General features: G+C 38.5%; 2 protein-coding genes and 2 long non-coding RNA genes across 4 annotated transcripts in view; 2 read left to right on the top strand and 2 right to left on the bottom strand.

Annotated features, from left to right (window-relative positions):
* The first annotated feature begins 31,058 nt into the window (after nt 1-31,058).
* Nucleotides 31,059-53,354, top strand: LOC121388289 (LHFPL tetraspan subfamily member 6 protein-like). Its single transcript, XM_041519570.1, has 3 exons — nt 31,059-31,687; nt 46,547-46,645; nt 53,220-53,354. The coding sequence occupies exons 1-3, from the start codon at nt 31,306-31,308 to the stop codon at nt 53,345-53,347; spliced, it is 609 nt and encodes a 202-aa protein (XP_041375504.1). The 5' UTR covers nt 31,059-31,305; the 3' UTR covers nt 53,348-53,354.
* Nucleotides 53,355-59,635: 6,281 nt separating this feature from the next.
* On the bottom strand, nt 59,636-62,236 carry LOC121388258. Its single transcript, XR_005959963.1, has 2 exons — nt 61,169-62,236; nt 59,636-60,895 (listed from the first exon to the last, which is right to left on the bottom strand). It is a non-coding gene; the product is annotated as an uncharacterized LOC121388258 (long non-coding RNA).
* A 2,193-nt stretch (nt 62,237-64,429) lies between these two features.
* Nucleotides 64,430-67,116, top strand: LOC121388772. The gene is made up of 2 exons (XR_005960008.1): nt 64,430-65,714; nt 66,999-67,116. It is a non-coding gene; the product is annotated as an uncharacterized LOC121388772 (long non-coding RNA).
* Nucleotides 67,117-68,607: 1,491 nt separating this feature from the next.
* Nucleotides 68,608-72,089, bottom strand: part of LOC121388008 (alanine aminotransferase 2-like) — a 27,376-nt gene continuing 23,894 nt past the window's right edge. Inside the window, exon 8 of the mRNA XM_041519203.1 lies at nt 68,608-71,715. Within this exon, the coding sequence (XP_041375137.1) occupies nt 71,625-71,715 (91 nt within the window). The 3' untranslated portion in view covers nt 68,608-71,624. The remainder of the gene's footprint in view (nt 71,716-72,089) is intronic.

Here is a 72,089-nt window from a genome sequence, read left to right as displayed (position 1 = left end):
TTAAAAGGAGGGTCTGTAATGTTGCATATAGCGCGCACCGCATATAGCACAACTATGAGCGTTATGCGTATGCATATAGCAAGATATAGCTGCATGCGGTGAAAAGGTATAGTCATACCACATAAAGAGTTGAAAGAAGATTCTTGATTAAACCGTTCATACATGTAAGTTATTCATCAGAGAGCACTTAACTTCTCAAGGTCACTGTGACCTTGACCTTTGACCTAGCGACATCAAAATTGACAGGGGTCGTTTACTGGTAAACCTTTATATCAAGTTCTAGAATCAATGAATAAATGAATGAATGATGTTTAACAACACCCCAACACAAAAAATACATCGGCTATTGGCAAAACATGAAGTGATGATCAACATCAATATAAAAATTTAATAGTCAAATAAAAATACAGTGTAAAGAACTGTGCACAAATACAAATATCATAGATAGATCAAATTAAAATTTACAATAAAAGTCAGTATCATGTAGAAACTGTAATATAAGTTCTGGATGGAATTGAAATGATTCCATCACATTTCTCTGACAAAAAATATCTTTTCTAATTTCTTTCAGATGCCCTCACTCCACCAAAATGTGGCGCACCGTTAGAGTACACTGACAATGCACACACTCAGGAGGAGAATCTTTCTTCAAGATAAATGAATGGGTCAAGTATGTATGACCAATGCGAGCATGACACAAGACTATTTCATCCTTTCTGCACTGTCTATAGGAGGATTGCCACTCTCCCAAGACTGGCTTGATAGCAATGAAGCTTGTTTACAACCACACCGTCCCAATCATTTTGCCAAGCCGAAAAGATAAATTGGTTGATACTATATTTAATATCAGTATAAGGCACACCAACTCTGGCATGAGGCAAATCCAAAGCAGACTTGGCAGCTGAATCTGCCTTTTCATTACCCCTGATGCCAACATGTCTGGGCACCCAACAAAATACAATGTCTTTATTGGCAATGAATAAAAATACACTTTCGTATCACCATCCCAATTAAGGGATGATCCAGCTTCATATTGCATAATGCTTGGAGACACGAAAGTGAATCTGTAAAAATAATCAATTTCGATGCACTAGAAACTTTTATTTCTTCCAAGGCTTTAATGACTGCCCAAACTTCAGCACTAAAGATTGATGCCAAGTCAGGCAGTCTCATGGAAAGTATTGTCTGATAGAAAAATTGTGGCACAAGCCACAGAATTTCCATCCCGTGATTCGTCTGTATACACAGGAATGTAATCACGGTACTTGTCTTGAATTTCCATGAAAAACTGTTTATAAACAACAGCATCTGTACGATCTTTCTTCAGACACAATTTTAGGTGATGTAATACACCAAGGTGGTAAACACCAAGGTGGTAAAACAAAATATGAAGGATGTTAAAGTGTCAGTTAAATCAATGTTGGAAAGCGACAAAAATTGCTGAATGCAAAGACAAAATGTACGAATAACATTTGGCCTTGCATCAAACAACTTCATATATACTGACACACAATGAAAACGCAAAACAGATATTTTTCAATATTTTGTTGTGATTAATGAAAAATATATTTATTGGACTTGAAATGACAATTTATGAGAGGAAGCCATTGATTGGTATTTTTGTCTGAGTTTTAATCCTGGTTTTGTTCTCGTTGCACATACAATAGCAGAAACACACAAAATGGTGTGAAATCCGTTCACTACATGCTCAATCATGCTGCATGCAATGCACGTGAAATGCCAGTATGTGGACACATAAAAGTCGCGCAATGGTGTCATATTCCTCGTCACATTAAGAATGCCACGACTCAGAGAAGAACAAAGGGAGTGAGCGTTGGGCATGGTTCAAGGGGGGACTTCGCAAATCCAAGTTGCTAGGACCTTCAGAGTCCATCCATCAACTATTGGATAACTTCCTGAACGTCATCAACAGACTGGGAGTTTGGTCTTCTTCACAACTGGAACTGAAGAGCCAAAATCAAAACTAGACTTTCTTTAAAAATAATAACCATGTGCTCACCGTATAGTCCATCTGCGTCAAAAGAAAAACGATGAATTGATGTTTAACTTCACAATGAATAAAGTTAAAATTCTTATAAAACCATGTCATTAAGTTTTAAACCCATACCAACTCAAATAACAAAACAAATTGTAAAAGAAATCCAGTATAAATAAAAATATTATTTTACAAAATACCATTAAATTATACATATTAAATCTCATTTTTAATATTTTTAATGCTAGAACACCCAAGGTATGCTGCTTGACTTGCGTTGTCTCTGAAGTAAAAGATAATGCAGTACAAAGAGACTAAAGGTCTGGACTGGACTGGACTGAACTGGACTGAACTGATTGTTTAACGTGCACATTCAGAACAAGCTGTTGTAGCGCACACCTGTCCTGGGCACAGGTACCGGCCTCAGCCGATTTCTCTGCCCATGACAAGAAAGGTGGAGGGGGTAGGAGGGGGGACCGCCTGCACTGGCAGGAGCAAGGGAGTACAAGCCGCCTGACCTTGGTAACAGGCGGGAGGTGGGGGGTGGTTATGGTGCTATGGAATTTGGAGTCCCGTAGCATTTAAGCTAAAGAGAAATGGTGCGCATTTTTTATGAAGGAAATTAGGCACAATTTGGAACGGTCGATCTAACAAGACTTGTATGGGAGCTACGCATAGGTTTGGATATTAGTAGGCCGAGAGTAGCTCAGTAATTAGACCTAACTGGAGCTGGTATGTCTTTCTTTTTAACTAGTACCATACTTGCGAGACCCTAAAATTGATGGTCGCCCAACAGACTACCTTTGTAAATTTCTTAGTCGCCCTTAGCCAGGAAAGGTCACCACAGGCCACCGGGGGAATGCTAATTTTCAACCCTGTAGTAATGGCAGTGGCACCAGTAACAGCAGAAGTAGTAGTAGCAGGAGGAGGAGAAGGAGCACCAGCAGGAGCAGCAGCAGCAGTCAATAATTACAAAAAGGTATCGAATGTCCAACCATTCTATTTCTTTTAGTCATATATCCTGTTTCGTATATTCATTCATCGGTTTGCTTTCTTTCAATATCATCACCAACATTAAACAGAATTTAAGCAATATATGTACATGTGTATATACATGTATATATATATATTCTGTCCAAAAAAACCGCATAGGTGATAGGGAAAGAAGAAATGTGATTTACAAAGTATTGGGGTTGTTGTACAATGTTGCTGAATGACCATGTTTGTTAATGTTCCTGGAATGGGACAGCATGCCCAAATGCATCCTAAAACAAATTTAACGCACATTGTGCGACAATTGCAGGACATCGTTGTGGATGAATACAGTTAAAATTCATATAAAAACATGTTACTGTTTTAAACCCATACCAACTCAAATAACATTTTCAAAAAAAAGAAATCTAATATAAATAAAAATGTTTCTTTACATATTACCATTAAATTATACAGATTAAATCTCATTTTTAATACAGGGGTGAAGACAAAAGGCTAGAACAGCCAAGGTATGCAGCTTGACTTGCACTGTTCTTGAAGTAAACGTTAATGCAGTAGTACCAAGAGACTAAACATTGAACTGCACGTACTATATAGTAAATTAGTCAGGGAGTGGCAGTCCTCTTTGTGGCGATGCAAGAGAGATGGAATAAACTTTATGACGATGCAAGAGAGATGGAATAAACTTTATGACGATGCAAGAGGGGTGAAATTTCCAGTAAAGGATTTCCTCAGAAGTGGCTGTCGTCATATAAATGAGGCACTAGATAGAGATCCATGGAATCATCCAATATTTTGCCAAATGCCTATTCGACTGCATTATGCAGATATACTACCCTGTTAATGAATTACGATTTTGTCATTCAGATTACCTTGGATGTTCCATGAATTGCCTTAAAACATATTAGAAAAGATTTAACTTATGCAGTTTGATTGTAATTTGTAAAAAAATATATATTATAATTTACACTGAACTTCCCACCCCCCAACTCCGCCCCATAAAAAACGAAGAATTATTTGAGATGGTATGGGTTTAAAATGTAATAAATTATTGTTTTTATATGAATTTTAACTTCATTCATTATGAAATTACATGCCAATTCATCCGTTCCGACGCAAACGCACAATAGTCTAAAAATTTATATTTTCTGTCTCAGTAAACAAATTTAGCTTTATGTGGGATCAAAGCACATGTCTGCCGCATATAGTTAACGTGCACTTTATGCGGCGCACGCTGCAGCATATAGCTCATCATGTGCTTTATGCGTGGAAAATCACTGCATAACCCTCATAGTTGTGCTATATGCGGCGCGCGCTATATGCAGCTTTACAAGGGTCAACTCAAATATGAGCTTGATATGTTGCAAAGATGCATACCTGGACGACCAACACATGTTGACACTGTAACAAATGAAAAATGCGTAATTTTAGAGTTAATAAAAAAACGTGATTATTCCTGCTAACTGGGACCAGCCATTTTGTTTCGTTTTTGTGACGTCCTGTGGTATAGCTTGGGGTGAAGTGACGTCAGCTCTATGCACAAACAAACATTGTGTAAACAAATGCTCTAATTTATGACAAGGCGCTTCACTTTCATCAACCTGACTTGTAAAACAATGACTTGTAAATGACTTGATAGTATAATAAAATATTTAACTAAATATACATCAATAGAACGAAATGAGTTATAATACTTTTCTCTTTTAAAAAATCCTAAGAGAAAATGCATATTATTAGGCCTTTTGGTAGGGTAAGTTTGAGCAAAAATGACCACTCACGATACCCAAGTGATAATTTACAATTTGAGGAGTGGATGGATATTACAGAACGTTGCGATGCATCCACAAAAATCAGGTATGTTTTGTTTCTTCAGTTTGAAGACTTAATTCCTGACATGACACGTTAGGTATTACGTAACCACCAGCTCGCCAGAGGGCGTATTCACTGGGATGGTACAAAATGGCTGCGCCCGTTATATATAATAGCCGTCACATTTAACTGTTTTATTAATTAACTATATGATTATACTTGTTGATATTAAGCAATAATGTGCATTATATATCATTGACTATGCATACCAGGCCAAATGCCTTAATTGTCCCCTCCTTTAATGTCTTTCCTTCGGCTTGGTATTTAAAAGTTCCATTTGTTTCATCTAGGCCATGTCTGTATTTGAATTCACCCTAGGGGTGTTCTGTAAAAGCATGTTCGACGATTTCATTTAAAGACCGACATTGGGCTTTATAGGTAGTACTAAACCAAATAACTTCCGGCTGGGTCAAAGTTTGAGGTGCACCGAACGTTTGACAGAGAAGTGAACACCACAAGTCCTGTGATTGGTTATAAATGTGAGTGTGTTGGTTGTAAAAAATAATAGTTTCATCTGGGTAAAAAAAAAAATGCAATTTTATTTCATCTAGTACCAATGTGTCAAGTAGCCTTGTGCTTGAAACATGTATGGGGTACCTGTAAAAAAAAAGTACTTGAATTTTGTGCGGAACTAGGGTAGTCATAGACGCTACCCGTTATCTCAAAAACGAGCAGCTTGACCCCCAATTTTTTCTGATTCACTTTAAGTGTGAGGGGTGGTAGTATTTATATCCGTGGCGTTTATGTCGGTTGATACGCTGCAGGTAGGAGTTTTAGCCACATATGTTACTATTGTCGTCTATGGGATTTGATTTGGTAGTATACACCCTATAGTAATAACAACGGAATGACCTTACTTCATCCATAATGGGACAATTATATCTAGCTCAGTCAGTAGAGCGCTTGCCTGAGATGCCTGCGTCATAGGATCAAACCACCTCTGTGGACCCATTCTCTGTTTTCCCTGTCTCATCCAGTGCCCCACAACTGGTATATCAAAGGCCATGGTATGTGCAGACCTGTTTGTGGGAATGTGTATAAAAAAGGGCCATTTGCTGTTTCTGTAAAATGTAGCTGGTTAGCCGCCAAAAGGCTAAACTGAATATATTGGAGTTTCATGCAATAAATAATTATTTGACACCCATAGGTGATTCATTTTGATTTATTTCAGTTATTTGGGTGTTACTAACTATATTTTAATTCTAATTCTAATGGCTTCTCAGTCAACCAATACTGTAAGCAGAGTTCCACAAATTGGCCAAAAGTTTCTTCATTAAGTGCTCAGAGCAATACAGTTTTCAATTTGATACCTCGTGTTGCTGAATCATACCCATGGGGCTATTGTATCCCTATCTCCTAAAATAAACACTTTTATGCCTTTTTGTCAAATGACCATATCTCTTGAAGTAAGTGTCATAAGAAGTTAATCTTTGTTTCTATAAATATGTTTTTGACCCCAAAGAATTGATTGGTACCATTATTGTGATTTTTTGGAGTTGACGTAATTAGCATAATTTCAAGATGCTGTCCAAAATGGCCGGAGAATACTGAATTATACATAACTTTGCATACAGAAGAACAGAAAGGGAGTCAAATAAACTCTCTCCACCCTTCCTCCTCCATACCATATCCCAGATAATAATTTTTAAAAACCCATCCAATAAAAAATCCATGTTAATAGAGAATGATGTTCAGTCATTAAAAACACTAAGTCTATATACATGTTGTTTAATATCGTACAAATGTACCTTTCATGAATTATCATTATTTATCATTGATAACTGTCCTAAATACTATAAGTTGTAGAAGCATCACGAGGGGTATATGGCTTTTTATGTACCCTCTGTGTGTTCTTTTACCCCGAGCCGAAGGCGAGGGGGTAAAAGAGCACACAGAGGGTACATAAAAAGCCATATACCCCGAGAGATGCTTCTACAACGAATTTATCTTGCCGACATGTTAAACCATATAGCCAAATAATCAAAATAACGCCAGAAAATAATTGTTAACAATTTATTAACGGAGCCGTACCACGCGGACGCGAACGAAACCACTTGCCAGTGACGAAAAATAGTTCCGTCGATAAACGAGTTTTTAACTTCAAATGTTTGTAATACGAAATTGTCTGAAACAGATATTAATAACAAAAATAAAAAACACTTTTTTTTTATTAGAAATGTATGTAGTAAAAAAATAAAAATATTTAAAAAAAACAAAAACAACAACAACTATTGCTAATCGCGCATTAATACAATAACACCACGACCGTAATTAGGTGGCCGAGTTCAACATTGCAGCTTTTAAAAGTATTGAAATAGTGTATTTTATAGTAAAAATAAAATTAATTATGTATACTTGGTTGATTATCAATGTTATTTATAATCTAATTATTGCTTTAGCATTAACTGGGGCGGCTGGAAACTGTTGGAAATTACAGACGGGGTATAAGAGAATTTGGCTCCGCCCACAGGGGGATAAGGGTTTGTCCAACGGCAAACAACCAATGGGATTAAAGAATTTTACATGAAGGCGAGATAATATAAGTTGTAGAAGCATTACGAGGGGTATATGGCTTTTTATGTACCCTCTGTGTGTTCTTTTACCCCGAGCCGAAGTCGAGGGGGTAAAAGAACACACAGAGGGTACATAAAAAGCCATATACCCCGAGAGATGCTTCTACAAAGAATTTATAACGAATTTATCTTGCCGACATGTTAAACCATATAGCCAAATAATCAAAATAACGCCAGACAATAATTGTTAACAATTTATTAACGGAGCCGTACCACGCGGACGCGAACGAAACCACTTGCCAGTGACGAAAAATAGTTCCATCGATAAACGAGTTTTTAACTTCAAATGTTTGTAATACGCAATTGTCTGAAACAGATATTAATAAATTTGTTTTAAAAAACTCTTCTTTTTTTTTATCAGAAATGTATGTAGTAAAAAAAAAATATTAAAAAAACACAAAAAAAACAACAACTGTTGCTAATCGCGCATTAATACAATAACACCACGACCGTAATTAGGTGGTCGAGTTCAACATTGCAACTTTTAAAAGTATTGAAATAGTGTATTTTATAGTAAAAATAAAATTAATTATGTATACTTGATTGATTATCAATGTTATTTATAATCTAATTATTGCTTTAGCATTAACTGGGGCGGCTGGAAACTTGAAAATTACAGAGAATTTGGCCCCGCCCACAGAGGGATATATAGAATACTATACGAGTTTTCGCTAGATATAATTTTTACGAAGCGAGTGAACTTCCCAAACGTATCTGACCTCACTTTCGTTCGGTCGGATACGTTTGAGAAGTTCACAAGTTTCGTAAAAATGATATCTAGCGAAAACGAGTGTGGTATTTTATTTATTACCCTCCATTAAATCACGCAAATTATGAAAAATAAATAAATCAATCAATCAATTTTGTAGCCTATTTCAAGACCGGATGTTGATTTGCATAACTAGCCGGTGCACGACTACGTACCTGCCGCATTGAGAAATAGTTCGTTGTACTTCCACTACTTCTCAGTGACGTTTTCAGGGGAGTGGTGTAGACGTACTTCCCCATAAATTTCCATCGGGTTTCATTTTTTAATTTAAAGAAAGCTGTAAGGTACATGCATCAATATATGTTTATTTTCATATTGGGTGAAAAATGGGTAAAACTAATGCATAATTCCATATTTTAACAAAACGCCCCCAAGAAACAAATGTTCCCGTTACCCCACTGGTTATGCTAATAATGATGAATTCACAAATCACAACTGACAATAACAATTTGTTGACCAAAAATCCAACCAATAAGAGAATAACAAGTGTTTTTGCAGTTAAAAACGTGTAGCTTGCAAAAGCAGCCGAGTTCACGGGAAAACTAAAGTTATAACTTTAAGGTCGACGACAGTCACTTTTCGCGCCCTTGTTTTGGCTTTCTTTGTACACAATAAATAGGCCTATAGCATATCTTACCGTAATTTCACTTGAAATCCATATTTCGTAAAAGGTACAATTTTTCAATCACAAAATTTTCTTCAAACACATTCAGGTGCTTCAGTAATGTTCGAAAAAAAATAAAAATCAAGAGGAATTTTGCATTGGATTTTTTCCAGCATTCTTAAAACGAAACGTCATGTACCCAGTTTGTGGTTATTGTAAGGAGGTGCAAAGTGACGTCATTGGAATTCTGACGTCATTCAAATGCTTTATTATTACAATGCATCGCCACATTAAAATAAAAACTGGTCTACTAACCTTGACCCCCCGTTAAATTTCTACAACAAGCAAACAACGCTGTTTACAGGTCGGTATATTTTACTTTTTCATAATTCTACAAAAAATATTATTTTAAGTTTAAAAAAATAAAAAACTACCTTTCGAGTTGCCAAATAAACAAAATCGGTAGCAGACGATACATGTTTACGATATTTTATTTGTGCATTTTATTTTTCAAGGCGTATATAGCTTTGTTTATAGAAATAATACATATATACAATATTCAATTTTATTTATTTTATATATTTTATTATTATTTTTAATTTAAATGTCTCGCGACATCCGATGAATGAATGAAATATATAGTAAAACTTGTGGAATGTTGACAACGTAATTTTTCATGAATGAAAAAAAAGTCCCGGTAGACTTGCTTCATTGTCAACCAATGAAAAAACGTACATCCGGTACGACCCTCGTGGTGCGTACCGTATTTGTACGACGCCGCTATACGTTCACCAGGTGGGTGATAAAAGGGATTTGTCCAACGGCAAACAACCAATGAGATTAAAGAATTTTACATGAAGGCGAGATAATCACTTTTCGCACCTTTGTTTTGGCTTCGTACACAATAAATATAGCATATCTTAACGTGATTTCACTTGAAATCCATATTTCGTAAAAGGTACAATTTTGTTAATCAAGATTTTCTTCAAACACATTCAGGTGCATTAGTAATGTTCAAACAAAAAAAATTCAATAGCAATTTTGCATTGGAATTTTTCCAGCATTCTTAAAAGGGAAACGTCATGTACCCAGTGTATGGTTATTGTAAGGAGATTCAAAGTGATGTCATTGGAATACTGACGTCATTCAAACTCAAAATTAGCTATAGTATTACAATGCTTCGCCACATTAAAATAAAAACTGGTCTACTAACCTTGACCCCTGTTAAATTTCTATAACAAGAGGACAACACTGTTTACAGGTTGGTATTTTGTTATTTTTTCATAATTCTGGGCAAAATATTTATTTTAAGTTTCAAAAGATGAAAGAAATAAAAAGTACCTTTTGTCAAATATATCATTTCAAAAAATTACTGCTGGATATGTTTTATTTACCGTGTAGCAGCCAAAACAAGGGTGCGAAAAGTGACCGACCTTAGGTTCTAAAGCATATCAATATAAATAAACACAAAGTTATCCAAATAGCTACCTTTTTATTAGTATTTCTACGCTTCAAATCAGCCACTATGTGGGAGACTTTACCGTATGTGTGTCAAAAACTGTAACATGCATCATACTTAAACATTGTGGTAAAATATCCAACCGATACCCACTTCCCCCCCCCCCCCCCCCCCCCCCTCCACCCCCTATTGTAAGAGATAGATTTATGGTTGGTTAGTTAGTTTTAGGGTTAGGTTCCCTTTATACATGGGGTGGGACGTAGCCCAGTGGTAAAGCGTTCGCTTGATGCGCGGTCAGTCTGGGAACGATCCCCGTTGGTGGGCCCATTGGGCTACACTGGTGGCACCTAAGTCTGCGCACCTACGCACCCTCATTTCCGACTTGCACCAAGCACCAGCCAATGAAACGACAGCGTTGCGAGATCTGGTTGGGACGTCACGGGCTAGCTTTCAATCGACGAACAGCTGAGAATGGATGTTGATGAGTTTGTCAACATTGACAACGAAGCAGAGACATTTGCTAATATTAGCGACGAGCAGATTCTTGAAAGTGTTAAACAGATTCACGACGAAACAACTGATGACCAGGAAGAAGAGTCCGACGCTGAACCGGAGCCCATATATGTCATATTCTTGACATTCAGCAATTTAGAAAAAAAAAAAAAGTTTGGTAGTAAACCCACTATACCGCCAACTCGATATAACGGCAAAATTATTTTGGAACATTGGTTGGCGTTAAATCGAGGTTATACTATATATATATATATATATATATATATATATATATATATATATATATATATATTAAGCCAGCAGTAATCTTTATTTTTCAATATATTTATAACTGTTTGATCTCTATCAGTGACTTTTCTGTCAGATTAGTGTAATGTTATATGATGATTATGATGCACCTTTAATTCCACCTTCTGTGGTGTCCTATGTGTAAGCATCGTTCAGAGCCTGTGTGTCTGTCCTTGAATAAACTAAATGTGGAGATTCATCATTGTCGATTATTATATATGTTAATAAGTTTAATGATGCCCAGTAGTTCTGAAAATCACCAAGTCCCCCAACTGGCCGTTCGCACCATCACCGAGATACACCGAGTCACGGCGAGTGCTGAACACATGATACATCAATCTGTTTGCATTACGGCCAGTTCTGGGCTGAAAAAGTTGAGTCCGCCCAAGCTACCGATTATCCAACGCACAAATCCGTGGAAAGAGACGTTTTCAAACTCGCTATTTTCGACACAGACTTTCTCTTCTTTGGAACATAGGTACTTGATGTCAGTATTACAATTTTTGGTCGGGTTTGATTTGAGCGTGGTGTCGAACTCTGATTCAGGTTTACTAGAACACTGAGAAGTATGGCGAACACTAAAATCCGAATTGGGTGTCGTGATTGTGTTGAAAACTATCTTCAGTAGTTTTATATGAGAAACATTATTATTTGTATAATATATATATATACACATGTATTTTTTTCATTGACATAATAATCATGGGAAACGAAATTTCGGTTCCGTGGTTTTGCCGACACGCTACCGGTAATGATCATTACCGTGAAATCTGATGGCCTGGGGTAGTACATACCACAACCTTTGATATACCGGTACCAGTTGTTGTGCACTGGATGGAACAAGAAAAAGACCAATGGGCCCACCAACGGGGATTGATCGAGTGCTTTACCACTGGGCCACCCACATTAGCTTTGAGCTTGTATCCAGTATTGAAGACACACCATCATCATCAAAACTATATGTAGGATCAACTTTCAAGTTATTGGCCAAAAATTAATGCTCACTAATATCATTTCATTTCGGTTTAATGTTTGTGCTTGTATCCAATTATGGTTCAAGCAGGCACCTCAGCTATCTGTTACTGTGAGAGTATTAGACCTTCTCATCACATTGGATAGGAGCTGGGACCAGGATGTCGACCCAGTACCTACCAATAGCTTAACCACTATATCATCATAAAGTTTGTTTTATTTAATGACGCCACTAGAGCACATTGATTTTTTATCTTATCATCGGCTATTGGATGTCAAACATATGGTCATTCTGACACTGTTTTTTAGAGGAAACCTGCTGTCGCCACATATGCTACTCTTTTACGACAGGCAGCAAGGGATCTTTTATTTGCGCTACCCACAGGCAGGATAGCACAAACCATGGCCTTTGTTGAACCAGTTATGGATCGCTGATCGGTGCAAGTGGTTTACACCTACCCATTGAGCGTTGCAGAGCACTCACTCAGGGTTTGGAGTCGGTATCTGGATTAAAACTCCCATGCCTTGACTGGGATCCGAACCCAGTACCTACCAGCCTGTTGTAGCAAAGAAGAAAGTTACGTGTAAAAGTTGGAGGAGCACCTGAAATGTTTTTTTTAGAACATTATATAGCTCAGTCAGTAGAGTAGATGATGGCGTCGTAGGATTATTAGCGACCAGGCGACTGCTAATTTTCAACCCTGTTATTATAAAATGTAGACACTATTAATGGAGCAGAGTTTTGCAGATATGTTACACAGGGGTCAAAATGTGTTCCGAAACATGGCACATCCATAACGGGTTTTCATTAACAAATGTAATTACTTCAGAATGATCTTCAGTATTAATTATTATACAGACTGGTACATTAGGTATCATACAGTCATAATCTATCATCAAAATAAACTTCAAAAAAAATATTTTAAATAGTACTTGATTTTTGGTGCAAAATGTCATGTCCATAATGCTGGAATGACCAAATATACATACATGCTTTTTTGTCCATTAGTCACATTTATTTTGTTTCTAAGATGATAAATGATAAATTTTAATGTTGTTGAAAATGATCTACACAGGGCTGGACGTAGCCCAGTGGCAAGACACACTTAAGCAGGCCTGTAGCTAGCATTTCGAGTGGGAGGGTTCGACTAGGTATTTGCCAGGGCCTTTTGGATATGAAGTTGCTTGAGGGTTCGAAGCACCCAAACTTTGTATGGGGTTCCAGGGGCATGCCTCCCCGGGAAAATTAAAAATATCTGAAAGACTAAAATGCGTTTTCCTGGCATCTGGAACTTAAAAATTTATATTTTAAAACAACGATTTTCAACTATTTTGCTGATTGTATTAATGTTATTTAAATAAATTAAAATCCAAGATAATGAAATTCTAGCACACAGCAGGAGTTAAAGGTATTTACCCGGGTATTGACACGAGGTACATGTTAAATATTTTCAGCAATTGTTTATTATAACTTTAGTAACAAAAAATTTACATGTACCTTAGAACTATGATCAGTTCCTTTAATGATGCACATATTTATGAAAAACAAAACACATTACGTTCATAAAAATTGTATCATCACCGCCAACAGATGCAGCCCCCGTTAAAAAGAGTACAGGTGTAGTCCTCAAACGTTTCCAGCAAAAGGTTTTGCATAAGGTTTTGCATCCCATTTAATTTTTGTCACTGATGCGTTATATCATCAAAATGGCATCTACATGTTGGCCATAAAACATTTTGAAATACGTGGAAATTACCTTCAAGAAAGCAACATTTTCTAATTGGCCTTAATCCATTTGCAAATTGAAGAGCACCAAAACCAAGCCTGGTTGGGCTGCTTGTGCTCCATTGCACATGCCAGCATGGGCGACCCCTCTCGAACCCAATCAAACGTTGTCCTGTCCTAGACGGTTTAAATAATATTGTCGTCGACCTTAATGCTTATTGCTCACCGAAACTGGTTTCCTTCTGACACGGTCAATCGAGAAGGTATAAATTCCCTCATGCTGTTTAGCACATTAAAACCTGGTTGGTCAGGCAAATTGTAACGTAGAGAAAAATTACTGAAAATTTATCCTAAAATACATATCTTTCTTCACTGGTTTCTTTTCACATGATCACGAGAGATGGTAATGTTTTCACAATACTGTTTTGTGAGGTGACTATATTTGCACGTGCAGCGCTGACGGATGTTGGTCAAAAAACGTGGACCGGAACGGGACGAATGTTAGGGTACGAAAGAAGGATATTTTTTATTTAACGACACACTCAAAAACATTCTGTTTACGGTTATATAGCGTCGAACATATGGTTAAGTACCACACGGATATTGAGAAAGGAAACCCGCTGTCGCCACTTCATGGGCAACTCATTTCGATTAGCAGCATGGGATATTTTACATGCACCATCCCACAGACATAGTAGTATCGTACCGTCTAGCCCGAGTACTCTGACTGTAAGAGTACTCGGGCTACGTACCGTCATACAATTTCGATCGACATATGTTTTCAATACTTTGTTTGTAACTGCATGTATCACGAGATTATGCGATATATTACGTCACTATCAGCCCAATCTAATTAAAATTAGCTCCACTATTACATGTGGATCTAAAGGGCTCATGTCCACCAATCAAAACCTTACTTGCAGAATCCTGCCAGTGATTTAAAAATAATTTGAAAACATTCCGAATTATCCTGAGGGTATACGACATGTTTCGTGTAAATTACGAATGCCTTAAAACATGTTTTAGAATTTTGTATGCTCCCTAATAACGTTATAAAAGGCGAAGTGTGATTGGTCAATATTTAAATTATTATTTACAGACGAAATGTTACCTGGACATTGGGGACTACGCAGTGTTGTTAGTTTTAAATCACTGGCAGGATTCTGCAAGTAAGTTTTTGATTGGTGGACATGAGCTCCAACTGGCTGTCTTTACATCCACATGTAATAGTGGAGCTAATTTTAATTTGATTGCTATCAGCCTGAACATAAACAACGAAGTGTCTCTTTCCTCACAATATTAAAAATGCTTCAAGTCAAGCTGCCAACTTCATGTTTTAATTATAATACCATAAATAGTGTGCATGTTATCAGTTTTTCGTAATGCAATATTTTGGTACTAATGAAATTCTTCACATAGCGAAATCCAGATATCACAAATCCCTGCAAAGTTATCGTCTGCAACACTGACATCTGACCTGCCAAAGTTAGACGATATACCACGTGATCATTACACTGAACAATAAAATTTATGGAAGGCTGGTTGGGTTACCTCTTATATCATTCACAGCAACGGTTTTTTCGGTAATTTCTGGTGGGGGCATGTTAACATGTGCATTTACATTTACTACAAATAAAGGTGGTTTGGTGGAATTATATTTTTTGAAAATATATAGGTCTGTACCTCTGTCAGAGTACTTAAGGTTACAATCTGAATTTTGGTGCCGTTGATACGTATAACAAGAGGATTAGACATTAGCCTATGACGAAAACATAATGTAAATATGTTTTCAGTAAACACTGTCTATTGGATTGAAGATTATTCAATATGTTTTACAAGTTACAAACATTTCATGATTTTATTTTCAAATCAAGATTTTGATGTAAATTATTGCACGGAGTATAGACTCTTCACTGCCATAACAAGGACAAAAATAGACAGCCAATGAAACTATCGAAGACATATGACATTTGTGAAAATATAGCGGAAACACCTGTACGACTTAGCAGCTAGTTTTTTTGGAGGAAAACTTGGCGTTCATGGGAAATGATCACTGTTTTTTTTATAATAAACTAATGTGACTTGAGAAAGGTAAAGTAGTATTGTATGTACGAAGTATTGTTTTTATTATATTTTATTTTTTTGCTTATCGTATCGAAAACATATGACGTCAGGATACATGCCACGGCCTTTGTTACACCAGTTGTGGAGCACTGGCTGGAACGAGAAATAGCTCAAACCGACCGCGCATCAGTCGAGCGCTTTACCATTGGGTACGTCCCGACCCTACTTCGGCTAGAGATGGATGTAGGCCTACCCTATAGACAGGAGGTCAATTCCAGAATGGGCCTTAAAATAAGGTTTCGATACACCTATTTCTTTAAAAGCAAACAACTGGTGTAATTTCATAGCTTAGTTCATCAAGGTAAACCTCGAGCGATCAACTAAGAACTTTTGACGTCTTCTTCAAAATAAATATGGTTGTCATGCTGAAAAATTACCGTAGAGGTGAAAATTGGGTCGAAATCGGGTCTTGAAAGTGGGGTCAAATTGGGTAAAATGTGTACACTGTTTTGTTTATTTTTTTATTATTTTATTTTTTTATGGTTATTTTAAAGGGACATTCCTGAGTTTTCTGCATTGTAAGATGTTTCTAACTAATAAAATAGTTCTACGATTAAACTTACATATAGGCTATCGGTGTCTGTATATTCAATGTGTTTCTGGTCATCTCAATATTTGTAAGAAGCCCAAACTGGATTTTGTCTTCAAATAATTTCGTACGTATAAAAAAATAGTTTTTAGGAAATAAAATGAAATTTAACCTAGTACAAATATTAGAACGGTCAGAAACACGTTTAATATACAGCCACTAATATTTTATGCAGAAAAATATATTTGATATGTAATTACAATCGTTAAAAAGTCTCGGTTAGTCAATAACATCTTAAAAATTGCAGCAAACTCAGGAATGTCCCTTTAAATGAAAAAATATTGCTGTAACTTTCACCTAAAATGGTTATATGGGTAGACAGGTGTATATTAAGTTAAAAGTTAGTTTGTTTTCTTTAAGAACACCACTAGGGCACACGAATTATTAAGATTCATCGGTGGGACTTTCCTTTGACACTGTCACATAAAAAGAACATTATAAATACTTATCATAAATAGAGTTAGGGTTAGTGACAGTGCCAAAGGAAAGTCCTTCCGATTCATCCGCTGTTAGATGTCAGACATTTGGTAATTGTCACTCAGGGTTAGGGTTAGGGTTAGTGACAGTGCCAAAGGAAAGTCCTTCCGATTCATCCGCTGTTAGATGTCAGACATTTGGTAATTGTCACTCAGGGTTAGGGTTAGGGTTAGTGACAGTGCCAAAGGAAAGTCCTTCCGATTCATCCGCTGTTAGATGTCAGACATTTGGTAATTGTCACTCAGTCATAGGAAACCCACCAGGGCCTACAAGTATTAGCAGCAGGGGGTCTTTTATATGCAACATCCTACAGACAGGACAGCAACTACCACGACCTTTGATATACAAGTCGTCGGACACTGGTTGGGACGGGGGAAAATTCCATTCAAAGTGGGTCCACTAAGGTGGTTCGACCCTACGACGCAACCACCTCAGGCGAGAGCTCTGCCAACAGAGCAAGGTTCCGTCCCTGGTATATTTTAAAGGTCATACAAACTTGAAAATATCACAGTTTTATGGAATATTAAATAACATTACGCACAGAATAAAGGAATGAACAGAAACTTGGTGTCAAATGCCTACGTTTATTGTGTAGTTTTGATCATCTCAACTGCCTTGTTGTGTCAGTGTTATGGAATGCTGTTACTCATTTCTAATTTGAAAGGAAAAAATGTTCAGTGTTTTCCTTAGAACTAGCCCAAGCTGAAAAACAAAGGAAAAGCAAGATGGGATAGCTCGCCATCGATATTTAACACACACACACACACACACACACACACACACACACACACACACACATCATTAGTACATATCACAAACACATAAAATAAAAATGAAAAATAAACTAAATAAAATTAAATATAACGGACAGTGTTTCACTATGAAGACTCAACAATATTAAAATTGTAACAAACCAATCAACCTCCATGTAATCCTTTTTAGCTCAGTTAATAGTGGGTCTGAGGTTCGAATCTGCTCGATGTCGTTATACAATTTTTATTGTATTATTTTTTTCTTTTTAAGAGTAATTTGTCTGGGTGTATGTACACACACACACACACACACACACACACACACACACACACACACACACTAATACATATATTTATTTATTTATTTATTTATGTTAGAGCATTGTCACTTGCCCTTATTATAAAACAGTTATATATAAATAGTGAGAGCACACACTTGTAGCTATAAGAGTACCATGTACCACCAGCAGGCGCGTGTGCGGGGGTAAGGATGGGGAGGTGGTGCAGGGGTAAGGATGGGGAGGTGGTGCAGAAGCGTGGTCAGGTGTGTGTGTGTAGGGGGGGGGGGGGGCTAAATTGTGGCGAGCGATGTTACTCAGGGGTACGGGACATGCTTTTGAATATATTTTCCCAGAGAGCATGTGTATGTATGTGTGTGTGTGTGTGTGTGTGTATGTACATTTGTCACGGGGATTCTATAATACCCGTAACTGAATAAAACACGATTGTCCAAATATCTCTCCTAACTGTATATCTATTAGATCTCTCTGTAACGGTCAGTTCAAAACCGCTTTGGCTCGTCTAGGTATGATCAGAGATACGATCTTATATAAAGTATATGTAATATAGCACGTTTTTAGTTCACTAGAAAACACAACAAAAACACAATACACTTTGGAATCTGTATTAACCTACGCTGACAAATGTACAGCCGCAGTAGTTAATTAATAACAACAATAATAACAACCCAGAACTGATCACTTAATTAGTTAATCTCTAGGTGTCTAGTTTACACAATATGCGAATCACTTCACCGTGACACAACACCCACAGGTGTAATAATTGAGAAACGCTGCCAGGAGAACTTAATTAATAAAGGAATTACCACTCTATTCCTAACTGGTTAATTTTTAATTAACCCTTAACTACTCATTCAGTAACCTTGTAACACAGAATTAATACTGGTACCTATCACAATAAAGACAATAACCTACAGTTTACCTAGGTCTTTTAGGATGACTGGCTAAGCTTTATATTACCAAATACTCGTATAATGTTAGAACAAAAAGTCTACGATTTACTTCGTCAGATGACCGAAGACACTGTCTAAAGAATATTGGTATAATACAGTATTAAAATATTTAAAGTCACATCAATCACATCAAGGTTATACAACAGAGCAGAAATAAAATATTTACCAAAGTCCAAACGGACTACGTTCCCTGGGAGCCGTCCTTTTTGCTTCTCCCCATAACTCTAAAACACTAGCTATTTATTATAAATCGAAATATCGCCTGGGGGTAAATCGCGGCACCGAATCTTATCATCTGATATTCCACCTCTCCCAGAGTCGGTATATTTCTCTCTGATCGTCAGTATGGCTGTCGCCAACCGCGAGCAATCTCCTGGCCATAAACAGCACTACCGGAGATATTACGTAACTACTAGCCACATGGCCTCCACGCCTGCTCTGGGTGTGTATTAGGCGTACAGAGATGACCGTCGCGCAAAAGTATTACGTAACAAGTTGCCCATCTGGGCTTAAGTGCAATGAAACTGCACACGGCCTTCTAAAACAATTAATAACGCCACAGGCGAAAAGAAATTAAGAGCATGTACCATCACAATATTCGTCAGTTGAAGTATATGCAAAATTTGTCATGATGAATTTTACTTGTAGAAAGCAGGAAATTGCATTTTAGAATATAAAGTTTTAAAACATTTACGTGGAAAGATGTCCCGATCTCGAGACACCCTCCCCTGGAAATGACGTAAATGCGCCACCATAGACGTCAAATAAGACCATATATTATTCAATTTTCCTGGGGGAGCGTGTCCCGAACCTTCGTACAAAATTTCAACCAGTCAGCTGGGGCGGATCTAGGGGGTGGGGGGGGGAGGGGGGGTCCAAGGTGTCCGGACCCCACCCCACCCTGTATTTTTGTACAATAAATATAGTATTTTATATTAATAATTAGCCAATTAAGAAAGTTATCTTGTTCATTATTTATGAAACCAAACATGATATTATTTTTATTAAAAGTAATTATATTCCCAGTCTTAGTTAATATCCAGGCTTGTACCGAATCCCATAAGTTTTTGGTCTCATTACACTCTACAAATAAATGTAATATGGTTTCAGGATAATTTCTACATAAATTGCACACATTCGAATCGACGTAGCGAATCATATGTAAAAATGTAATTGGTAGCTAAAATTCTTTGAAATATCTAGGGGCAGTTTTTAACTCAGTTGGTTGAGCACTCGCCTGAGGTGGTTGTGTTGCTGGATCAAACCACCTCGGTGGATCAATTGAACTGATTTGTTTTTTCTCTCGTTCCAACCAGTGCACCACAACTGTTCAAAGGCCATGATATGTGCTTTCTTGTCTGTAGGAAAGGGCATAAAAAAGATTCCTTGCTGCTAATGAGAAAATGTAATAGGTTTCCTCTGATGACTACGAGTCAGAATTAACAAATGTTTGATATCCAATAGCCGATGATTAATTAATATGCTCTAGTGGTGTTGTTAAACTAAATAAACTTTAATTTTGTCTTGCATCACTATTTCTTTCCTTTAGTGGTGTCGATAAACAAAACGAACATTAACTTTATTATATCTAAGCCAGGAGATTGAAAAGCTACGAAGTGGCTAGCACCAGACAACAGTACTGGTTTAGGTTTAATAACCACATAGTCTCGCGGGGTTTACATCATCAGACAACAGTACTGGTTTAGGTTTAACAACCACATAGTCTCGCGGGGTTTACATCATCAGACAACAGTACTTGTTTAGGTTTAACAACCACATAGTCTCGCGGGGTTTACATCACCAGACAACAGTACTGGTTTAGGTTTAACAACCACATAGTCTCGCGGGGTTTACATCACCAGACAGCAGTACTGGTTTAGGTTTAACAACCACATAGTCTCGCGGGGTTTACAGCACCAGACAGCAGTACTGGTTTAGGTTTAACAACCACATAGTCTCGCGGGGTTTACAGCACCAGACAGCAGTACTGGTTTAGGTTTAACAACCACATAGTCTCGCGGGGTGTACAGCACCAGACAGCAGTACTGGTTTAGGTTTAACAACCACATAGTCTCGCGGGTTTTACAGCACCAGACAGCAGTACTGGTTTAGGTTTAACAACCACATAGTCTCGCGGGGTTTACATCACCAGACAGCAGTACTGGTTTAGGTTTAACAACCACATAGTCTCGCGGGGTTTACATCACCAGACAGCAGTACTGGTTTAGGTTTAACAACCACATAGTCTCGCGGGGTGTACAGCACCAGACAGCAGTACTGGTTTAGGTTTAACAACCACATAGTCTCGCAGGGTTTACATCACCAGACAACAGTACTAGTTTAGGGTTAATGAATGAATGAATGAATGTTTAACGACACCCCAGCACGAAAAATACATCGGCTATTGGGTGTCAAACGGTTTAGGTTTAACATAAACCACAGTCTCGTGGAGTTTACATCACCAGACAACAGTACTGGTTTAGGTTTAACAACCACATAGTCTCGCGGGTTTTACAGCACCAGACAGCAGTACTGGTTTAGGTTTAACAACCACATAGTCTCGCGGGGTTTACATCACCAGACAGCAGTACTGGTTTAGGTTTAACAACCACATAGTCTCGCGGGGTTTACATCACCAGACAGCAGTACTGGTTTAGGTTTAACAACCACATAGTCTCGCGGGGTTTACATCACCAGACAGCAGTACTGGTTTAGGTTTAACAACCACATAGTCTCGCGGGGTGTACAGCACCAGACAGCAGTACTGGTTTAGGTTTAACAACCACATAGTCTCGCGGGGTTTACATCACCAGACAGCAGTACTGGTTTAGGTTTAACAACCACATAGTCTCGCAGGGTTTACATCACCAGACAACAGTACTAGTTTAGGGTTAATGAATGAATGAATGAATGTTTAACGACACCCCAGCACGAAAAATACATCGGCTATTGGGTGTCAAACGGTTTAGGTTTAACATAAACCACAGTCTCGTGGAGTTTACATCACCAGACAACAGTACTGGTTTAGGTTTAACAACCACATAGTCTCGCGGGTTTTACAGCACCAGACAGCAGTACTGGTTTAGGTTTAACAACCACATAGTCTCGCGGGGTTTACATCACCAGACAGCAGTACTGGTTTAGGTTTAACAACCACATAGTCTCGCGGGGTTTACATCACCAGACAGCAGTACTGGTTTAGGTTTAACAACCACATAGTCTCGCGGGGTTTACATCACCAGACAGCAGTACTGGTTTAGGTTTAACAACCACATAGTCTCGCGGGGTGTACAGCACCAGACAGCAGTACTGGTTTAGGTTTAACAACCACATAGTCTCGCGGGGTTTACATCACCAGACAGCAGTACTGGTTTAGGTTTAACAACCACATAGTCTCGCAGGGTTTACATCACCAGACAACAGTACTAGTTTAGGGTTAATGAATGAATGAATGAATGTTTAACGACACCCCAGCACGAAAAATACATCGGCTATTGGGTGTCAAACGGTTTAGGTTTAACATAAACCACAGTCTCGTGGAGTTTACATCACCAGACAACAGTACTGGTTTAGGTTTAACAACCACATAGTCTCGCAGAGTTTACATCACTAGACAACAGTACTGGTTTAGGTTTAACAACCATATAGTCTCGCAGGGTTTACATCACCAGACAACAGTACTGGTTTAAGTTTAACAACCACATAGTTTCGCAGGGTTTACATCACCAGATAGTCTCGCGGGGTTTACATCATCAGACAACAGTACTGGTTTAGGTTTAACAACCACATAGTCTCGCGGGGTTTACATCACCAGACAACAGTACTGGTTTAGGTTTAACAACCACATAGTCTCGCGGGGTTTACATCACCAGACAACAGTACTGGTTTAGGTTTAACAACCATATAGTCTCGCGGGGTTTACATCATCAGACAACAGTACTGGTTTAGGTTTAACAACCATATAGTCTCGCGGGGTTTACATCATCAGACAACAGTACTGGTTTAGGTTTAACAACCACATAGTCTCGCGGGGTTTACATCACCAGACAACAGTACTGGTTTAGGTTTAACAACCACATAGTCTCGCGGGGTTTACATCATCAGACAACAGTACTGGTTTAGGTTTAACAACCACATAGTCTCGCGGGGTTTACATCATCAGACAACAGTACTGGTTTAGGTTTAACAACCACATAGTCTCGCGGGGTTTACATCACCAGACAACAGTACTGGTTTAGGTTTAACAACCACATAGTCTCGCGGGGTTTACATCACCAGACAACAGTACTGGTTTAGGTTTAACAACCACATAGTCTCGCGGGGTTTACATCACCAGACAACAGTACTGGTTTAGGTTTAACAACCACATAGTCTCGCGGGGTTTACATCACCAGACAACAGTACTGGTTTAGGTTTAACAACCACATAGTCTCGCGGGGTTTACATCACCAGACAACAGTACTGGTTTAGGTTTAACAACCACATAGTCTCGCGGGGTTTACATCACCAGACAACAGTACTGGTTTAGGTTTAACAACCACATAGTCTCGCGGGGTTTACATCACCAGACAACAGTACTGGTTTAGGTTTAACAACCACATAGTCTCGCGGGGTTTACATCACCAGACAACAGTACTGGTTTAGGTTTAACAACCACATAGTCTCGCGGGGTTTACATCACCAGACAACAGTACTGGTTTAGGTTTAACAACCACATAGTCTCGCGGGGTTTACATCACCAGACAACAGTACTGGTTTAGGTTTAACAACCACATAGTCTCGCGGGGTTTACATCACCAGACAACAGTACTGGTTTAGGTTTAACAACCACATAGTCTCGCGGGGTTTACATCACCAGACAACAGTACTGGTTTAGGTTTAACAACCACATAGTCTCGCGGGGTTTACATCACCAGACAACAGTACTGGTTTAGGTTTAACAACCACATAGTCTCGCGGGGTTTACATCACCAGACAACAGTACTGGTTTAGGTTTAACAACCACATAGTCTCGCGGGGTTTACATCACCAGACAACAGTACTGGTTTAGGTTTAACAACCACATAGTCTCGCGGGGTTTACATCACCAGACAACAGTACTAGTTTAGGTTTAACAACCACATAGTCTCGCGGGGTTTACATCACCAGACAGCAGTACTGGTTTAGGTTTAACAACCACATAGTCTCGCGGGGTTTACATCACCAGACAACAGTACTGGTTTAGGTTTAACAACCACATAGTCTCGCGGGGTTTACATCACCAGACAACAGTACTGGTTTAGGTTTAACAACCACATAGTCTCGCGGGGTTTACATCACCAGACAACAGTACTAGTTTAGGTTTAACAACCACATAGTCTCGCGGGGTTTACATCACCAGACAACAGTACTGGTTTAGGTTTAACAACCACATAGTCTCGCAGGGTTTACATCACCAGACAACAGTACTGGTTTAGGTTTAACAACCACATAGTCTCGCGGGGTTTATAAAGATTAGATGAGTTTCAAACTGGCAAAATATATTTAGAATGCAGTCTAAGTCCCGTATAAATTGAAATCGTCCGCTAATTTTAAGCTCAGTTTGAATAAACGAGGAGCTACAGTTTAGAGATTATGACGGGAAATGGTGCACCGGGGAAGAATCGATCCTACAACCTGCCGCACTTTAGGTGAAAGCTTTAACACTGAGCTGACAATTTTGTTATAAAATTGTGTTAGAAATTGTATTACTTTAAAATATTACCTGAGAAAACTTGTATGAAATGTTCTAAATGCGTAATGCGTTATCTTCAGAGTTGGAAGCCAGTACCCCGTACACCCACCCACACTTTTAAGGCCTATGACATTAAATTAACAAACATACAAAAATATGGGGGTGGGTGGATGTTTATGGAGGGTATTGTTTTTTCTTTCTTCCTTTTTTCCCAAATAAAAATTTGAGAGCTTTTTTTTTCTTTAATATAGAGCTCAATAGCAATCTTTATGTTAGTTTGAATTGCTTTTTTTTTTTTTACTTTAAGTAACCCATCAATTCCCCACCCCAAACAATTTCATAATTTGTGACATGTTGTTGCTGTTCATTTCAGCGTCGTGTTAAATACTTGTTGTGATTTCTGCTTGCAAAATACCTAGGCTAAGAATGCCGACTTCACAGTATACTCCATTTATTTAAAAAAAAAAAAAAACGTTAATAAAATTAAAATAAACGGTCTTTTTAAAATCCAGCTAACTTATTAAATGTCACCTCACAGTCTTACAAATTTATATTTAAAATTATCTAACAAATATGATTATTGTAAACTAATTTTATTCAGTGTACATTTAACTGCAAGTTGTATAAATACTCTATTATACTGCATGTTCATTTCCCGCGATCGCGATCTCAGTGCGTCTTCTCGACCATGGGTACGAAATTAACAAAGACTGATTGGTGTTCGTCGTGTCCACTTGGTTTAACGCAAAGCTCACAAATCAGTCTAGCGAACGTCTTGTTTTCGTGTATGGTGACCCGCCTCCACAGAAACGGAAAGGGGGGACTGGAAGAGGGAGAAGAAGGAAGAAACCGGTGCCAGGGAAGGCACAGGGGGGGGGACAAAGCTGGCGGCTCAACCGCCAGTGGCGCTCCCTCCTGTGATACCGCCCCCACCGAGTCCTCCGGAGAGGAAGCAACCACTTGTGGAGCCTGCATCCCCGGAACGGCCGTACACCACCCAGGAGATCGTAAGATTCAAACGGACGAGTGTGCCACCACCTACTTCAACCTCCACCCCAAAGACGACGACTCCGGTGAAGCGGTCAACAACGACCGCTCCCGTCGAGACGCCACTTGGACTTGTTGTTCCGGCGACAAAAAGGAAGGCAACATCACCGACCACCCAGCCAGCCAAGACCAAGCCGCCGCCGGAATCCGCTCCCCCTGTAGACGACGAATGGACCATTGCCATCAGTGGACTTCGCCGTCATCTCCATCAGTACATACAGGGGGACACGCAGAAACCAGAACTACTTCGGGGAGGTTTTTTGAACCAACACCACTGGAAGACCATGGAGGACGGCAGCAACTACGAGCTACATTCCAAGATCTTCAATGAAACCAAGGGAATAGTCGTTACGCACCGAAGGGACCAGACCTACAGACAGTGCATCCTGTTTGCTGAACTCGACAACAGATCGATCCACAGGATGTTACAAGCGGTCTGCGGCCCCGACTATTCCAAGGTGGTACAACAACTACACCAGATCAGGGAAAAGCTGCCGTCGCTCCGAGACACTCCAGGCTCCCCGAAGTAGACCAACCTTACCTAGGACAGGTATCCTCCTTTTTGGGCTTAGTTGGACTTTAAACTTTTTCGATCGAGCTTCAAAATTCTTATGTTTATTTTTTTATAAATAGTCCAACGCAATTTTACTTTGGCGCCCGTTCAATTGCTCAAATCACCTTAAAACCTTTTCGGCCGAGCAGTCTAACTTAATTTTGGGTTTAAATTCTTAGTCCGGACATGATGTTAGGAGCAGGTATTCTCCGTAGACTTTAGCTTTTCTAGTTAGACCCGAAGGAATCGAAATTTAGCCTGTCAGAACACGGCCCATTTTCGGTGTCTACTAGTCGGTCCGCGCAGTCGCTGGACACTACTAAATTCTTATTCCAAAATCTGCCCACTTCAAACTTATCCCCCACCCTTTTCTGTCCTGGACTTAGTCACTGGCAAAGGCCAGAGATTATGCCCAGGACAGACATGCTTGAAACCTTCGTGGTATATGAGCATGTAAATAAATATTGGAATGGAATGGTCTGGCTGAAGTCAGCCCTTGAGATAGCCTACATGTCTTTCGGCCCTGAACTGGCATGTGTATTCAAATTACTTTGGTTCAAAGACTTTAGAAAGTTAAAATAACAAGTTACAGATTTCCCAGACATTGCTGTCGTAAATGTTGAATGCATGCCGTTAAAATTAATAACCGTGATTATTAAAATAAGCAAACATCATAAGGCCTCCGCGAGATCGCTATTAAGCTAATTGAATATTTGGTATTATTATTATGTTTGAGGTGTCGGATAGATTATGTAACCGTTTGTTCAGATCAGAAGACAGAAAATGGCTTAGCCAAAATTTTAGCCACTTGCAAATTTTATTAGCCCTTTTTTTGTGTAAAAATTAGCCACTGGCTAATTTGGCTACCGACAGCACGAACCCTGCATTACATTGTCTCCATCAATATCAAAGGCCATGGTATGTGCTATCCTTTCTGTCGGATGGTGCATATAAAAGATCCCTTGCTACTAATGGAAACAATATAGCGAGTTTCCTCTCTATGACGGTGTCAAAATGACCATGTTTGACATCCAATGGCCGATGATTAATAAATCAATGTGCTCTAGTGGTGTCGTTAAACAAAATAAACTTTTACTTTGCTTCCATATCCCCCTTCGGTGGGCCCATTGGGCATTTCTCGCTCTAGCCAATGTACCACAACCTGTATACCAAAGGTCGTGGTATGTGCTACCCTGTCTGTGGGATGGTGTATATAAAATATCACTTGCTACTAATGGACAAATGTAGTGGGTTTCTACTCTAAGACTATATGTTAAATAGTCAACATCCAATAGCCGATGATTAATAAATCAATGTGCTCTAGTTAAAACAGATCGAGAGAGAGGAGGGAGGGAGGGGGAGTAACCTGTTGCTGTCACACCTTCCAAAAATGAAGAGTGTGTCTACTTTCCCATACAACAGCACATATCACATGCACAGCATTTACGATATAAAGCATCTCTGACTAAAATGATGTCTGATGCAATACCCCATTTTGACCGTGTACATACCTTTTCATCATCTGGGTGAAAAGCTTGTACAATTCAACTATGGATTGTAGGTTGTGCTCATGACGGGTGAAAAGCTTGTACAATTCAACTATGGACTGTAGGTTGTGCTCATGACGGGTGAAAAGCTAGTACAATTCAACTATGGACTGTAGGTTGTGCTCATGACGGGTGAAAAGCTTGTACAATTCAACTATAGACTGTAGGTTGTGCTCATGACGGATGTCATCGGTTGGGCAGGATATAAGGGTGGTTTTTTTGCGAACGTTGTCCCTATTTTTACAGTGATTCATGAGTGCCTGACATCACAGCTGTATATATTCCATTGAGCTCTATCCTATGCAAGTTTAGATGTTCTAAGCTAGTCTTGTGGGTGGCAGGAGGGATGAAACATTTCGTTACGGATCCCATAGATGAGTGGCAGTTCTCCTAAGAACGAGCATCTGATAGTGGAATCATGGAAGCAATCACGACTTTGCCTAAAACATCCTTTCGACTTGTGCAGAGATACGATTTTGATCACGGAATATGTTTGTCATTCAGATTTACTCTGACAGTGGCTGCGATAGGGAGCAAATCGACTCAAAAACTCTTCCCACACCAGACGAGCAGTCTACGACTGATCTGTAGACTACCTCTGCTATGTTAAATGACAGTTTTTTTAAAATAGTGCCTTATAAATCAGAGTAAACAGAATAACACACATTCTGAAAGTAATGTAGTACTTTTATAGATAAGAGTAACAGAGTAACAGATTCTGAAAGCTGTATTGATGTTCTGTTTATTGAAATTAGGTACATATAATTGTGTTTATAATTTTGGATTAAGAACTATAAAAGTGCTGTTCTCTAAAAAAAAAAAGAAGACATTATGTAGGTGATGTTATCTGTTTGGTGCAACATATGTTCATATGTTCTCTGTTGTACCAGTTCTCTTTGTGGTGGTGCTCGAAGGCTGAAATGTAAATTGACCATTGTTTTGCCTAATGCCCATTCGACTCTGCATTGTGCAGAGATACGGCCCTGATCACGTATTACGGTTTTGTCCTTCAGCTTTAGTATCCAGACTTTTTCTCCATATTAACATCAGCATGAGTATCAACAGCCGCAGTCATCTGTAAATGTTTTGATATCAGGTTTAAAAAAAGAAAGAAAAAAGAAAGAAAAAGGTTTTCAAACATCATCAGTTGATTTTGACTTGAGATTTTTTCACAATGTCAATGATATATTTGTTTTTTCTTCTTTAAACTTAGATGTTTGACTGACTTACAAGGTTTTGAAAGAACATAATGACTGAAAGAACAAATTCAACGAAATATTTAATAAAGTCCTCTAAATATAGTCCATATAATAATGGTGATGCTAGCAGTTTCGTCATTTGTCTGTTACAAAAAGTCAAATGTGTTTGTGATTTATCTGGAAAAGCTGATTAAATGATCTGCTTATTCAAACCCTTGTCTTGAAAATTCGTGTTGGACTTTCTCTTCTTGACAACCAACAAGACCACGATTCTTCGAAGAATCACACGTTCCTGTTAAATGGTTACATTATTATATTGTTAAAGTTATTCTAAAACAAATAATATCAACCTACTAACTTATTTGTAGATGGATATAAAACAATAAGTTAATATTAACCTACTCACTTATTTCAAAAGGGCCATTTAAAATATACTCTGTCAAAAAAGAAACGCATAGGTGATGGGGAAAGAAGGAAAGTGTTTGATTTTACAAAATATTGGGTGTTTTTTTGTACAATGTTGCTGAATGACCATGTTTGTTAATTTTTCTGGAATGTGACAGCATGCCCAAATGCACCCTAAAACAAATTTAACGCACGTTGTGCGACAATTGCAGGAAATCGGCTTAAAATGGTCCGATTTTGGCAAATGCACGTGAAACTCAGGGAAACGATTGGGGTAGTGATGGGTATTTAAAGCTGCAATGATGCCTCATTTCCATTTCGACGTAGACGAGTTACAAGATGCCAAGACTAAGCCTGCCGAATCGAAACATTGCAATAGGCCGCCTCCAGTTAGATGAATCGCAGTCAGCAGTCGCACGCCACACGAACGTTCATTTCACGTCTCTGGGACAGGTACCAGCAGTTTCAATAAGCTGAAGACCGGCTCAGAAATGGAAGACCTCGCATAACAACTGCAGCACAAGATCGCTAAATCCAGGTTCTGCACTTGCGTCACCAAACTGCCACAGCAACGAACACTGCTGGACGCATACCTGGTTTGAGAAGGGTGTCTGCACAAACCATTCGGAACCGACTTCGAGAAGCTGGTTTACGGGCTAGGAGACCGTATGTTGGCCCCATCCTGCGACGTCAACATCGACATTTACGTGTTCGCTTGTGCACAAATGTACAGGGGTGGAACTTGGGAAACTGGCGACGAGTATGGTTCAGCGACCAGTCACGTTTCCTTCTACAGTGACGTGATGGACGACAACGTGTTTACAGACGCCGCAATGGACGTTTTGCCAACAACTGTGTCGTCCAAGTTGACAGATTCGGTGGAGGGAGTATCATGATGTGGGCAGCCATCTCATACACCGGCAGAAGTGAACTTGCGTTCGTACAAGGCAACCTGACAGCTGTATGTTACCGGGATGAAATTCTTCGCCGTCACATGCTTCCCATTTTGGATCGACAGAGAGAATTCTTTCAGCAGGACAATGTCAGGCCGCATACGGCACGTGTAACAATGGATTTCCTACAGAATAAGAACATTAATGTGCTGCCATGGCCATCAAAATCACCAGATCTCAACCCCATTGAACATCTATGGGACGAACTGGACAGACGTGTATGCCAGCGTGACCCGGAGCCTCAGACGCTTCCGCAACTGTCACATGCACTGCAGGAAGAATGGGCTAGGATTCCACGTGCCCGGATTCAGAGACTCATTCAGTCTATGCCAAAGAGATGTCGCGCAGTGATTACTGCTGCTGCTGGTGGCCACACAATGCATGGTTTCAGTGCCCTCGTGCGACGCTGTTTGGTGACGAAAACGCCTCCACTGCAGTCAGTCCATAGCAAGAACATTGTCACATACTCATGTCAAATTTGACTGTGATACGATCATAAATAACGAAATTATGCCACTTTGTATTAAAGAGATAATTCCACGAATATTTCGCCTATGCGTTTCTTTTTTAACAGAGTATACAAGTGAATCGCCACTGAAGTAAAGTGATTGGCTGCATTCTTGGTATGCCCAGTCGGGGCCAATGAATAAGCGGCCACAAAAGCAAAGCTTGTGACGTCAGCTGTCATCTGGATGGTTAGTTTGCATGTTGTAAACAATCGGTTGTCTGTTTATAATTAAGTACAGTCAGAAGAAACTACTTTTCCTTTGTACGCCTCGCGCTGCCGTGCACGTGCAATTTCGTGTACGTTTGTATGATGATGATAAAACTTGGGAATATTAACGTGGCGAGATCGACACTGGCCAAGCTGGATTATTTCCCTGTCGACGACAGTGTCGTCGTCGTGTAGACAGAACGTTGTACTGCGAAAGATGTCCGCCCCGTGCTGTGTGGCGATATTCTGGGCGGGACTGTCGCTCGTAGCTACTGTGGCCGCAGGAGTTGGCTTTTACCTGCCCTACTGGTTACAAGGAAACCAGTCCCACACGACCCCCGTGTATTTCGGCGTGTTCCGCAGATGTAACTACCCGAGGCTGGACGCGAGCGGGCGACTGCACCCTGTGGACGAGTGTGGCCGGTACGCCACCTTCCAGGACATCCCCAGTCTGTTTTGGCAGATCGCCACAGTCTGTGTGGGGGTTGGAACGGGCGTCGCTCTGCTCGTGTCCCTCACGGCGGTGATGGCTTTGTGCGCCAGGGACGTGATAACGCCAACTGTGGGGCGGGTGGCTGCGGCCATGCAAGTGTGTGCAGGTACGTACATAATTATGATAATAACATGAGTTCGACCCTACCCCCCTTTTAATGGTTAGGGTAGTTATAGGGTTTGTCTTTGGAGCCGTCATTCATCCATTCATTCATCCATTTTTTTCATTCATTTAGAATAGACGCTGCAGTAAAAGAAAGATTTTTATTGTATTTCTTTATTTAATGACGCACTCAACACATTTTATTTACGGTTATATGGCGTCGGACATATGGTTAAGGACCACAAAGATATTGAGAGAGGAAACCCGCTGTCTCCACTTAATGGGCTACTCTTTTCAATTAGCAGCAAGGGATCTTTTATATGCACCATCCCACAGACAGGATAACACACACCACAGCCTTTGATATACCAGTCATGGTGCACTGGGTGGAGTGAGAAATAGCCCAATGGGCCCACCGATGGGGATCGATCCCACAGACCGACCGCGCATCAAGCGAACGCTTTACCACTGTCCCGTCCCAGACGCTGCAGTAAGACACATGGATTGGGGTGTTTTCGGTGTCCATGACTTTTTGTAGCAGGCATAGGCAATTGGAAGTGTGTGTGTGTGTGGGGGGGGGGGGGGGGGGGGGGGGGTGTTGGTAATTTTAATCACCATACAAAATTTAGCAGAATTTTACTGGCATATAAATATGTATACAGTCGGACCTCGTTACAACAACCATGTTCATTCCTTGGTCACTTTGTCGTTATATTGAAATTGCCGGTGTATCGAATTGTTATGAATTATCTCCAAATGTGTGCCAAAATAATGTAACAAAAAATACTAATTAATATTAACTGATAACTGAATTGCATTGAAATAATTAAAACATTGCAATTATTATTTAAAAACAACAAATACACATACATACAATAAATATGTTTTTAAAAAACATCATTAAATATATTAAACAAATCACATTCACCGTCAGTCTAATCATTGCTTGGTTAAAGACATCTCCGATTGGTACCTGTTTCGTTTACAAAATATCATGAATATGGAAGATTTTATTGTTCGAAGTTAATCCTTTAATTGGTTAACTAAAGGCTTATTTGCAAAAGCAATACATGTCTGCAGATTTCGCAGACATCGGTAGCTCGGACAGCATGTGACATTGTCGGCTCACTACGATTCGTATGAGATCAAGGATTCTAAGTGGCTGTGTGTGTACTGCCAACGTGCTACGGTATCTGTGATTACGTAATGTCATTGTAAAGAGGTGTTTTCAAACGCTTACTCCCATTTGGTCGAATTCTCAATTGGTCGAACTGCTAAAACAACAATAGATATGGTTCAATGGTCTTACTGACATGCATGTTGTTACCTCAGTCATTATAATGAACTGTTCCAGATTATTTGCAAACCGATTATTATTGTATAGATGGTATAGATATCACTTAACGCATAAAGTATGCAAATATCGAAATAATCCATGTGTTGAATGTAGTGAATGTCTGTAGTCAATTAAAAAAGAAGGTCTCCATCTAAAAATGTTTATTTCACAAAAAGCCAAACATGTTTCAACATTTTAAAATATTCTTTCAAGTACACATACAAGTACAAATGTCCACTTAAGCAGCAGTTTCTGTCAGAATGTTACACTCACAATGTCACAATGTCACAATCACTGCACAAGAAGAAGAGGCCATGTTCAGTACATACACAGGTAATCAGGTAGTGGTTATATAACAGACAAGTACTTATTTTTCGACCAATTGGGAATTCGACCAAATGGGAAGACACCTTTCAGAGGTCGGATGCACGTTTGTTCCTAATTTGCTCTGTCGGTGTCGGAAGGTGTGAATTCCGGTGTCATTAACAGAATAATTAACACTGATGTACAATTTGTGGTTGGATGGTGTAAGTGTTGTAGTAACGACAGTCGTTGTAACGAGGTCTGACTGTATATATATAGGCGTGTGTTTTAATGCCAGTGCCAATATTGTGCTGTGTGAAGACTTGGTCAAGACATTAGTAATATAATTATATACGTATATATATGTATGCATCGTCAAATTGGCCAACTGTCATATTGTGCTGTGTGAAGACTTGGTCAAGACATAATTAGTAATATAATTATATACGTATATATATATATATATATGCATCGTCAAATTGGCCAACTGTCATATTGTGCTGTGTGAAGACTTGGTCAAGACTTTAGTAATATAATTATATACGTATATATATATGTATTCATCATGTATGCATCGTCAAATTGGCCAACTGTCATATTGTGCTGTGTGAAGACTTGGTCACTACATTAGTAATATATGTATATATATATACTGAACAAAAAAAGAAACTTCCGATTTGTACATATAGTATTTGTTGTGTTGAAGAATTCATTGTGTAATGAAATTATATAGGTAGTATTAGCCTTGAGCTGATTCATGAATTTTATCAATTATTTTTGCATTGTTAATCGTCGACAACGTGAAATTCAATTTGCACGTGTATGCATGGTTCGATATGTCTCGTGTAGTATTCGGTCAATTTGTTTTACTTGTCTTACTGACATTGTTGTCAAGTGAACGAAAACGCTTCAAAATTTAAAAAAAAATTAACGTCTTTTACATTGTAGCATTTTTAGTATGCCAATAATACCCAATAATTTACACGAATGGGCAATTGGCATGCTTGATGCTGGCATGTCGACAGAAGACGTTGCAAGGCATGTTGGGAGTTCTAGTCGAGCAATACGAAATCTTCGCGTAAGATTTCGAACGACAGAAAGCACCAACGACTTGCCACGTCATGGACGTCAGTGTGTTACAACGTGTGGTCAAGACCGCTATATCATGAACACGCATTTGCGTAATCGATTCCAAACTGCCACTGCTACTGCTGCTAACACACCTGCGCTTCATAATAACTGACTCAGTGGGCAAACTGTTCGTAATCGTCTGCGGGAGAACGGTTTACATGCACGACGTCCTTACGTCGGATGCGTTTTAACGCAACGTCATCGTCTTAATTGGGCACGTGTACACACTCGTTGGATATGGCGAAGCTGGAATACCGTTCTTTTTTCGGATGAATCCAGATTTTCTTTACAACGTGGTGATGGCAGGGTGCGCGTCTACCGTAGGAGAAATGAACGCTATGCTGACTGTTGTGTTCTTGAACGAGATCGTTTCGGGGGTGGGGGTTCTGTCATGGTCTGGACAGCCATTGCCCATGGTTATCGTTCACCACTAGTCGTCATTGATGGCAATTTAAATGCTCAACGTTACCGCGATGACATTCTCGCTCATCACGTCATTCCTCTGTTCCATAACAACGCCAACATCTCGATTTTTCAGCATGATAATGCCACCTCTCATACAGCTAGAGACACTGTAAATTTTCTTAGGACAAATAACATTGATTTCATTGATGACTGGCCCGCTAAAAGTCCTGATCTCAACCCCATTGAGCATGTCTGGGATAGTCTGGACAGACGATTGAGGCGTCATCCCAACCCACCAGATAACGTCAACGAACTTTGTCAAGCGCACATACAGGAATGGAACAATATTCTATAGGCAGAAATCAACACTTTAGTCAATTCTATGCACCTGCGATGCACTGCAGTGGTCAATTCAAGAGGTGGTCATACCCGTTATTAAGTGGGTGTTTTTATTTTTAACCCCTACCACACTTTCCCAGTTTCTGTTAACCTATGGCCATGATTTTTGCACCAAACGATGCATCATGGAACACTCTTTAAACGCATATATAACAATTATTCCCCCGGTTTGTTTTCATCAAGTTATGTTCAAGCAAAGTTAGCCGTGGGACTCCCTTCAGACTCCCGGGCGACCTCCGTTCGACCTATCAGACTGCCGTGCGACTGCTGTGCAACCCCTATGCGAACCGTGCGACAGCCGTATCGAAATTTTCAACATTTGAAAAAACTTGCACCGGCATGCGATCTGTCCGAATTACACAGGACACCCCTACAACCTGTGCGAATCATAAACATACTGCCGTGCGACTCACGCACGCCCTGTATGATTTGATAATTGCACAGAATTCACGTAGAAAATCATTCGGAGTATTATCAGAAGGTTCCTAAATTTCTACACGGCCAGTTTGTCGCTGGAGTAAATCAGAAAACATCGCATATTTTCGTGAAGACAACTTGCCTTTCAATTTGAAGGGAAGTAACTCCATAAATCAATTGTTAGAAGCAAAATTATTTGTGGCTTGTAAACAAAATTAATATAGAACGATTTGATTTATATTATAACGATACCAAATTAGAGCTTGTGATAGTTTTGGAATCTTTTCGTGGAAATCGTTATAGTAAAATATAATTTTGGAACTGTACACAAAAAAAGATTTTGGGTCAGGAGGTTCAAATTAGGGTCAGTCGGGTAACCGGAAACAAACAGTATTTTATGATACGCCTAAGTCCAATTAATACATCTATTTTGCATTATGAAACGTTATAGAGGAGGGCCGTTTGTCAAGAGTTACGAATCATTTTCGATATATATCTTTATATAATGATAAAAAATGGTAATTATTTACATTAATATTTGGAATCTTTTACTCCAAAATTGGGAATATAAAACCAGGGCTTCTAGATGATGGTAACCCCACTCCCATGGCTAGTGATATTCAATGTTGGGCTAGTAAATAACTACTATTGCTATGCCCGACGGCTAGCAGAGCTTCTAGATTATGGTAGCCCCACTCCCATGGCTAGTGATATTCAATGTTGGGCTAGTAAATAACTACTATTGCCATGCCCGACGGCTAGCAGAGCTTCTAGATTATGGTAGCCCACTCCCATGGCTAGTGATATTCAATGTTGGGCTAGTAAATAACTACTATTGCCATGCCCGATGGCTAGTGATTGGTTTTTGGGTCATATGTTGCAGTTAAGTCTATATTGTAAATATCAATATCCTGCCCCCACCCCAACCCCCCCAGTGTTAGTGTTTTTAAGCTCTATCCCCCTCTTTAGGTGATACATCTGATTATTACTATTATTTAGTAAAATTGTATTAACTTGAAGTGAAGTAGGGCTAGTGCATTTTTAATCGGGGCAAGTAAATGTTTTAAATCACTGATCACATGGCTAGTGGATTAAAACAAATTCTAGAAGGCCTGATAAAACGACACAACCTTTAGGGAATGGTGGGGAATGGTGCCGGTTATCGGAGTTGAGACACATAGCTGATAAAACGACACAGCCTTTAGGGAATGGTGGGAAATGGTGGGGAATGGTTATCGGAGTCTAGACACGTAGCTGATAAAACGACACAACCTTTAGGGAATGGTGGGGAATGGTTATCGGAGTCTAGACACGTAGCTGATAAAACGACACAGCCTTTAGGGAATGGTGGGAAATGGTGGGGAATGGTTATCAGAGTCTAGACACGTAGCTGATAAAACGACACAGCCTTCAGGGAATGGTGGGGAATGGTTATCGGAGTCTAGACACGTAGCTGATAAAACGACACAGCCTTTAGGGAATGGTGGGGAATGGTTATCGCAGTCTAGACACGTAGCTGATAAAATGACACAGCCTTTAGGGAATGGTGGGGAATGGTTATCGGAGTCTAGACACATAGCTGATAAAATGACACAGCCTTTAGGGAATGGTGGGAAATGGTGGGAAATGGTTATCTGAGTCTAGACACGTAGCTGATAAAACGACACAGCCTTTAGGGAATGGTGTGAAATGGTGAGGAATGGTTATCGGAGTCTAGACACGTAGCTGATAAAACGACACAACCTTTAGGGAATGGTGGGGAATGATTATCGGAGTCTAGACACGTAGCTGATAAAACGACACAGCCTTTAGGGAATGGTGGGAAATGGTGGGGAATGGTTATCGGAGTCATAGGAGACACGTAGCTGATAAAACCCTGAAATGGCTGTAGAATTTAACCATGTTAAACTTTAATTGTGCAGTTGGAGAGTTATGGGTGTAGCCAGAATTGTAATGACACACATTCTAAAGGCCTACGGGTCACCCTCATCACAAAGCGGGTCACCCTCATCACAGGGCGGGTCACCCTCATCACAGGGCGGGCGCCTTCATCACAGGGCAGGTCACCCTCATCACAGGGCGGGCGCCTTCATCACAGGGCAGGTCACCCTCATCACAGGGCGGGCGCCTTCATCACAGGGCAGGTCACCCTCATCACAGGGCGGGTGCCCTCATCACAGGGTGGGTCACCCTCATCACAGGGCGGGTCACCCTCATCACAGTGCGGGTGCCCTCATCACAGAGCGGGTCACCCTCATCACAGGGCGGGTGCCCTCATCACAGGGCGGGTCACCCTCATCACAGGGCGGGTCACCCTCATCACAGGGTGGTCGCCCTCATCACAGGGCACGTCGCCCTCATCACAGGGCACGTCACCCTCATCTCAGGGTGTGTCAACCTCATCACAGAGTGGGTCACCCTCATCACAGGGCACGTCACCCTCATCACAAAGCGGGTCACTCTCATCACAAAGCGGGTCACCCTCATCACAGGGCGGGTCACCCTCATCACAGAGCGGGTCGCCCTCATCACAGGGTGGGTCACCCTCATCACAGGGCACGTCACCCTCGTCACCCTCATCACAGGGCGTGTCACCCTCATCACAGGGTGGGCGCCCTCTTCACAGGGTGGGTCACCCTAACCACATAGCTTATAATATTAAATACATTGTATGTTCGTACAGGTATTGATAGCTTATAACATTAAATACATTTTCTGTACGTACAGGTATTGATAGTTTATAACATTAAATACATTGAATGTACGTACAGGTATTGATAGCTTATAACATTAAATACATTGAATGTTCGTACAGGTATTGATAGCTTATAACATTAAATACATTGAATGTACGTACAGGTATTGATAGCTTATAACATTAAACACATTGTATGTTCGTATCTAGGTATTGATAGCTTATAACATTAAATGCATTGAATGTATGAACAGGTATTGATAGCTTATAATATTAAATACATTGAATGTATGAACAGGTATTGATAGCTTATAACATTAAATACATTGAATGTACATATAAGAATTGTTTCTCATTTTTTAGGAATTTATCGATGTATAAAAGTCACAAATGGTATAAAATCGCGTAGCTATCGATAAATTCCTAAAAAATTAGAAACAATTCTTATAATTACAAACAGTACAAGAAGTGTACCTTAAAACACTCAAAAATAATTTCTTACCGTCAACCATGTTCTGTAAATAAGCGTAGGAATACATGTATACATACTATTGGAAATTGTCCGCTAAAAATAAAAATAAGTACTGAATCAACAAAAACAGTGTATATATCTTTATTATAATTTTTAACACAGAAATTGGGAATTGTCAGAGCCACTTTGTTTTGGGAAGCTAGCTAGGGCCTACATGTATGTCTGGACCAAAGAATGACTCAATAAATCCCTGAATATATATCATTTAAATAATTTCCATTCTATTTCTCACACTACGATTATGAAGTGCATAAATTCTGTGATCTTTGTGAAAAGAGCTGGTTCCACATGTTTGGGTGATGACTGTGTGTGAATTCCTGGTGTAATTGTTTTAATATGTGGGTCAGCTGCAGCCTGCCCTGTACCAGACTGACTGACACCAGTCACAGTACACATTCCACACAGTTTTCACTCTCACCTATTCATAATCGTGTGTGTGGGTGTGTGTGTGTGTGTGTGTGTGTGGGCAAGATGGGCAAGTTTGAAGCAAAATTACACATTTGAGAAAATAAAATTATTTGTGAATTCAGTAACTTGTGTGGTATGAACAGAAAGCTATTTATGTCTAGTTTCCAAAAACATTTAGAACTTAATACACCTAGGCATTCATAAGTTATGCCCATTTTAGCAAATCATATTTTAGAGTACAACAAGAGTAACTTTTTGTCAAAATCTATAAATTTTTAGACAGTACTAGAGAGTAAAAAATTATCTAGAAACCATCTTTAAGGTGTAAAACATACTTTACATATTTAGCTAAATGTTTTTACTTTTAAATATTGTAAGTAATTAGTTGTAATTAAATAAAATATACTTGTGGTGTCCCTCCGTTAGGGTTAGGGTTAGGGTTTTTTTTTTATGTAAAAGCAAATTCTTTTTTTTTTTTTTTAATCCAAATGATCAATTAAAAGCTTGGAAGTATTATAAGTTATGTATTTTTTTAATTTTTAATTATATAAATTTAGTCATAGTGACCAATCATAGTGACCAATCATAGTGACCAATTAAATACCTGTCCCTCCGATACTGTTGCCATTGTACATTAAAATAGTTTGTGATAAAACCATCTTGAAAAAAATCATATGCATATGTATTTTGATGACATGAATTTAAATCATTTATGTAAGATCAACTTGTGCAATTGACAAACACAGAAAGTCGTTTAGATACGTCCTTAAAAGATTACACAGCTCTGCTGATTGGGGAAATAACATTTCTATAGGAGAATGGGAGTTGTCACCTGACCACTTTGTACCTGTCTTATCAAAAGGATGTCTACTTCTGGCAGACTGAGAGTAATTAATTTACTTCACACATTAGTGCTAATTAAAAGCCCAAGGGAAATGGGGACAGTGGTCTTAACTGGAATTTTAAACAGCAATATAAAATATATTTTGTAGCTTTATGTTTGCTTAATACACTATGTTCATTTTTATAAGCCTGTTAATATCATTTACTTTAAACTTTTCTGCAATCAAAATACCTACTGTTTGTTCAGAAAGATAAAGATACTACAGAGAACACCAAAAGAAAAAAACAAGGGTTCATATTTTTTTACAAAATACACAAGTAAAATAGATGTTTTTATTTATTCACCAGTTATCTCCAGATACATACATTTCATATTGATAGTTCATGACACTTAACAAATCAGTGTGATTGATGTGTTTATCAAGTTAATCATCCAGCTTTAATATCATCAACATGCACATACAAATACATGAAACTTTATCATTTGGATTATGGAAACCTAATCAGTCGAATCAGAGACATTTATTAACAGTTATTTGCATGAATCTGTTACACTAGACAAAAAAAAAAATGTGGCACACTGTTTCTGGTGTATGTGCTCCAGTAATTACTAAACCATTATAAACATAATATATATTATAGGTGTTAAAAATGTTTTTGCATAATTTCAACTTGGTTGCATAAACATAAACTGTATTAAAACTTCAATACAAGCAGTTGGCCAATTTTTTTATGTACAAGTTTGAATATACAATATAACGATGCACCATAATTTATTTTTTTATTAAAAATATAATAACTGAATGATATATTTTAGATTTATATTGTTGATTTCAGTTACAATAGGTATTGGATACCTAGCATGTGCAGCAAATATCATTTTATGATCTTCAGTTACCCAATTTTATGACAGTTAAAACAGAGTTGCATTAAATATTTGTATGTAACAGTGTAAAAGAAGCGATCAGCTACAATACCAATCTAACAGTCAGTTGATTTGATAAGAAGGTAATCAATATAAACAATTTTATACATAAAAGTAACTAAAAATGTCCCTCTGTTACCGTTTGATCTTATAAGTAAATTTGGCAATGCACATATACTTTGATATACAGTGTTCAGTTGATCCAAATCAAAATATCAAAGAACTACTGATGTTAAACTATACTTTTTCTGTCTGTTTATTAGTATACAAATCCATTTGGACTCATTTAATGGGTCATATAAGAATGAAAATGCAGTGCCACAAAATGTGTCCCTCCATTACTTTTTCAATGTGTCCATCCATTTTCAGTGTGTCCCTCTGTTACCATTAATTTATTTTTATTAAAAATATAATTAATGAGTGATGTATTTCAAATTTATGTTATTGTTTTATACATACGTTAGCTTGATTTCTGTAATACTAGTTCCAATATTGGACGTCTTGCACACCAGATATAACAAAAACGGCAAGTCATTTTATTTGATCATGTGCATTTCATGTCCCTCCGTTACCGAATATTAAAACCCTGTTTATGACATTTAAAATTGCATTAAACATTTTTATGCAGCATTGTAAAGAAACCTGTCACCTATATAAAACCAATTCAAAAGTAAGTTGTTATGACAAAACTTAATTCAGTACGAACAATGTTATGTGTAAAAGTAGTTAAAATGTCCCTATATTACTACTTGATCTGGCCCAAATACACACACATGTACTCCTGGTCACCATAATTGTTCTCTTTGACCTTTGTTGTGATTATACACACACATGTACTCCTGGTCACCATAATTGTTCTCTTTGACCTTTGTTGTGATTATACACACACATGTACTCCTGGTCACCATAATTGTTCCGTTTGACCTTTGTTGTGATTATACACACACATGTACTCCTGGTCACCCTAATTGTTCTCTTTGACCTTTGTTGTGATTATACACACACATGTACTCCTGGTCACCCTAATTGTTCTCTTTGACCTTTGTTGTGATTATACACACACATGTACTCCTGGTCACCATAATTGTTCCGTTTGACCTTTGTTGTGATTATACACACACATGTACTCCTGGTCACCCTAATTGTTCTCTTTGACCTTTGTTGTGATTATACACACACATGTACTCCTGGTCACCCTAATTGTTCTCTTTGACCTTTGTTGTGATTATACACACACATGTACTCCTGGTCACCCTAATTGTTCTCTTTGACCTTTGTTGTGACTATACACACACATGTACTCCTGGTCACCCTAATTGTTCCGTTTGACCTTTGTTGTGATTATACACACACATGTACTCCTGGTCACCCTAATTGTTCTCTTTGACCTTTGTTGTGATTACACACACACATGTACTCCTGGTCACCATAATTGTTCTCTTTGACCTTTGTTGTGATTATACACACACATGTACTCCTGGTCACCCTAATTGTTCTCTTTGACCTTTGTTGTGATTATACACACACATGTACTCCTGGTCACCCTAATTGTTCTCTTTGACCTTTGTTGTGATTATACACACACATGTACTCCTGGTCACCCTAATTGTTCCGTTTGACCTTTGTTGTGATTATACACACACATGTACTCCTGGTCACCCTAATTGTTCCGTTTGACCTTTGTTGTGATTATACACACACATGTACTCCTGGTCACCCTAATTGTTCCGTTTGACCTTTGTTGTGATTATACACACACATGTACTCCTGGTCACCCTAATTGTTCTCTTTGACCTTTGTTGTGATTATACACACACATGTACTCCTGGTCACCCTAATTGTTCTCTTTGACCTTTGTTGTGATTATACACACACATGTACTCCTGGTCACCCTAATTGTTCTCTTTGACCTTTGTTGTGATTATACACACACATGTACTCCTGGTCACCCTAATTGTTCTCTTTGACCTTTGTTGTGATTATACACACACATGTACTCCTGGTCACCCTAATTGTTCTCTTTGACCTTTGTTGTGATTATACACACACATGTACTCCTGGTCACCCTAATTGTTCTCTTTGACCTTTGTTGTGATTATACACACACATATACTCCTGGTCACCCTAATTGTTCTGTTTGACCTTTGTTGTGATTATACACACACATATACTCCTGGTCACCCTAATTGTTCTCTTTGACCTTTGTTGTGATTATACACACACATGTACTCCTGGTCACCCTAATTGTTCTCTTTGACCTTTGTTGTGACCTTGGGCAAGATGCATCAAAGGAAAGAGATTAGGTGAGAAGAAAAAGTAAACTCTTTGTAACAATACGTTTAGCTGTTGTGAGCACAAAGTCAATATACTGGTTTGTAAGTGATTGTGGCACAAACAAACCCGCTCAGCACTACTTGAACCATTCTCATTTCTCTTCTCTTTGTTATTATAGCGAGAAGAAACCCGCTCAGCACTACTTGAACCATTCTCATTTCTCTTCTCTTTGTTATTATAGCGAGAAGAAACCCGCTCAGCACAACTTAAACCATTCTCATTTCTCTTCTCTTTGTTATTACAGATATCCCCATGCAAACCTGAATTGAGGAGAGTGATTGCTTCCGTAACGTAAATTATGTGGAGCTATTTAAGATATTGAGGACTGATATTTAATCATTTCCTAATACTTTTTAAAAAGTTTCTTTGCTAAGGAGAACTAAAAATGACTCCATGAACTGGTCTTGGCGGACTGAGAGTAGAGACTGCCCTTAAATGGTGAAGTGCTTGTTTTCTTTCTCTGTATCATTCCAGGACTGGCAGCTGGGGAGGCCGGGGGGGGGGGCCCACCATCCACAAAATAACATTTTATTGACATAAGATTCCGGCTTTATACGCCCAGGTCAACAACTCTCACCATTAACTGTAACATTTGCAGGAAGTAGCTAGTATCTTGAAACAGTAACCATTTGTTCTGTGTGTATAGAGAACAAAACCAGCAGATGGCCCACCATGCTGCCTGAAAATACACACGTAGTCATTAGGGTGCCTCCTGCCTCCCTACAATAACATGTGATCATGTTTATTCTAACATACATGTACATTGTATAGCTTTTAATAATTGCTGCATACATAATTTAATTATATCATAAATATTGCCCCAGATTGAGTATAATACCTAGAAAGCACTAATACTGCTGAGGATTATTAAAATAAAGAGTGGGGTTTTTTTTAACGACACCTCTAGAGCACATTGATTTTTTTTTTAAATCATCTTCTATTGGATGTCAAACATTTGGTAATTTTGACATAGTCTTAAGAGAGAAAACCCACTATATGTTTTCATTAGTAGCAAATGTTCTTTTATATGCACCATCCTACAGACAGGATAGCACATACCACAGCCTTTGATGTACCAGTTGTGGTGCACTGGCTGGAGGGAGAAATAACCCAATGGGCCCACCGACGGGGATCAATCCCAGACCGACCGCACATCAAGTGAACTCTTTACCACTGCGCTTTACGGCCCTCTACTAAAATAAGAGTTGTATACTGATAGCAAGAAATAAGGGATCACATCAATGTTAGGAGAAGAGTCACTGTAAGCAGACCGCTTATCACACCAACACTAGCAGAAGAGAGTCACTATGAGCAGAAGCCTTATCACATCAACACTAGGAGAAGAGTCACTGTAAGCAGACCACTTATCATACCAATACTAGGAGAAGAGTCACTGTAAGCAGACCGCTTATCACATCAACACTAGGAGAAGAGAGTCACTGTAAGCAGACCGCTTATCATATTAACACTAGGAGAAGAGTCACTGTAAGCAGACCACTTATCATATTAACACTAGGAGAAGAGTCACTGTAAGCAGACCGCTTATCATATTAACACTAGGAGAAGAGTCACTGTAAGCAGACCACTTATCATACCAATACTAGGAGAAGAGTCACTGTAAGCAGACCGCTTATCATATTAACACTAGGAGAAGAGTCACTGTAAGCAGACCACTTATCATACCAATACTAGGAGAAGAGTCACTGTAAGCAGACCGCTTATCACATCAACACTAGGACAAGAGAGTCAATGTGAGCAGAACGCTTATCACATCAGTACTAGGAGAAGAGAGTCACTGTGAGCAGACCGCTTATCACATTAACACTAGGAGCAGAGAGTCACTGTGAGCAGACTGTTTATCACACCAACACTAGGAGAAGAGTCACTGTAAGCAGACCGCTTATCACATTAACACTAGGAGAAGTCACTGTAAGCAGATCGCTTATCACATTAACACTAGGAAAAGTAACTGTAAGCAGACCGCTTATCACATTAACTATAGGAGAAGAGTCACTGTAAGCAGAACACTGATCACATCAACACTAGAAGAGTCACTGTAAGCAGAACACTTATCACATCAACACTAGGAGAAGAGAGTCACTGTAAGCAGACCGCTTATCACATCAACACTAGGAGAAGAGTCACTGTAAGCAGAACACTTATCACATCAACACTAGGAGAAGAGAGTCACTGTGAGCAGACCACTTATCACATCAACACTAGGAGAAGAGTCACTGTAAGCAGACCGATTATCACATCTACACTAGGAGAAGAGTCACTGTAAGCAGACCGCTTATCACAGTAACACTAGGAGAAGAGAGTCACTGTGAGGAGACCGCTTATCACATCAACACTAGGAGAAGAGTCACTGTAAGCAGACCACTTATCACATCAACACTAGGAGAAGAGTCACTTATCACATCAACACTAGAAGAGAGTCACCGTAAGCAGACCGCTTATCACATCTACACTAGGAGAAGAGTCACTGTAAGCAGACCGCTTATCACATTAACACTAGGAGAAGAGAGTCACTGTGAGCAGACCGCTTATCACATCAACACTAGGAGAAGAGTCACTGTAAGCAGACCGCTTATCACATTAACACTAGGAGACAAGAGTCACTGTGAGCAGAACACTTATCACATTAACACTAGGAGAAGAGTCACTGTAAGCAGAATGCTTATCACATTAACAGTAGAAGAAGAGAGTCACTGTAAGCAGACCGCTTATCACATTAACACTAGGAGAAGAGTCACTGTAAGCAGACCGCTTATCACATCAACACTAGGAGAAGAGAGTCACTATCAGGGAAGGGATAATTTTGGGGTTTGATATTTGTTGCAAAGGTTACGGATTTCAAAGTGCTGTAGGCATACATGCACGCTCAAAATTGAACAGTTAAAAATTCCTAATTTCGAGTCCTGTCTGTGGAAGGGACAGGTTTGCTTTCTGTGGACCAAGTTTCTGTATACATCCATGTTAGACACTGGATAGAATTACCTTCAAATGTGCTGGGCTGACATTAAACAATTAATATTTTCCTAAATATGTACATTCCAGGTCCATTATAATCATCCTTGCTTTCGTAAGTGTTTTCTAGTTAATTGATAACTAAAATTAATCTCTCTGTTACAGGCTTATTGATTGGTGGAGGTCTTGGCATTTATCCAAATGGATGGAATAATCCAGAGGTCCAGCAGGCGTGTGGTCCAGGAAGTGGTCCATATTGTCTAGGTGAGTGTGTATAGTCCATACTGTCTAGGTGAGTGTGTATAGTCCATACTGTCTAGGTGAGTGTGTATGGTCCATACTGTCTAGGTGAGTGTGTATGGTCCATACTGTCTAGGTGAGTGTGTATGGTCCATACTGTCTAGGTGAGTGTGTATGGTCCATACTGTCTAGGTGAGTGTGTATGGTCCATACTGTCTAGGTGAGTGTGTATAGTCCATACTGTCTAGGTGAGTGTGTATGGTCCATGTTGTCTAGGTGAGTGTGTATGGTCCATGTTGTCTAGGTGAGTGTATGGTCCATACTGTCTAAGTGAGTGTGTATAGTCCATGTTGTCTAGGTGAGTGTGTATAGTCCATTGTGTCTAGGTGTGTATGGTCTATACTGTCTAGGTGAGTGTGTATAGTCCATACTGTCTAGGTGAGTGTGTATGGTCCATACTGTCTAGGTGAGTGTGTATGGTCCATGTTGTCAAGGTGAGTGTGTATAGTCCATATTGTATAGGTGTGTATAGTCCATATTGCCTAGGTGAGTGTGTATAGTCCGTATTGTCTAGGTGAGTGTGTATTAGGTGAGTGTATATGGTCCATACTGTCTAGGTGAGAGTGTATGGTACATGGTAAGTGTCCAGTAATAGTCTATTTTGTATAGTCCATATTGTCTAGGTAAGTGTCCAGTAATAGTCTATAGTGTATAGTCCATATTGTCTAGGTAAGTGTCCAGTAGTTGTCTATAGTGTATAGTCCATATTGTCTAGGTAAGTGTCCTGTAGTAGTCTATAATGTATAGTCCATATTGTCTAGGTACGTGTCCAGTAGTACTCTATAGTGTATAGTCCATATTTTCTAGGTAAGTGTCCAGTAGTAGTATATAGTCCATATTGTCTAGGTAAGTGTTCAGTAGTGGTCTATAGTCCATATTGTCTAGGTAAGTGTCCAGTAGTAATCTATAGTGTATAGTCCATATTGTCTAGGTAAGTGTCCAGTAATAGTCTATAGTGTATAGTCCATATTGTCTAGGTAAGTGTCCAGTAATAGTCTATTTTGTATAGTGCATATTGTCTAGGTAAGTGTCCAGTAGTAGTCTACATTGTATAGTGCATATTGTCTAGGTAAGTGTCCAGTAGTTGTCTATATTGTATAGTGCATATTGTCTAGGTAAGTGTCCAGTAGTTGTCTAGTGTATAGTGCATATTGTCTAGGTAAGTGTCCAGTAGTAGTCTATTATCCAGTAGTAGTCTATATTGTATAGTCCATATTGTCTAGGTAAGTGTCCAGTAGTAGTCTGTATTGTATAGTGCATATTGTCTAGGTAAGTGTCCAGTAGTAGTCTATATTGTATAGTGCATATTGTCTAGGTAAGTGTCCAGTAGTTGTCTATATTGTATAGTGCATATTGTCTAGGTAAGTGTCCAGTAGTTGTCTAGTGTATAGTGCATATTGTCTAGGTAAGTGTCCAGTAGTAGTCTATTGTCCAGTAGTTGTCTATATTGTATAGTCCATATTGTCTAGGTAAGTGTCCAGTAGTAGTCTGTATTGTTAGTGCATATTGTCTAGGTAAGTGTCCAGTAGTAGTCTATATTGTATAGTGCATATTGTCTAGGTAAGTGTCCAGTAGTAGTCTATATTGTATAGTCCATATTGTCTAGGTAAGTGTCCAGTAGTAGTCTATAGTGTATAGTGCATATTGTCTAGGTAAGTGTCCAGTAGTTGTCTATAGTGTATAGTGCATATTGTCTAGGTACGTGTCCAGTAGTTGTCTATATTGTATAGTGCATATTGTCTAGGTAAGTGTCCAGTAGTAGTCTATATTGTATAGTCCATATTGTCTAGGTAAGTGTCCAGTAGTAGTCTATATTGTATAGTCCATATTGTCTAGGTAAGTGTCCAGTAGTTGTCTATAGTGCATATTGTCTAGGTACGTGTCCAGTAGTTGTCTATATTGTATAGTGCATATTGTCTAGGTAAGTGTCCAGTAGTAGTCTATAGTGTATAGTGCATATTGTCTAGGTACGTGTCCAGTAGTTGTCTATAGTGTATAGTGCATATTGTCTAGGTAAGTGTCCAGTAGTAGTCTATAGTGGATATTGTCTAGGTAAGTGTCCAGTAGTAGTCTATATTGTATAGTCCATATTGTCTAGGTAAGTGTCCAGTAGTTGTCTATAGTGTATAGTGCATATTGTCTACGTAAGTGTCCAGTAGTAGTCTGTATTGTATAGTGCATATTGTCTAGGTAAGTGTCCAGTAGTAGTCTGTATTGTATAGTGCATATTGTCTAGGTAAGTGTCCAGTAGTTGTCTGTATTGTATAGTGCATATTGTCTAGGTAAGTGTCCAGTAGTAGTCTGTATTGTATAGTGCATATTGTTTAGGTAAGTGTCCAGTAGTAGTCTATAGTGTATATTGCATATTGTCTAGGTAAGTGTCCAGTAGTAGTCTATTTTGTATAGTGCATATTGTCCAGGTAAGTGTCCAGTAGTAGTCTGTATTGTATAGTGCATATTGTCTAGGTAAGTGTCCTGTAGTTGTCTATAGTGTATAGTGCATATTGTCTAGGTAAGTGTCCTGTAGTTGTCTAGTGTATAGTGCATATTGTCTAGGTAAGTGTCCTGTAGTTGTCTATAGTGTATAGTGCATATTGTCTAGGTAAGTGTCCAGTAGTTGTCTATAGTGTATAGTGCATATTGTCTAGGTAAGTGTCCTGTAGTTGTCTATAGTCTATAGTGTATAGTCCATATTGTCTAGGTAAGTGTCCTGTAGTTGTCTAGTGTATAGTGCATATTGTCTAGGTAAGTGTCCAGTAGTAGTCTATTTTGTATAGTGCATATTGTCTAGGTAAGTGTCCAGTAGTAGTCTGTATTGTATAGTGCATATTGTCTAGGTAAGTGTCCTGTAGTTGTCTATAGTGTATAGTGCATATTGTCTAGGTAAGTGTCCTGTAGTATACACTAGACAAGTGTCCTGTAGTTGTCTATAGTGTATAGTGCATATTGTCTAGGTAAGTGTCCAGTAGTTGTCTATAGTGTATAGTGCATATTGTCTAGGTAAGCATCCTGTAGTTGTCTATAGTCTATAGTGTATAGTCCATATTGTCTAGGTAAGTGTCCTGTAGTTGTCTAGTGTATAGTGCATATTGTCTAGGTAAGTGTCCAGTGGTAGTCTATAGTGTATAGTGCATATTGTCTAGGTAAGTGTCCAGTAGTTGTCTATAGTGTATAGTGCATATTGTCTAGGTAAGTGTTCAGTAGTAGTCTATAGTGTATAGTGCATATTGTCTAGGTAAGTGTCCAGTAGTAGTCTATAGTGTATAGTGCATATTGTCTAGGTAAGTGTCCAGTAATAGTCTATAGTGTATAGTGCATATTGTCTAGGTAAGTGTCCTGTAGTTGTCTATAGTGCATATTGTCTAGGTAAGTGTCCAGTAGTAGTCTATAGTGTATAGTGCATATTGTCTAAGTAAGTGTCCAGTAATAGTCTATAGTGTATAGTGCATATTGTCTAGGTAAGTGTCCAGTAATAGTCTATAGTGTATAGTGCATATTGTCTAGGTAAGTGTCCTGTAGTTGTCTATAGTGTATAGTGCATATTGTCTAGGTAAGTGTCATGTAGTTGTCTAGTGTATAGTGCATATTGTCTAGGTAAGTGTCCAGTGGTAGTCTATAGTGTATAGTGCATATTGTCTAGGTAAGTGTCCAGTAGTAGTCTATAGTGTATAGTGCATATTGTCTAGGTAAGTGTCCAGTAGTAGTCTATAGTGTATAGTGCATATTGTCTAGGTAAGTGTCCAGTAGTAGTCTATAGTGTATAGTGCATATTGTCTAGGTAAGTGTCAAGTAGTAGTCTATAGTGTATAGTGCATATTGTCTAGGTAAGTGTCCTGTAGTTGTCTAGTGTATAGTGCATATTCTCTAGGTAAGTGTCCAGTAGTAGTCTATAGTGTATAGTGCATATTGTCTAGGTAAGTGTCCAGTGGTAGTCTATAGTGTATAGTGCATATTGTCTAGGTAAGTGTCCTGCAGTTGTCTATAGTGTATAGTGCATATTGTCTAGGTAAGTGTCCAGTAGTAGTCTATAGTGTATAGTGCATATTGTCTAGGTAAGTGTCCAGTAGTTGTCTAGTGTATAGTGCATATTGTCTAGGTAAGTGTCCAGTAGTAGTCTATAGTGTATAGTGCATATTGTCTAGGTAAGTGTCCAGTAATAGTCTATAGTGTATAGTGTATAGTGCATATTGTCTAGGTAAGTGTCCTGTAGTTGTCTATAGTGTATAGTGCATATTGTCTAGGTAAGTGTCCTGTAGTTGTCTAGTGTATAGTGCATATTGTCTAGGTAAGTGTCCAGTAGTTGTCTATAGTGTATAGTGCATATTGTCTAGGTAAGTGTCCTGTAGTTGTCTATAGTGCATATTGTCTAGGTAAGTGTCCTGTAGTTGTCTATAGTGTATAGTGCATAGTGTCTAGGTAAGTGTCCTGTAGTTGTCTATAGTGTATAGTGCATATTGTCTAGGTAAGTGTCCTGTAGTAGTCTATAGTGTATAGTGCATATTGTCTAGGTAAGTGTCCTGTAGTTGTCTATAGTGCATATTGTCTAGGTAAGTGTCCAGTAGTATTCTATAGTGTATAGTGCATATTGTCTAGGTAAGTATCCAGTAATAGTATATAGTGTATAGTGCATATTGTCTAGGTAAGTGTCCAGTAATAGTCTATAGTGTATAGTGCATATTGTCTAGGTAAGTGTCCAGTAGTAGTCTATAGTGTATAGTGCATATTGTCTAGGTAAGTGTCCAGTAATAGTCTATAGTGTATAGTGCATATTGTCTAGGTAAGTGTCCAGTAGTAGTCTATAGTGTATAGTGCATATTGTCTAGGTAAGTGTCCAGTAGTAGTCTATAGTGTATAGTGCATATTGTCTAGGTAAGTGTCCTGTAGTTGTCTAGTGTATAGTGCATATTGTCTAGGTAAGTGTCCAGTGGTAGTCTATAGTGTATAGTGCATATTGTCTAGGTAAGTGTCCAGTAGTAGTCTATAGTGTATAGTGCATATTGTCTAGGTAAGTGTCCTGTGGTTGTCTATAGTGTATAGTGCATATTGTCTAGGTAAGTGTCCAGTAATAGTCTATAGTGTATAGTGCATATTGTCTAGGTAAGTGTCCTGTAGTTGTCTATAGTGTATAGTGCATATTGTCTAGGTAAGTGTCCTGTAGTTGTCTATAGTGTATAGTGCATATTGTCTAGGTAAGTGTCCTGTAGTTGTCTAGTGTATAGTGCATATTGTCTAGGTAAGTGTCCTGTAGTAGTCTATAGTGTATAGTGCATATTGTCTAGGTAAGTGTCCAGTGGTAGTGTATAGTGCATATTGTCTAGGTAAGTGTCCTGTAGTTGTCTATAGTGCATATTGTCTAGGTAAGTGTCCTGTAGTAGTCTATAGTGTATAGTGCATATTGTCTAGGTAAGTGTCCTGTAGTTGTCTATAGTGTATATTGTCTAGGTAAGTGTCCAGTAGTAGTTTATAGTGTATAGTGCATATTGTCTAGGTAAGTGTCCTGTAGTTGTCTAGTGTATAGTGCATATTGTCTAGGTAAGTGTCCAGTGGTAGTCTATAGTGTATAGTGCATATTGTCTAGGTAAGTGTCCAGTAGTAGTCTATATTGTATAATCCATATTGTCTAGGTAAGTGTCCTGTAGTTGTCTATAGTGTATAGTGCATATTGTCTATGTAAGTGTCCAGTAGTTGTCTATAGTGTATAGTGCATATTGTCTAGGTAAGTGTCCAGTAGTAGTCTATAGTGTATAGTGCATATTGTCTAGGTAAGTGTCCAGTAGTAGTCTATAGTGTATAGTCCATATTGTCTAGGTAAGTGTCCAGTAGTTGTCTATAGTGTATTGTCCATATTGTCTAGGTAGGTGTCCAGTAGTAGTCTATATTGTATAATCCATATTGTCTGGGTAAGTGTCAAGTAGTTGTCTATATTGTATAATCCATATTGTCTAGGTAAGTGTCCTGTAGTTGTCTATAATGTATAGTGCATGTTGTCTAGGTAAGTGTCCAGTAGTAGTCTATAGTGTATAGTGCATATTGTCTAGGTAAGTGTCCAGTAGTTGTCTATAGTGTATAGTGCATATTGTCTAGGTAAGTGTCCAGTAGTAGTCTATAGTGTATAGTGCATATTGTCTAGGTAAGTGTCCAGTAGTAGTCTATAGTGTATAGTGCATATTGTCTAGGTAAGTGTCCAGTAGTAGTCTATAGTGTATAGTCCATATTGTCTAGGTAAGTGTCCAGTAGTAGTCTATAGTGTATAGTGCATATTGTCTAGGTAAGTGTCCTGTAGTTGTCTATAGTGTATAGTGCATATTGTCTAGGTAAGTGTCCAGTAATAGTCTATAGTGTATAGTGCATATTGTCTAGGTAAGTGTCCAGTAGTAGTCTATAGTGTATAGTGCATATTGTCTAGGTAAGTGTCCAGTAGTTGTCTATAGTGTATAGTGCATATTGTCTAGGTAAGTGTCCAGTAGTAGTCTATAGTGTATAGTCCATATTGTCTAGCTGACTGTGTAACTGTGGACTGTTTTCCTTATTTTTCCAGGCTCCTGTTCCGTGGGCTGGTCTCTCTATCTGACAGCTGGAGGCGGGGCTCTCACTTTGATGTGTTCTATTCTCGCGTGCCATGCCCACAACAAAAAACAGGCACTAATGGCGTCATATCAACTTTAACCCTGTTCTTTTCTGGTATGTCACACCAACAATAAATACCAGACACTGGCTGTGTCATATCTGACATCTAGCATGTCATGCCCACAACGAAAATGATTAGCTGGAGGCATTGTGTCGACTTTAACTGTGACATATAGCATGTGACACCCACAACAAAAAACACTGGTGATGTCACATAATCTGTAATTGTGACATCTAGCATGTGACAGCTACAACAAAAGACAGACACTGGAAACAACACATCAACTGTATCCGTCATCTAGCATGTGACAGCTACAACAAAAGACAGACACTGGAGACATCACATCAACTGTAATCGCCATCTAGCATGTGACAGCTACAACAAAAGACAGACACTGGAGACATCACATCAACTGTAATCGCCATCTAGCATGTGACAGCTACAACACAAGAGAGACACTGGCGCTATCACATCAACTGTAACCGCCATCTAGCATGTGACAGCTACAACAAAAGACAGACACTGGAGACATCACATCAACTGTAACCGCCATCTAGCATGTGACAGCTACAATAAAAGACAGACACTGGAGACATCACATCAACTGTAACCGCCATCTAGCATGTGACAGCTACAACAACAGAGAGACACTGGAGACATCACATCAACTGTAACCACCATATAGCATGTGACAGCTACAACACAAGACAGACACTAGAGACATCACATCAACTGTAACCACCATATAGCATGTGACAGCTACAACAAAAGACAGACACTGGAAACAACACATCAACTTTATCCGCCATCTAGCATGTGACAGCTACAACAAAAGACAGACACTGGAGACATCACATCAACTGTAATCGCCATCTAGCATGTGACAGCAACAACACAAGAGAGACACTGGCGCTATCACATCAACTGTAACCGCCATCTAGCATGTGACAGCTACAACAAAAGAAATACTGGCGGCATCACATCAACTGTAACCGCCATCTAGCATGTGACAGCTACAACAAAAGACAGACACTGGAGACATTACATCAACTGTAACCGCCATCTAGCATGTGACAGCTACAACAAAAGACAGACACTGGAGACATCACATCAACTGTAACCGCCATCTAGCATGTGACAGCTACAACAACAGAGAGACACTGGAGACATCACATCAACTGTAACCACCATATAGCATGTGACAGCTACAACAAAAGACAGACACTGGAGACGTCACATCAACTGTAACCACCATATAGCATGTGACAGTTACAACAAAAGAGATACTGGCGGCATCACATCAACTGTAACCGCCATCTAGCATGTGACAGCTACAACAAAAGAGAGACACTGGTGACATCACATCAACTGTAAATGTGCACAGTGTTTCTTCCTATCTACTTAAGATATGCATACCTAGCAGTGTTGTCAGGTGTTCCTGGAGTGGATATAAACTTTATCTAGGGAGGGGTGTGTTGCAACTTTTTAAAAAGAGGCACCTACAGTATTCATTTCACCAAAGTGTACTAGATCATTACATTATATACACAATGTGTATACGGCAGTCCACCACCATGCCTCATCCCCCAAATACTTACTGGATGTAGTCATTTCAAAGCTGGGTGGTAGTGTCCACCCCAGCACCCTGCACTTGGATAAACTCTGTGTTGTCAAACCCAGCATGGTATCCAGGGTAACAGACAGTGGTCTAGTCCGAATTAATCAGACATTAACATTTGAGCAGTGTGAGATTTCTCACTGATAAAACAGCTGTACGGAATGTGAATAGCACTTGTATACAGACAGGCCTCAGAGATCACATGTATCTCTATACCATGTAGTGTCATTTCTAGCAGCTGTATGGAGCTGTACAGTGTCGTTTCTAACAGCTGTATGGAGATGTACAGTGTCGTTTCTAACAGCTGTATGGAGATGTACAGTGTTGTTTCTAGCAGCTGTATGGAGCTGTACAGTGTCGTTTCTAACAGCTGTGTGGAGATGTACAGTGTCGTTTCTAACAGCTGTGTGGAGATGTACAGTGTCGTTTCTAGCAGCTGTGTGGAGATGTACAGTGTCATTTCTAACAGCTGTGTGGAGATGTAGTCTCGTTTCTAACAGCTGTGTGGAGATGTACAGTCTCGTTTCTAACAGCTGTATGGAGATGTACAGTCTCGTTTGCAACAGCTGTATGGAGATGTACAGTCTCGTTTCCAACAGCTGTATGGAGATGTACAGTCTCGTTTGCAACAGCTGTATGGAGATGTACAGTCTCGTTTCCAACAGCTGTATGGAGATGTACAGTCTCGTTTGCAACAGCTGTATGGAGATGTACAGTCTCGTTTCCAACAGCTGTATGGAGATGTACAGTCTCGTTTCCAACAGCTGTATGGAGATGTACAGTCTCGTTTGCAACAGCTGTATGGAGATGTACAGTCTCGTTTCCAACAGCTGTATGGAGATGTACAGTCTCGTTTGCAACAGCTGTATGGAGATGTACAGTCTCGTTTGCAACAGCTGTATGGAGATGTACAGTCTCGTTTCCAACAGCTGTATGGAGATGTACAGTCTCGTTTGCAACAGCTGTATGGAGATGTACAGTCTCGTTTCCAACAGCTGTATGGAGATGTACAGTCTCGTTTGCAACAGCTGTATGGAGATGTACAGTCTCGTTTCCAACAGCTGTATGGAGATGTACAGTCTCGTTTCCAACAGCTGTATGGAGATGTACAGTCTCGTTTGCAACAGCTGTATGGAGATGTACAGTCTCGTTTCCAACAGCTGTATGGAGATGTACAGTCTCGTTTCCAACAGCTGTATGGAGATGTACAGTCTCGTTTCCAACAGCTGTATGGAGATGTACAGTCTCGTTTCCAACAGCTGTATGGAGATGTACAGTCTCGTTTCCAACAGCTGTATGGAGATGTACAGTCTCGTTTGCAACAGCTGTATGGAGATGTACAGTCTCGTTTCCAACAGCTGTATGGAGATGTACAGTCTCGTTTCCAACAGCTGTATGGAGATGTACAGTCTCGTTTCTAACAGCTGTATGGACATGTAAAGTCTCGTTTCTAACAGCTGTATGGACATGTAAAGTCTCGTTTCTAACAGCTGTATGGAGATGTAGTCTCATTTCTTTTACACTGCCAAATTTACAGTATTATCAAATGGTTATAAATATGGATACTTCGAAGAGTGTTTTTACAAAATGTGTTCTCCAAAATTGGAGAAAATGGATATAGCCATACAAATTACATAGTTGGAATATATTGTTCAATCAAGGGAGATAACTATACATGACATTTCAATATACATTGTTTTATTTGATAAATCATGCTCTACATATTTGCTAGCAGAATACAGTTAGCTCCCTTGTGTACCCTGTCATGAAAAAGTTTGTTTGTTGGTTTTGCATAGATCCATGTTTGATGGCTAATTATTTGGAATATGAAGTAAATTCCTGAGCTTAATAATAATAGACAAGGATTAATTTAAAAGAATGACATTTGTTTTTTCACCAAGAGTGTAAACTGTTTTTCAAATATGCTGATTTTGTGAAAAATGTAACAGCTAAACTTTTATTCAAATGAAGATTTTAGAAAGTTTACATAAATATATGTGTCCTATTCGTCGACTCCCACTTAGTTGTTGTTTGTTTGGGTACATATGAACATTGTCAGAAATACCGGTACATAAAAACCCCATGTTGTTTGTATGGGTACATTGTCAGAAATACATTAAAAAAACCCATGTAGTTTGTATGGGTACATTGTCAGAAATACATAAAAAAACATGTGGTTTGTATGGGTACATTGTCAGAAATACATAAAAAAAACCCATGTGGTTTGTATGGGTACATTGTCAGAAATACATAAAAAAAAAACCATGTGGTTTGTATGGGTACATATAATATTGTCAGAAATACATAATAAACCATGTGGTTTGGGGTACATTTTGGAATTTTGTTTATATTATGATGGAAGTAACACAAAAAGTTTACTCAAAATACTCGAAATAAGTCCTCTCTATAGTATCAGTTTATAATTTCCTTGAGACTAAAAGCACCTGTATGTTTTATAAACCACAGGTGGCCATTTAGGATGCAAGGGCTGGTATGCATAAATATCTCACCTGAAGATTCACAAATAACTGGTCTTCTACCTTTTAATATAATTATACTGTTCAATCAGGGGAGAAAACTATAAATGACATTTGGTATACTGTGCAATCAGGGGAGATAACCATATAAATTACATATTTTATATATACATGCACACACATACACATCCAGGTACATGTATGTATGTGTGTGTGTGTATATATATATATATATATAGAGGTTATTACCAGAGTGTTTTTCGGTATCGTCAATATCATGTATTAGGAATAAAAATTGTATTATGCGAGTGTAATACATTATTTTTATTCCTAATATATGATATTGACGATACCAAAATACACGAGGGTAATAATCTCTTTATCATATAAGCTCAAGCTTAATACGTGTTTTTATAAACTGTACACGCAACTTTAATTCCAGTCCGCCATTACTAGATATTCAAATGACGTAAGAATATGTGGCGCGGTGTACTTTTGAATGGAAATGACGTCAAACTCGAATGACGTCATTTTGGATGTCCTTACATCAAAATAAAGTTATGCCTAACATTTTTTGCTTTCTGAACGCTGGACAGCTTTCAGTGTCAAATTGCCATTGAAATGTTTTTATTTGATGACTGAATGCATACGTCAATCATGGAGTGTCGCCCAAGTACGTTTGCTTAAATGTCAATAAACCTAGTGCTGAGACCTCGACTAATTTACATCTAATTTGCAAAGTTATCAAATTCTTAAAGTATGTGATCTGAAAAATATCACATACTTTGATTGCACTGAAAATGTAAGATATTATATGATAAATATATCTATATACACACATATATACACATATATAAATGTACATGTACATACATATATATATATATATATATATATACATGCATATAGATATATACATACACACGCATACACCTACACACACACACCTACACACACATACACATGTATGTACAGGTCTGATTGTTAGTGGTGTTGTTTTTGGAATTATTGGTAGTGACATGGGTTAAAAATATCATGTATCAAGTAGGCCAATTATTGTGCCAATTATCAGATAACAATATATACTAGTAGATATTAAGCAATAATGTGCATTAGATAATGTTGAACATGCATACGAGTCCAAGCTAATTTATTTACATCATATTTACAATTACATCATTCTAAAGGATTTGTTTGTTTTGTTGAACGACACCACTAGAGCACATCGACTATTGGATGTCAAGCATTTGGTAGTTTTTACATTTTGTCTCAGAGGAAATATGCTACATTTTTCCATTGGTAGCATCCAAGCGATCGTTTATATGAAATCGAAATAAGCATTTTGTCTGGTAACTCATTTACAGGTTACCACAAAATATATGAAAGCTAGAATTTAATTCCCGTTACTACTACTTTTAATGCGGACATTTTTGAAATTGTATCAGTGCGCATGAACATCGGTATGAGAAATAAAATACGGAAGTAAATTTATTGCCTGGTTTATGTTCAGAAACGAAACTATCATTAAACATTGAAATTTTTGTCGAGAACAAAACACCGTTCTCGACTTTTCTTACATGTGGTAACCTGAACGACCATTCTCAGACTTATTTCGATGCCTGATAGAATAAATAAATAATAAACAAACTTACAAGTGGAAAATGCACCCAGAGGCATCCAGCAGTAACACCTTCCATTTGCCAGAACGTGTTTTGGTACACAAAGCTAAAGACGAGAGAATGCACCACATCGATTTGGCTTGGGCCAAATTTAGATCATTCCAGACCCTAGACCAATTTAGACTGGGCAAGAAATGATAGTGTGAATTCTGTAATATTGGCATAGCCGGGATTTTATATTGTGGGGGTCACCCATGGGAGGCTGGGAGAGGGGAGGGTAACCACCATGTCTCATGTCTGTGTTATGGGGACGAGAAAAGATTTAAAGTGATTGGGAGGGGGGGCGAGGGGGAATGTAATTGGGATGGGCACATTTGAGTAGCCAGGATTTTATATTGGGGGGGGGGGGGGGGGAGGGGGAGGGAGAGGCTGCCAACCTACACTATGTATGTATGATTTAATAAAATATAATTGTTAAAAAAGAAAAAAAGTTTGATTAGGTGGGGGGAGGCATGCCCCTGTGGGCCCCCCCTCCCTACGCCACTGGATGAGCATGTCCCCCACCCACCAGCTACAACATTGGTTTAATAAACATAAAACAAAACAAAGAAAAACACTTTGTCCTCTAGTTTATTATTATTACTATGATGATATGTACATAAATCAATATGCATATATTATACTCAAAACTAGTTGAGGGTCCAATGTCTTGACAAAAATATAATCAACCAAAATCTGTCAAGTTGCCGCATCACAGAACATGTGAAGTGCATCACAGAACATGTGAAGTGATCGGGCAACACACACCTGTCCCGTGATCAGTGACAGTAAGCGATGCTAACGGGCAACACACACCTGTCCTGTGATCAGTGACAGTAAGGGATGCTAATTGGTAACACACACCTGTCCAGTGATCAGTGACAGTAAGTGATCGGGTAACACACCTGTTCAGTAATACACCTGTCCCCAGTAAGCGATGCTAACGGGTAACACACCTGTCCCCAGTAAGCGATGCTAACGGGTAACACACCTGTCCCGTGATCAGTAACAGCGATGCAAATCTTTACAAGCTTATTTTGACTAGTTCCCAAAATGATTATTTGTTTTAATGTGTGGAGTAAAAACTAGTCTAGCCGACTTTACTGCTAAATGGCTGGCTGAACTTGCCCCAGGTTTTGGTTAATAGCGAGTATGACCACCCTCGCTTGTGAACACTCAACAGAACTGTCTTATACTGTCAGGTTAGGTTAGGGCGTTTTAACGTGCACATTCAGAGCAAGCTGTTGTAGCGCACACCTGTCCTGGGTACAAGTGCCAGCGTCGGCCAGCTCCTCCATTGAGAACAGGAAAATATATACTGTCAAATTTATAGTGAAATTGGTGATGACCTGTAGGAGCTGAACCTGCCTCAAGTGTACGTGTATGTTAATGTTTGGACTTCGAAGGTCAGGTCACGTTCCGCTCGTGCTGACCATTTGGAGTGACTGTCAAGTCACTTAGTGCATTTGTATGTGAAACAAACTTGTGATACAGATTTATCATTAACATTAGAATCGGCTTAAACACCAGCTCACACTTATGATTCTGATATCAATAAATTAAATCTTGTCATCTCACACTTGCGATTCTGATATCAATACATTAAATCTTGTTATCTCACACTTGCGATTCTGATATCAATACAATGTCCATTAGATCTCATCTCACACTTGTGGTGCCAATATCAATACATCAAATTTAAATTGTTTAAAAAATAATTTGACCTTTAACATGCTTTGAGTAGTAATGTTTACAATGCAACCTGACCACATGTATCTCAACACCACATACTCATTAACCTCGCACATATTCCCACATCTCTATGTGTACAGCCTGTGTTCCCCAATATTACATCTCTACAGCACATACAATGCACATATTAACCTCTCATACATTCCCACATCTCCAACTACATGTATACCACCTGTGTTCCCCGATATTACATCTCTACACCACATACAATGCACATATTAACCTCTCATACATTACCACATCTCCAACTACATGTATACCACCTGTGTTCCCCAATATTACATCTCTACAGCACATACAATGCACATATTAATCTCTCATACATTCCCACATCTCCAACTACATGTATACCACCTGTGTTCCCCAATATTACATCTCTACAGCACATACAATGCACATATTAACCTCTCATACATTCCCACATCTCCAACTACATGTATACCACCTGTGTTCCCCGATATTACATCTCTACACCACATACAATGCACATATTAACCTCTCATACATTCCCACATCTCCAACTACGTGTACAGCCTGTGTTCCCCAATATTACATCTCTACAGCACATACATTGCACATATTAACCTCTCATACATTACCACATCTCCAACTACATGTATACCACCTGTGTTCCCCGATATTACATCTCTACACCACATACAATGCACATATTAACCTCTCATACATTCCCACATCTCCAACTACGTGTACAGCCAGAGTTCCCCAATATGACATCTCTACACCACATACAATGCACATATTAACCTCTCATATAATTAACCTCTCATATATTCCCATATCTCTAACCATAGTTCATCTCCTTCTACAGCCTGTTGGTCCAGTCATTAAAGGGGTTTTTTCATGAAGGTTCAAGATAATTGTTAGAAAAGGTGTCTCAATGGATTTTGGTTCTCTGATACCTCTACATGAAAAAAGAAAATGTTTACGAAAATCTGATCTGGGGAAATTACTGGGTAGTTATTTGTGAATTATCAGCTGACGGGCAATTACAAATAGTGTCATAATTACAAAGAGATCGTGGGTGCAAAACCGTTCTTGCAGGCATAGGCAGCTGCAATCCCTTACGGAAATAACCTATACAAACTTATAAGTGGAATATACTTTACTTATACACCACTTATAAGTTACCTATATATTGGTATAAGTGAAGTATCAGTGTGTATAAGTATAAGTGAAAAAAATGGTTAACTGATACTTCACTGATACTTCACATATATTTCACCTATAAGTGGTTTATCAGTGGTATAAGTGAACTGGAATTAAGACATTTTTTGCTCGTTTCTATAAGTGAAATATAAGTGAACAATTAGTTTGGAGATAGTCCTTTTGCAAAGGAAATAATGTGTTCCAAATGAATGGGGAAAAAACTAAGTCCAAGACATTTTCATGGTTATTTTTTAAAAATCCATAACTTCTCACAGGATTTATCGAATTCATTGGGAACAGTGGCTAAACAACCAAACATACATGTAGCAGATTTAGATAGTATTTATGATAATTTAAAAAAAAAAAAAAAAATAATAAATAAAATGTTGGGGTGGGGGAGTCTATTGAAAGTGAGGGGGTAGTATGGGATAATTACAAGATATAATGATACATATGGTTATATATGATTAAAACAGGATCATCTTGTAATTATCCCATACTACCTCCTCACTTTCAATAGACTCCCCCACCCCGACACACCTGTCATAATAAAGATCTGTAAAAAGTAGCTCATGGGGGGGGGGGGGGGGGGGGGGGGGGATCCCCATCACAATGTTTATCGATCACAGTATGGATTTATTTTAGGGGGTGGGGGGCTAAAAACGAAATATTACAGGGTAGGCTACCACTCACATCTCATATATATAATTATATTATTATTTCAATTAAATAATAAAATAAATAATTTAAAAAAAATAAAGTCAATAAAAATTGTTTTTAAAAAAATCATAATTATTGTTAATTTGTTGTTATTATAATAATACAGACACACATGTATACATGGCAGTTGCTGTCGGTGCTGTTGTTCCAGCTAGCCATGCTGTATTCATGATGTACGTCTCACACCCACCCACCACCACTTTTTTTTTTTTACCAGATTGTGTGAAAATAGGCACAAAAACCAAATTAAAATGAATTGATATTACTATAACAGATTGTGCCCCCCCCCCCCCCCCCCCCCCCCCAATTCCTTTCAGGTATCATTACTTTTGGTCTATTATTTATTAAGATTGATTTTGTTTTGGGTTTTTTAATCTGAAATTTTCACACACATAATAATAAAAATGTTAGTTTTTTTGTTAAATCACAAGGAAGAAAAATAAAGTAACCTGATGTATCACTCCCATCCCTGGTCCTCACAAATCCATTTATAGAAACTACACTCCATAGACAAGATTTCTTCTTTTTTTTTTTTTTTTTTTTTTTTTTTTTGGGGGGGGGGGGGGCGAATTCTTCGTGATGGGATCATCAAAAAAAAAAAAAAAAAAAAAAAAAAAAAAAAAAAAAAACCTTTAGGTAACCTCATCTATATTCGCTAGAAAAAATATGAGCTTTGGTATAAAAAAAAAATAATAGAAAAAAAAAAATTGCGATGCCATACGCACTGTGTCGTCTTAAAAGACCAACGAAGGTTAAAAGCGATAATATGATTGGTCGGTTCCTGAACAGTCATACCTGGGATTTGATTGGCTTAGAGATAACAACAGGAAAAAACGCGCCATTTGCAGTTTGCCAAAATAAATTTAATAATAAATAATGACAAAACATTGTGTATTTTGCACTATGAATTAGATTTGAGATCATTTTGATTGAGCAGAAACAATCACAGTTTATTACCGAATACTTGGCTATGGCGGAAAATGAAGAACTTCGGTCAAGTTTCGGATGTCCTACTATTTTCGTCACGTTTGGAAGGGAAAAAAAAAGGTAAACATGATTTTACTATTTTCTTACTTATTCTAGACACCTTTAATATATAAGTTGACATCTTTAACTGTATTTGTTCTAATATTGTGTGATGTTTGATGACAATCGAACGAATGTAACGTGTTCTACATGATGCAACATTGGGTTACGACACAGAAAATTTCCAAAATGGCCAATCAAGGCATATTTTTCGGGGGCAATTTAAATACACATAGATCACGTTGACATCATAAATAATACATTTAAATGCAAAATAAATATTTTAAGATGCCAAATTGATGCATTTATTACAGAATTTTTTTTGTTATTTCACCGATGGGTACAGATTTTTACAACGATAGTATTGCTTTTTTGGGGCGATTTAGATCACATGACCAGTTTCACGTACTCTGATAGGTCAGCAGTCTTTGTTTACAAATTAATTTAGTTTTAATGGGTTTAATTTATTTAAAGTATCACAAGTAGCAGTCATTTTTCATTTTATTTAGTAATATATATTGTGTTGGGGTACCATATGTTTCGTCCCCAAACCAGTTCGCCCCCAGTCAGTTCACCCCCAACTATTAGAGGGTTCGCCCCTTCCCCTAATATTATGTTAGGTAATAAAAATTATTTTGGCTTAGGTAATTGGTTGTTTGGCAAGTCTTCCTTATTCCCCCCCCCCCCCCCCCCGCCAAATTGTTTGTTTTTTAAATATTTGTTAGAAATTAATGTAAGGTTAGAGATAGTTATTAATAGATTTTTTTTTTAAGCTTATAAAACATAATGTGTATATTTCATAATCCTTTCTGGTGATCATGCTTGGGGTCCCAATGTCATGCATTCATATTTTTTTTTTTTGTACATTCAAAATTAATTATTTGAAAGTAAAATTTGCTTTGGGCTACAATAAACCTGAATTGTTTAGGGTACCAGACGTTTCGCCCCCAAATCGGATGTCAGTTCACCCTCGCATGCTTAACCAGTTCGCCCCCACAAAGGTACCAGTTCACACCCATAAAGATTTATATGTATTAATTAATTGAACTGGTGATTATGTCAAATGTGCCCGCACTGACTCAAGATCCAACCAAATCGTGGAAAGACGACAATCCCTCCCCTCTAAGAAAAGAAACACACACACACACAGTTTAACATGCCTCTAAAGAAACAATACAGTAATTGTTTAAAAGTAACAAATAATTGGGATTTGGGGGCGAACTGACAAATAGTTGGGGGCGCGAACTGGTACATGGGGCGAACAGGTCAAACTGGGGGCAAAACGTCATGGATTCATTGTCTATACAAAAAGTAAGTTTGTTTTGTTTAAAGACACCACTAGAGCACATTGATTTATTAATCATTGGCTATTGGATGTCAAACAGGTAATTTTGACATAATTTTTGAAAGGGAACCTGCTAAAAATTAATTAGTAGCAATGTATTTTTATCTATGCACCATCCCACAACAGGATAGCACTTACCAAGATGAAATACATACGAAATCGTGCAACAATTGCCGATCGATGCATACTTATTGTTTGCTGAGAATATATATAAAATTAAAAAATTACCTTGAAATATTTATACCATTATATTTTGTGTTGCTTGTTTACTCTGTTCACTTCACCCCCAACTGTCGGTATGGATGCCCCCAAATATGTACAACACATCTTTGGTTGCATTTTGTATTTATATTATTTTATATTACTTTGACTGGGGTGTGATATCAAGCCTTTTCGCCCCATGCCAGTTAATTTCTTTTCAAAACGTTTCAAAAGAAACTATAAAACTCTTAAACTGACACAGAAAAATTCTTGGATAGGATATTGACATACCTTTGGGATGGATTGGTTTGCATAAGGATGAAATGGACATTTACTTTGATTACAAGAAACACAAGTTATATATATATATATATATTTTTTTTTCTTCAGAAAAATCGTCAGCGCATTCTGGTCATCATATTATGGAAATATTTGTGACTGGTATGTATTTAGCAAACAATAATTTTGTTTTAAGATGCATGACTTGATGCATAAGAGGTGGTCTTTCAATGTCACAAGCCATTATACATAATTATTCAAAAATGTTTGATTATACCAGATCACTTGGAAATTAACTTTAACATGTGTTATCAGGTTAGTAGGAAATGCAATCTCTGCATGACAGTTAGTTGGTAATTTTTAAAACATCTATTTCAGGATAATAACTTTTACACTTTCCTTAACATTAGAATTTTTTTTTTTTTTCAATTCTTCCTTGTCCGCCCATATTCTTGAGTGAGCATCTTGAATTAAACATTTTAATAATAAAAAAAGTAACTTCCAGTTTACATTTGAACAGCATCTGACATCACATGTATGGTCACTGACAAGCATGCAGGGCTTTTTCTCGTTCTAACCAGTGCACCACAACTGGACAAAGACTGTGGTATGTGCTTTACTGTCTGTGGTAAAGTGCATATAACAGACCCCTTGCTGCATTAGAAAAGCTGTAGCAGCTTGACTACGAGTCAGAATTACCAAATGTTTGACATCCAATAGCCGATGATTAATTAATCATTAATTAAGCGAGAAGAAACCTGCTACAATTTTCCATTAGTAGCAAGGGATCTTTTATATGCACTATCCCACAGACTGGATAGCACATACCACAGCCTTCGATATACCAGTCGTGGTGCACTGGCTGGAACAAGAAAAGCCCTAAGGGCCCATCGACAGGGATCGATCATGGGTCAACTGTGCATCAATCGAGCGCTTTACCCCTATAGCTGGAAATGAGATGCATGCAGTTCTATGATGTACATTGTAGTAGACATGTACAAACTAATACATGTAGATAAATGCATGTTTTTTTTTTTTTAATTTCATTATTTCCCTCCCAGTCCAACACCCTTTATCTTTTCGTAATAGTTTATATTTTATAGGCCTGAAATTTGGTACAGATTCTTTAGACTCAAATATATATCATGTATTTTATTTTTTTATTTCTTCATAATTAAAATTAAAGGTAATCATTGAATATTTCAAAGTCTGTTTTATCCTTGAGATTTGACTGATACCAGGTAAAAAAGTAAACTTGAAAATTTAACTGAAAATTAGTTTGTTTTCTCTTGAAGTTTTGATTCCCCACACCTGAAATTTGGTAGCTAGGCTATGATTCTCTAGGGTAGTCTTTTTAAAACTAACAGAAAGAACTAAATGTTTACATTAATAATAAACAATAGCTAATTACATAGCAGATCTATCCAGACTACATTTGTTTTTCAGAATCCCATCTGAATGTTGGATGACATATATCAAGATGACACTGAACAGGACATAACTGAGGAAAATGGATGTGAGAGAATCCAATCTAACAGTTGGAAATAAATATATATATTATTTATAAAATATTTGTTTGCGTATACTGTTCAGATATATTAGTGAAAGAAATGTTTTATTTAATGACGCACTCAACACATTTTATTTACGGTTATATGGCGTCAGACATATGGTTACGGACCACACAGATTTTGAGAGGAAGCCTGCTGTCGCCACTACATGGGCTACTCTTCCGATTAGCAGCAAGGGATCTTTTATTTGCACTTCCCACAGGCGGGATAGCACAAACCATGGCCTTTTTTGAACCAGTTATGGATCACTGGTCAGTGCAAGTGGTTTACACCTACCCATTAAGCCTTGCGGAGCACTCACTCAGGGTTTGGAGTCGGTATCTGGATTAAAAATCCCATGCCTCGACTGGGATCGAACCCAGTACCTACCAGCCTGTAGACCGATGGCCTACAACGATACCACCGAGGCCGGTAGATATATTAGTGAGTCAGAATGAAACATCACTTTGTTAAGACTATTGTGCTTCAATTTTTATGTTTTGTGGACAGCTACATGTAGTTTACAGATAGGGCACGTGTAATAATACAGCAATTGCCTGAGAATATTGAAATGTGGCCTCCAAGGACAGATTGCTGCCTATTTTCATTTGTTTAATGATTAGTTCATCACTGACTACTGGATGTAAAAAATTAAATGGATAATTAATTCTGACCCATAGTTTTCAGAGGAAGCTCTCTACATGTTTCAAAGCAGCAAGTCATCTTTTATATGATCTTTCCTTGGACAGGACAGAACATACCACTGCCTTTGATAGATATTCACTTATACAGCAGTATCTCTAAAATATCGGTGAATCACTTGTATTTCACTAATTATACTTCACTTATACAGTGTTTTTTGTAAAATATCGGTGAATCACTTATATTTCACCTATACTTCACCTATACTTCACTTATACAGCAGTTTCTGTTAAGTATTAGTGAATCGCTTATACTTCACTTATATTTCACCTATACTTCACTTATACAGCAGTTTCTGTTAAGTATTAGTGAATCGCTTATACTTCACTTATATTTCACCTATACTTCAATTACACAACAGTATTAGTGAATCGCTTATACTTCACTTATATTTCACCTATACTTCACTTATACAGCAGTTTCTGTTAAGTATTAGTGAATCACTTATACTTCACTTATATTTCACCTATACTTCACTTACACAACAGTTTCTGTTAAATATTGGTGAATCACTTATACCTCACTTATATTTCACTTATACAGCAGTTTCTGTTACACTTATACTTCACTTATAAGTCACTTATATATATCCAACACTTCTGTTAAATGTAAGTGAATGACTTACACTTCACTTATATATATAGTTAACACTTCACCTATATGTCACATATACTTTGTATAAGTGATACCTCATTTGCATACAAAATCCTAATCGTTTACTTATAAGTCACTTATACTTGAAAAGTATTAACGACTTATACTTCACTTATAAGTGAAAAATATAAGGCAGGCACAGGGCAATAGCCTGATTGCCAGCCTGCTCAATCTGAACCGTACTTGCAGGCACAGGCAGCTGCAATAGCCTGATTGCCAGCCTGCTCAATCTGAACCGTACTTGCAGGCACAGACAGCTGCAATAGCCTGATTGCCAGCCTGCTCAATCTGAACCGTACTTGCAGGCACAGACAGCTGCAATAGCCTGATTGCCAGCCTGCTCAATCTGAACCGTACTTGCAGGCACAGACAGCTGCAATAGCCTGATTGCCAGCCTGCTCAATCTGAACCGTACTTGCAGGCACAGACAGCTGCAATAGCCTGATTGCCAGCCTGCTCAATCTGAACCGTACTTGCAGGCACAGACAGCTGCAATAGCCTGATTGCCAGCCTGCTCAATCTGAACCGTACTTGCAGGCACAGACAGCTGCAATAGCCTGATTGCCAGCCTGCTCAATCTGAACCGTACTTGCAGGCACAGACAGCTGCAATAGCCTGATTGCCAGCCTGCTCAATCTGAACCGTACTTGCAGGCACAGACAGCTGCAATAGCCTGATTGCCAGCCTGCTCAATCTGAACCGTACTTGCAGGCACAGACAGCTGCAATAGCCTGATTGCCAGCCTGCTCAATCTGAACCGTACTTGCAGGCACAGACAGCTGCAATAGCCTGATTGCCAGCCTGCTCAATCTCCTTGTGGCTTCTATCTGGCAGAACACACAACTTTTCTGCTTGTTGGAGATCACAGTATTTCCCCACTGCAGAGAGTTTTCCAAGTGAATAGGGTCGTGATGTGGTGTCACACCCTGATCATGCATGGATAAAAAGAAGAGAATATTATGGGAAGGTTCGAGGTTCTTCTGAAGGGTTCAGATATCAATGATCTTTGTGCTCGTTTGCAGGTAAATTATCTCATGAACTGTGGGTAGGAAGTGGTGTTGCAGAGGCATAACAACATGAATATCTTGTCCATCTCATGAATTGTGGATGGAAGTGGTGTTGCAGAGGCATAACAACATGAATATCTTGTCCATCTCATGAATTGTGGGATGGAAGTGCTGTTGCAGAGGCATAACAACATGAATATCTTGTCCATCTCATGAACTGTGGGTTGGAAGTGGTGTTGCAGAGGCATAACAACATGAATATCTTGTCCATCTCATGAACTGTGGGTTGGAAGTGGTGTTGCAGAGGCATAACAACATGAATATCTTGTCCATCTCATGAACTGTGGGTTGGAAGTGGTGTTGCAGAGGCATAACAACATGAATATCTTGTCCATCTCATGAACTGTGGGATGGAAGTGGTGTTGCAGAGGCATAACAACATGAATATCTTGTCCATCTCATGAACTGTGGATTGGAAGTGGTGTTGCAGAGGCATAACAACATGAATATCTTGTCCATCTCATGAACTGTGGGATGGAAGTGGTGTTGCAGAGGCATAACAACATGAATATCTTGTCCAGCTAATGTGACTAGACTCGTCATACATGTATTTGTCTTGACTGGTTCCATATTTATGACGTTTATTCATTTTTCGTCAATTTTTATGGCATTTCCCACGTCAGATTTTGGTAAAAAAAAGAGTTATTATTCATGTAGAGGTAAAAAAAAGAACTGGAATCAATGGAGAAATCTTTTCTGATAATTTTGTTGAACCTCGACCGTTTAATGACTGCACTGTGCGTTTCCTGTCCATACATTTTTACATCACATACTCATCTGGCATTGTCTTATGAACCTTTAAGAGGCACAGTGAGAATACTTATACAAATCTGTGAGATACCAATCAAACATTATTTTGTCTCATAAACATTTGACTGGAAAAAGAATGCCATTATGCCATGATGTAGTTGTGATGTACATGTAATGGCAGATGGAATTGGTTTATATAGCCGAGATTAATAAACTCCATCATATGTGGTCACGGAATGGGTCTGTCTAAGGATGGCAGATATTTGTATCTTTAAAACCAGTTAAAAGTGATAATGTGTAACAGTAATGATAAACCTATACACAAAATTTCAGCTCAATATCTTGTGGCATTGCAAAAAACATTTAAATGTCCAGAAAACACATTTTTGTATCTCCTAAGTTCAAGGACCATAACTGTCAAAAATGGGTAAATAGCCGGGAAAGTCAGTACAGATAAAGCAAAAACACAAAATTTCAGCAGAATGTGTTTTGTTCCACAGATAGTTTTCTGGACTTTCTTTTCATAGTGCCTCACTGTGAAAGAAAGTCCAGAAAACTATATGTGGGACAGGCAGATATAAATATGGAGACAAAACATACAGTCCCCTGCAGCTGGGACTGTTTGGGGACTAAAATCATAATAACCAATTCACTACAAGGAGTTACAAATTACTTGCCCCTCGACAAAGGTTCTGGTTTACAACATTCATTCACTCAGGACAGATAATCTAAAATTTGTCAGAATTCTTTTTTCTAAATATCGACTTACATAGATTCAAAAATTATATCATTAAGTGCGTTCTCATTACACAATTAGTCGCACCGACTTGTCACATGCGATTTGTCCGCCCTACAAAACTTGGAACGTTTAAGACTAAAGTTGTTCTGATTCAGGTGTTCTCACAGTAGGATTCGATCCCGCGCGACAAGGTGGTGTGATTATCAGGCCAAACAAAATAAATTTCTGATCTCTGGTCAGTGCGTGCGTTGATTAAATCGACCCTCACACATCGATGGGTTTTTTAAAATATTATTTCCCACAGTATGACGTTGATTTTTGCCAGGCTTTTCTTACTAATACTATGATGTAAAAACGCATTTGGAGCCAAAATGCCATTACGCATGAACAGAGGTACATTCTGATTTCAAATTATATATGCCCCTTATTTCAAATATAACCACCTTTTCTATGCAATCCATGCTTTAAAAAACTAAAAAAACTAATAAAAAACACATCGCAGCATCAATTGTGGACCTTTTGTCTGACCAGAGATAGACTTTTTGTTTTTGCCGAATATCACTGATGTAATTTCGTAACACATTAGAAATACAGATCTCCTATTATCAGGCTAGGAATATTTTGACATGAATGAAGTATGGAATTTCGTGAACCGATCCAACATCTCTCCCAGTTTTTCTACTGTCGGAAGAATTGTCGTTCTGAAAAAAAAGACGACGATGACAATTACATAGAATTTTGTATTTAGTGTGAAAGAAGAAACCCGCTCTCATCAATAAGATAATCCCTTTGAATAAGATCAGGGACAAGTATGTATGAACTTTTCCAGAGACAAAACTCGCCAGCTGCAGGCTTTGGTTAATACTGGATGAAACGGGAGACAGTGGAGGATGACTTTTCAGTCGTATATATGATTGTATAATTGGTTTAAACTGTATTCATTGCAGGTCAAAAACAGCATGACAAAATGAATATTTTACAACCAATAAAATAAAACAAAGAATATAACTTGTTCCAAATTTAGTAACAAAGAGTGGAAATAGAAGAAAAGGTGAAGAGGATGAACAGGTTATTG

This window comes from Gigantopelta aegis, chromosome 14, assembly GCF_016097555.1.
Source record: "Gigantopelta aegis isolate Gae_Host chromosome 14, Gae_host_genome, whole genome shotgun sequence".
NCBI lineage: Eukaryota > Metazoa > Mollusca > Gastropoda > Neomphalida > Peltospiridae > Gigantopelta > Gigantopelta aegis.
The sequence above is the reverse complement of the archived record's forward strand: the minus strand, read 5'-3'. Positions and strand labels throughout refer to the sequence as shown.

What these genes read in the sequence shown, in the direction of transcription:
- LOC121388289 (XM_041519570.1), top strand. Translation starts at nt 31,306, where the DNA reads ATGTCCGCCCCGTGCTGTGTGGCGATATTCTGGGCGGGACTGTCGCTC. An exon ending in GGCCATGCAAGTGTGTGCAG is followed by an intron (nt 31,688 to 46,546) that starts GTACGTACATAA and finishes TCTCTGTTACAG; the next exon opens with GCTTATTGATTGGTGGAGGT. An exon ending in AAGTGGTCCATATTGTCTAG is followed by an intron (nt 46,646 to 53,219) that starts GTGAGTGTGTAT and finishes TTATTTTTCCAG; the next exon opens with GCTCCTGTTCCGTGGGCTGG.